The sequence below is a fragment of the Pelophylax lessonae genome (assembly GCF_965119305.1).
Source record: "Pelophylax lessonae genome assembly, chromosome: 9".
NCBI classification, from domain to species: domain Eukaryota; kingdom Metazoa; phylum Chordata; class Amphibia; order Anura; family Ranidae; genus Pelophylax; species Pelophylax lessonae.
The window spans coordinates 178046447-178113155 of NC_138776.1; the positions used below are offsets into that span (position 1 = coordinate 178046447).

The window sequence follows — 66709 nt, forward strand, 5'->3', positions numbered from 1 at the left end:
CATATGGCAGTGTGAACTGCCTGCGAGTTGAGTGTGATGTGGGATTTGCAGGGTTTCTGCATCGTATATACAGTGGGTACGGAAAGTATTCAGACCCCCTTACATTTTTCACTCTTTTTTATATTGCAGCCATTTGCTAAAATCATTTAAGTTCATTCTTCTTCCTCATGAATGTACACATAGCACCCCATACTGACAGAAAAACACAGAATTGTTGACATTGTTGCAGATTTATTAAAAAAGAAAAACTGAAATATCACATGGTCCTAAGTATTCAGACCCTTTGCTCAGTATTTAGTAGAAGCCCCCTTTTGATCTAATACAGCCAGGAGTCTTTTTGGGAAAGATGCAACAAGTCTTTCACACCTGGATTTGGGGATCCTCTGCCATTCCTCCTTGCAGATCCTCTCCAGTTCTGTCAGGTTGGATGGTAAACGTTGGTGGACAGCCATTTTTAGGTCTCTCCAGAGATGCTCAATTGGGTTTAAGTCAGGGCTCTGGCTGGGCCATTCAAGAACAGTCACAGAGTTGTTGTGAAGCCACTCCTTCGTTATTTTAGCTGTGTGCTTAGGGTCATTGTCTTGTTGGAAGGTAAACCTTCGGCCCAGTCTGAGGTCCAGAGCACTCAGGAGAAGGTTTTTGTCCAGGATATCCCTGTACTTGGCCGCATTCATCTTTCCCTCGATTGCAACCAGTCATCCTGTCCCTGCAGCTGAAAAACACCCCCACAGCATGATGCTGCCACCACCATGCTTCACTGTTGGGACTGTATTGGACAGGTGATGAGCAGTTCCTGGTTTTCTCCACACATACCGCTTAGAATTAAGGCCAAAAAGTTCTATTTTGGTCTCATCAGACCAGAGAATCTTATTTCTCACCATCTTGGAGTCCTTCAGGTGTTTTTTTAGCAAACTCCATGCGGGCTTTCATGTGTCTTACACTGAGGAGAGGCTTCCGTCGGGCCACTCTGCCATAAAGCCCCGACTGGTGGAGGGCTGCAGTGATGGTTGACTTTCTACAACTTTCTCCCATCTCCTGACTGCATCTCTGGAGCTCAGCCACAGTGATCTTTGGGTTCTTCTTTACCTCTCTCACCAAGGCTCTTCTCCCCCGATAGCTCAGTTTGGCCGGACGGCCAGCTCTAGGAAGGGTTCTGGTCGTCCCAAACGTCTTCCATTTGAGGATTATGGAGGCCACTGTGCTCTTAGGAACCTTAAGTGCAGCAGAAATCTTTTTGTAACCTTGGCCAGATCTGTGCCTTGCCACAATTCTGTCTCTGAGCTCTTCAGGCAGTTCCTTTGACCTCATGATTCTCATTTGCTCTGACATGCATTGTGATCTGGAAGGTCTTATATAGACAGGTGTGTGGCTTTCCTAATCAAGTCCAATCAGTATAATCAAACACAGCTGGACTCAAATGAAGGTGTAGAACCATCTCAAGGATGATCAGAAGAAATGGAAAGCACCTGAGTTAAATATATGAGTGTCACAGCAAAGGGTCTGAATACTTAGGACCATGTGATATTTCAGTTTTTCTTTTTTAATAAATCTGCAACAATGTCAACAATTCTGTGTTTTTCCGTCAATATGGGGAGCTGTGTGTACATTCATGAGGAAGAAGAATGAACTTAAATGATTTTAGCAAATGGCTGCAATATAACAAAGAGTGAAAAATTTAAGGGGGTCTGAATACTTTCCGTACCCACTGTATGTGAACCGGCCCTAAGCTTCGTCTATGTAGAGTTACTGTAGTCTGACGCTATTCCACGAGAGTGGCCAATTTTAAAGTGTGACATGTTAGGTATCTATTTACTCGGCGTAACATCATCTTTCACATTATATAAAAAAATTTGGTCGTAAATATATATTTATTTTTTTAATACATTAAACTGAATTTAAAAAAAAAAATTTGCATTTGAAGACTGCTGCGCAGATACCATGCCCGCAGCCCCTGACATCTCCTGCACCATGCCCGCAGCCCCTGACATCTCCTGCACCATGCCCGCAGCCCCTGACATCTCCTGCACCATGTCCGCACAGCCTCTGACATCTCCTGCACCATGTCCGCACAGCCTCTGACATTTCCTGCACCATGTCCGCACAGCCTCTGACATCTCCTGCACCATGTCCGCACAGCCTCTGACATCTCCTGTACCATGCCCGCACAGCCTCTGACATCTCCTGCACCATGTCCCCACAGCCTCTGACATCTCCTGCACCATGCCCGCAGCCCCTGACATCTCCTGCACCATGCCCGCAGCCCCTGACATCTCCTGCACCATGCCCGCAGCCCCTGACATCTCGTGCACCATGTCCGCAGCCCCTGACATCTCCTGCACCATGCCCGCAGCCCCTGACATCTCCTGCACCATGCCCGCAGCCCCTGACATCTCCTGCACCATGCCCGCAGCCCCTGACATCTCCTGCAGAATGCCCGCAGCCCCTGACATCTCCTGCAGAATGCCCGCAGCCCCTGACATCTCCTGCAGAATGCCCGCAGCCCCTGACATCTCCTGCACCATGTCCGCACAGCCCCTGACATCTCCTGCACCATGTCCGCACAGCCCCTGACATCTCCTGCACCATGTCCGCAGCCCCTGACATCTCCTGCACCATGTCCGCAGCCCCTGACATCTCCTGCACCATGCCCGCAGCCCCTGACATCTCCTGCACCATGCCCGCAGCCCCTGACATCTCCTGCAGAATGCCCGCAGCCCCTGACATCTCCTGCAGAATGCCCGCAGCCCCTGACATCTCCTGCACCATGTCCGCACAGCCTCTGACATCTCCTGCACCATGTCCGCACAGCCCCTGACATCTCCTGCACCTTGTCCACACAGCCTCTGACATCTCCTGCACCATGCCCGCAGCCCCTGACATCTCCTGCACCATGTCCGCACAGCCTCTGACATCTCCTGCACCATGCCCGCAGCCCCTGACATCTCCTGCACCATGCCCGCAGCCCCTGACATCTCCTGCACCATGTCCGCACATCCTCTGACATCTCCTGCACCATGTCCGCACATCCTCTGACATCTCCTGCACCATGCCTGCAGCCCCTGACCTCTCCTGCACCATGCCCGCAGCCCCTGACATCTCCTGCACCATGTCCGCACATCCTCTGACATCTCCTGCACCATGTCCGCACATCCTCTGACATCTCCTGCACCATGCCTGCAGCCCCTGACCTCTCCTGCACCATGCCCGCAGCCCCTGACATCTCCTGCACCATGTCCGCAGCCCCTGACATCTCCTGCACCATGTCCGCAGCCCCTGACATCTCCTGCACCATGTCCGCACATCCTCTGACATCTCCTGCACCATGTCCGCACAGCCCCTGACATCTCCTGCACCATGTCCGCACAGCCCCTGACCTCTCCTGCACCATGTTCGCATTTTAACCCGAATTTGCTCATATATAAAGCTCTATGTCATTTCATATCTGTCTTATCTATATATAATACACTCTTCACATGTGCTTTAAAACGCATTGTTTTCCCTTTTATGAACAAGAAAATAATGGCGTTATACTGTTGGGCTGGTATAATAATGCTATGGGGCTGGTATGAAATTATTTCCAGGGCTGCATTTTATTCCCAGTCCGGCCCTGGGTCCTCTTCAATCACCCCACTAATCCTCATCCTCTCCTTCATACAACGCTGATTGTCCGCTGCCTTTCCCTGTCATCCTCCCTCCAGGGGAATTCCAAACCAGTCACAGCGCCCCCTGCCGGCCCTTCCTCTCAGGTCACCCCCCACTATTACAAGCGCTTGCGCCAGCCGCTCTCCCGCCCTGTGAAGGACCCTCAGCCATGAGAGACCGCGGCGGATTCTGCCAGCTTGAAAATAGAACTGCGGCTTTTGAAAAACTTTTCTAAAATGTCTCCGACGATCCAAACGAGCTTTGAGCGGACACACATGTGATACAAGTGTCATAGAACACACTGTGCTGGATGGAAAGCGCGCTCCTCCGTGCAGGCACGGTAAGGGGCAGCAGGAGGCGGTGCTGGGTGGGTCGTGTGGGCGGAGCTGAGTAGTGACAGGCTCTGGGTCTCCTTCACTTCGCCCTCCAGCTGCACGCACCGGCCAGGCCGCACACAGCTCTGCTCAGGTGAGAGAAGACGGCCGGGTGAGGGGAGGAATGGACTGGGAGAGGGATAATGGAGGATGGTTGGGTCTCCCCGTACACACATAGTCATTACCTGACCGCTCACTGCGGCCTTTCCCAGCCGGCTTCTACTCCCATCTCCGGGGGAGGCTCCTCTACACCCCCCATACACAGGGAGCGCCATCATTATCTGACTGCAGGCTGGGGGTTCTAGTCCTCAGGTCACACATCAGAGGATGCTGGGAGATGTAGTTCTCAGCTGGAAAGGTCTTACCGTAGAGAATGCTGGGACTAGTAGTCCCTGTTAGGTGGAAGGTCACAGGTTGGAGGGAATACTGGGAGTTGTAGTCTCCCCCCCAGCCCACCCAGAAGGTCATAGATGGGGAATGCTGGGAGTTCTAGTTCTGAACTAGAAAGGTCACGGATTGGGGGCTGGCAGGGAATGCTTGGAATTGTACCCCCCCCCCCAAATTGGAAGGTCACAGATGGAGACACGTGGGGGTTGTACTAGCCCACCATCCCCCAGCTGGAAGGTCACAGGTGGGAGTTGTAGTCCCCCCCTCAACCCAAAGGTGACAGGGAATGCTGGGAGTTGTAGTTCCCCCTCAGATGAGGGGACCCATAGGGAATGCTGAGAGTTTTAGTCCTCAGAAATATCACAGAATGGGGGTTGGCAGGGAATCCTGGTAGTTGTAGCCCCCCCCCTCAGCTGAGAGGTGACAGATGGGCAATGCTGGGAGTTGTAGTCCCCCCCCCTCAGTTGGAACAGCAAATATTGGGAATTCTGGGAGTTGTAGTCCCTTCAGATGGAAGGGCACAGATTGGGAATGCTGGGAGTTGTACCCCCACCCTCAGCTGACAGGGCACAGATTGGGAATGCTGGGAGTTGTAGTCCTCCCCTCAAACTTGCAAGGCACAGATTGGGAATGCTGGGAGTTGTAGCCCCCCCCCCCTCAGCTGGGATGGCAAATATTAGGAATGCTGGGAGCTGTAGTCCCCCCCCCCCTTAGCTGGAAGGGCAAAGATTGGGAATGCTGGGAGTTGTCCCCCTCAGCTGGCAGGTCACAGATTGGGAATGCTGAGAGTTGTAGTCCCTCTCAGCTGGAAGGGCACAAATTGGGAATGCTGAGAGTTGTAGTCCCTCTCAGCTGGAAGGGCACAAATTGGGAATGCTGAGAGTTGTAGTCCCTCTCAGCTGGAAGGGCACAAATTGGGAATGCTGGGAGTTGTAGTCCCACACTCCTTAGCTGGAAGGGGACACATTGGGAATGCTGGGAGTTGTAGCCCGCCCCCCCCCCTCAGCTGGAAGGGGACAAATTGGGATTGCTGGGAGTTGTAGCCCCCCCCCCCTCAGCTGGAAGGGGGCACATTAAGAATGCTGGGAGTTGTAGTCCTCCCCTCAACTGGCAGGGCACTGATTGGGAATGTTGTGAGTTGTAGTCCCCCCCCCCCTAAGCTGGGGTGGCAAATATTGGGAATGCTGGGAGTTGTAGTCCCCCCCCCCCCCCCACTCAGCTGGAAGGGCACACATTGGGAATGCTGGGAGTTGTAATCCCCCTCAGCTTGAAGGGCACACGTTGGGAATGCTGGGAGTTGTTGTCCCCCTCATCTTGAAGGGCACACATTGGGAATGCTGGGAGTTGTAGTCCCCCTCATCTTGAAGGGCACACATTGGGAATGCTGGGAGTTGTAGTCCCCCTCATCTTGAAGGGCACACATTGGGAATGCTGGGAGTTGTAGTCCCCCCTCCCCTCAGATGGAAGGGCACACATTGGGAATGCTGGGAGTTGTAGTCCCCCTCAGCTGGAAATGCACACATTGGGAATGCTGGGAGTTGTAGTCCCCCTCAGCTGGAAGTGCACACATTGGGAATTCTGGGAGTTGTAGTCCCCCCTCAGCTTGAAGGGCACAGATTGGGAATGCTGGGAGTTGTAGAGATTGCAGTGTTGGTGATCCCCCCTCCCCCTGATCTATGTGTGATCTCCATGCAGATATGAGCGCTCCCAGGATTTAGGACGGAGTTCCCTCCTTTGTTGTAGAAATAACGGCTGTAATATTCTCCCCTCCTGTCACTATGTGGAATCCGAAATAATCTGCCGGGCCCAGAGATCATTTCCTGTAGAGGAGGATCTTTCTTTTCAGCCATGTGATTGTATGTCCTTCCTCATTGTCCTCCTTAGAATGAAGTGCCATTGTTTAGTAATGGGGATCAGTTTTCTGGTGTGCGGAGTCTATTCTCTGCTATGACATTTGTCTTCATAGCTCTTCTTGTATAGGAGTTTTTCCTGGAAGGATGAGGAGGAGATGGGGTGATTCACGTGAAGGAGACGAGCATGCTTGCAAGATGGCCGCCCCCAGCCCTGGCTGCATGCTGTGTAGTCGTTCCTATAAATAGGATGTCAGTGTGTGACTTCCAATCCCAGTGTGACCTTAGCAGTGTAGATGTTCCTTGTCCCCAGAGATCTCCTCCTCTCTCACTTCCTTCTCCTTCAATGGCTTTTCTACTCACAACTGGTTGAAGCAAGAATGTGTTTTATAGGCTGCATACTTCACATATTCCATTACGCTCCGGATTTACCAATGTCTCCGACCCTTGTGCCAAAAGTGCCAAGGATTCGGCTTGCATTAGAGATCATTATTCCCAAAGTGCACCATTGCCATTCCGTTTAATGGGCTTTTTCCTCTAACGTGCTGATTGTAGTAAATATTGATGAAATGGAAATCTACAGCTGAATTCTCTCTGATCACATGCTGGTTCGGGGCCAATCAATGGAAATTCCATGGATTCATCGCCCAGATCCTTTATACACCAACCCGGCTACCAGATGCGTGCATGACCATTGATTTCCTTCATTAGATTTCCCTGGGGCCGGGATCACGCTTCCATACCATAAGGCAGTCCATTCATTCATTCATCCAGTCTCTGTCATCCGGATGTGTTACTGTTATCTTTATGTTGAATTGACTTTAGTTTTTTTAGGCTCTCTAGATTATAATACACCATCTATTCTGACATGGAGAGGAATCCATGATTATTTAATGTAGAGCTGATAACCGGGGACAATTCAAATATCCTTTCAGATATAGTGAGGTCAGGTTTGGCAAGCTGATTAAGGGTCTGTAGTGAAGCATCAGATGGAAGCTGCAGTCCTAATTCTCCAGCTGTATAGATGTGACAGGAGGATAAAGTGGAACTTGCTGAGCTTTTGTGGTCCCAAAGTGTCTTATTAGAGCCCTTGTCAAACTTTTCACCCCAGAAGATCCCTTTGCTAATTTTCAGGTCTGAAGGAACCCTGCTAACAATTGGAACTACAGCCTATGGTAAATAAGCGTTATTAGAAGTAGTAGATGTGTTCACAATGCCTAAAAAAGGAAAGCAGGACATAGTAATGAAATAAGTAAAATGAAGCGGCCAACAGACTATTATTATTTAGATTTTGTTTTTTGATTGCGCTGATTTATCTTTTTGAGGACACCCTGACATTGGTGGTGAGTGGAGTAGCCCCCCCTCCTTACATTGGTGGTCAGTGGAGTAGCCCCCCCCTCCTTACATTGGTGGTCAGTGGAGTAGCCCCCCCTCCTTACATTGGTGGTCAGTGGGAGTAGCCCCCCCTCCTTACATTGGTGGTCAGTGGGAGTAGCCCCCCCTCCTTACATTGGTGGTCAGTGGGAGTAGCCCCCCCTCCTTACATTGGTGGTCAGTGGAGTAGCCCCCCCTCCTTACATTGGTGGTCAGTGGGAGTAGCCCCCTCCTTACATTGGTGGTCAGTGGGAGTAGCCCCCCTCCTTACATTGGTGGTCAGTGGGAGTAGCCCCCCCCTCCTTACATTGGTGGTCAGTGGGAGTAGCCCCCCCCCTCCTTACATTGGTGGTCAGTGGGAGTAGCCCCCCCTCCTTACATTGGTGGTCAGTGGGAGTAGCCCCCCCTCCTTACATTGGTGGTCAGTGGGAGTAGCCCCCCCCTCCTTACATTGGTGGTCAGTGGGAGTAGCCCCCCCCCTCCTTACATTGGTGGTCAGTGGGAGTAGCCCCCCCCTTCCTTACATTGGTGGTCAGTGGGAGTAGCCCCCCCTTCCTTACATTGGTGGTCAGTGGGAGTAGCCCCCCTTCCTTACATTGGTGGTCAGTGGGGATGGCCCCTCCCTCCTTACATTGGTGGTCAGTGGAGAAGGGCCCCCCCTCCCTCCCTACATTGGTGGTCAGTGGAGAAGGCCCCCCTCCCTCCTTACATTGGTGGTCAGTGGAGAAGGCCCCCCTCATTCCCTACATTGGTGGTCAGTGGGAGTAGCCCCCCCTTCCTTACATTGGTGGTCAGTGGGGATGGCCCCTCCCTCCTTACATTGGTGGTGAGTGGAGTAGCCCCCCTCCCTCCTTACATTGGTGGTCAGTGGGAGTAGCCCCACCTTCCTTACATTGGTGGTCAGTGGGGATGGCCCCTCCCTCCTTACATTGGTGGTGAGTGGAGTAGCCCCCCTCCCTCCTTACATTGGTGGTCAGTGGAGAAGGCCACCACCCCTTTCCTTGTACAATTTTCCTCTAGCTTCACCTTCAACCATGTGGTGCAAGGGCCTGCCTGATTGCATACAATTGAAAGGTGTTTTTGTTTGATCTCATATTATATGGTTTTGGTAAATCTTAGATTCCATTCACACCTGGGCGTACCGGAATTGTGGCAAAAGGCGGGATGCATTTTCGATGGTATTACTTCTTAGTGGCGCTGCAATCGTGACAAGCCACAACGCTGTCACCTAAAACAAGCTCCTGCTCCCTTTTGAGTGACAAGCTTTGCCTGTTGCGCTTGTGCCGCGATTACAGCGCTATTTATCGCGCCAAAATTGCACTATGATTAGGATGCCATTAAGAAGTAATCCCGCGTTTTCCCGTGGTTCTGGGATCATGGGCAGAATCGTCCGTATTTGCCCTCAGTTTCCGGAATGCCCGATGTGAATGGAGCCTAAAGGAAAATTGAGTAGTGTAGCCAGCTTAAGTGTTCTTGTTTGCCAGTTTGGGAGTTACTAAACCCACAACAGTAAAATCGGTCTGTATTTGCAGTAAAGCATGCATGTTATACTCACTGGAACCTAAAGGGTAAGCCTTTGCATTGTGTAAAAGGGCTGTTTGATCCTGTCTTCTCTGATCTTCCCCACTGTTCCAAATCTATCTGCTGATAGTACTTGGAGGCACTCTGCACATGCTCAGTTTGTGTGTTGCTAAGGAGGTTTTTTTTTTTTTTTTTTGGGGAGAGTGCATGTGATCGGCATAGGGCCAATCAGCACTGTCCAGACAGAGGGTCCGGCATCCTTATAGGGAAGTCAGAGGAGAATAAAACGCGTCATAAGACTGCTGATGAGAAAAGGTATTTAGCAGTTTAGATTTACTAGAATAATTACATGTTCATGTTCTGTGTACTGTGTGAGACCAGATATATAGTGAATGCAGGGTCCTGGGTTTAGTCACACTTTAATAGCTCTTAGTGGTGGTTTTCTACAGATGTGACCTCGCTGACCCTGCTGAGCGGTGAGCTCCTTTTACAGCTCCTTGCACTTCTCTTAAAGGATATTGCATCAGAGTGAAGCTGACCAATCGCCCTCATTGTGACCCTTCTCAATCATGTCCCTTCAATATGGGATGTCAATAATGGGCTTCCACATTAATTTTCACATGCCCTTGTATTTGTGTAAACTTCCTTTTTTCCTCATGAATTATGCAAAGTAAGAGTAGAGCATTGAAAGGGTGAAATTTCCATAGTTTAAGAAATGGCTGCATTTTACATGTTTTTATTGAATTGGTCTGTACAGCAGTATTAGGCTTCACGTACACTGGCCGCTTCTAAACTGGGGTTTAGGAGGAGCTTTGGGTAAAAAAATCCCTCCAAAAGCTCCTAAACGCAACTCCATAAAAACCTGTGTGTCCATGTACATGGAAGGCTTTTACAAGAGTTTAGGAGCTGCCGCGTTTAGGTGAGGTTAAACCTTCCTCACCTGAACGTGGAAGAATGGTGTTCAGGATAGGAACATTTTGACCTCTGGCCGCAAGAAAATGCAAAACACGGCAAAAAACGTGTAGTGCGTTTTTGCCGTGTTTTGCTGCGGCCAGGGTCAGCTAGTGTACATGTAGCCTGATTGACCTGAAAAGGTTTCCTTAGCCCCCGTTAACACTAAGGCGACCCGTGAGGCGACCTGGTCGCCTCACAGGTCGCCGCAGGTCGCTTCCCATAGGGAAGCTGCGGACCCGTTCTAATAGGAGCGACACAAGTCGCTCCGACTTAGAAAAGGGGTCCGGAGCTTCTTTGGGGCGACCAGGAGGCGACCGCCATGGACTTCAATGTTATGAAGTCCATGGCGGCCGCTCCGAGGTCGCGGCGCGCTGCTCGCACCGCGATCTCGGAGGTCGCCCCGGGAAGTAGCGTCGAGGTAGTGTGAACCGGCGCTTAAGGTCCAGTTAGCAGTCCTCTCATTTCAACAATCTTTCCATAAGACTATATGAGCATTTCATGCATTTTGAGTGCATTATTTACCTGTACCCCCCCCATTGAGTAGACATCCAAAAACCCTGATAATGGGTGCCACCATCTTTTTATACAATGTCAGCAGACACTTAAAGTGTTACCCTAAAAAAAAAATTACCCTGTTCCCTGACACACTGGTCAGTTAACATGCCTCTGTCACCCGCAGCCCTGCTCTCTGTTGTCCTGTGCCCTCGGTCCCCCCCCCCCCCCTCTCTCTGCCTGTCAGCTCTGTGTCATGGTTTGCCCCTCCTGCTGCTGAAATAACAGTTAATGCTATATATTCCTCTGTTTTCTAAGTCTGTGTACTTCCGTCTGTTTAATAAAAAAAAAAAAAAAAATGCTGTGAATACCCGATTTCAGTGTGCTGCTGGGCGATCACGTGACCGGCCGTCCCCCCCCCCTCCTGAGTGATGTCAGCAGGGAATCTTGGCCCCGCCCCCTGCATCTGTCAGACGGGTAGAGGAGAGAGCTGGCTGGTCACATGATCGCTGAGGAGCACACTTAATTTAGGTATTCACAGGATTTTTTTTTTTTTGTCTAATAAAAAGCTAGACAGAGGTACACAGGCTTGGGAAACGAAGAGGATTATAGAAAGTCATGCAAATGGCTTAACAACCACTTTAAGTGACTCTTTTTTAGTAGGGGTAGGCAACATTGGCACTCCAACTGTGGTGAAACTACAAATCCCATCATTCCTCCGGGAGCCAGACTTGCAATGACTAATGGTCATTGGATATCAGCTTGAGTGGTGCGGTTTCCTATCTGAATCTTTAAAGCACCCTCTGCCTAAACTCTTTAGAAACAGCAGGCAGCAAAGCAAGGGGCATTACTCCAAGCAGATAGACTGCCCCTTGCACATTCTATACCTCTGTAACAGCTAGTACAGTGAGCTTTGGGACATGTAGGAGCCGAGCAGCTCAGTGTGCTGCAATTCCCCACCCCCAGCCTCACTGGAGGCTTGCAGTGCTGAAGTGGCGGAGAGGGTCCCTTTAAATGTATTGGTTTGGTTGGTGTAAATGTGCCCCATAATCTGTTGCATGTTTGGCAGCAAATGTGTCATGAATATGAAAAAGAATCATTCACAAGATATCTGCCAAGTAGTGTGGAAAATAAAGCCTTTCTAAAATTGCATCAGCTTTTGACATGTGACTCTGATAGTAGGGGACACCTGATTCTCGGAATGCACGTACACACCTATAGTGTTTGACCTTCCTCATAGCAGACTGTCAGGGTGTGTTGGGGAGTGGCTGTGGAAGTTTGCACTGTCACAGCTCGGAAGACCTTTACTTTTCTTTTCTTTGAAATTGAGTGACTATTAATTTTCCAGACGCTAACGCCTAACGTTTCCTGTGACATAATAGTCAAGCCTGCGCCATTGTTTGTTAAATCCATTTCTAGCCTTTAAAGCTGAATTCTGTTAATGCAAACATGCTGAAATTCCATGGTAAAAATAGTGCATGCTTGTGTACTAGCGAAACGGTGTGTGCGACTTTTCTAGAAGGTCTCCCAGCTTCTTTTCCAGTGCAGGACCTGGGATTCTCTGAAAGGTTGGCTTCAGCTCTGCAAGATTCCCTGCCCAGAGGTCACCAGCTTTGCACTCCTCCCTCCTAGTATGGCATTACGCTCCTATATTTGTATATGGAGTAGAGACCATCGCCATACACAAAATCCCAATCCTGTCCTGCGTTCTCTGTTCTTAGTGGCAGCTGCATTTTTTTTTTTTTTTTTACGTAACAAATGGCAGAGCAGGAGAGGACTGGATAGGTTAGAAATGTCCTATCACATGCATAGCTCCTGGCAAAGCATAGAAACCATTGAACTTCCTTTTGAGGGTTTATTTACACTATATGTGGTTACCTGTGGTTTTATGCACAAGAACAAGGCAGGTCATTATTAGGGCACATTAGAAAAAAATGTGCCTCTTTTATGGTACAACGCAGCCATGTGTGTTGCCGTGCGGAGTTAAAAAAAAAAAAATGCAGACATTCCGCATTTTTCCACAGTGCAGCTCACTGCACCGCATGTCACTGCAACTCTGATAATAGAAAGTGTCATTGTGTGTGCAGAGTGGTGTGATCCAAAGGCTAAGGGAACGTACATCACATCCATCAGATGGTAGGACCCCTTTATCATCTCACACTAATGCTGATGGCACAAACTAGGAAAGATGAGATAATCCTGAATATGGATCATGCAAAACAGAACTCTGAAATTGAAAAGTAAAAACCTGGATGTTCATACATTCTTGCAAATCTGATTTTTTTATTTTTTTAAATTAAGTAGAAGATACTTTAGATCTGATTTGAAATTTGATAAAGTTTACACAAAGGACACAGCTCTTAATTTCCTAATTTAATACGAGAAGTGCCCCGGCTAGAAATGTTGGTACCAAAAATTCAGGATACACTTCACTGAAAATGACAGTTTTTAAAATAAATAGAATTTTTTTTTTTTGTTTTTTTAAATACAGAATTACATTCTACTTTTTTAATTTAGTATTCTGGTTTTAAATGACTGACCATTATTGGCACCTTTAACGCAAGATAAGTTCAAGAAAAATGCATCCCTTTAAATTTTGTTTGTCTTTACACTGGTCTATTGCGCTTCTGTTGTGTTAAAAAAAAAAAAACAAAAAAAAAAAAAAACCGCAGCAAAAACACACGTCCCCATTGAAATGCATTGAAACTGCAGCAAGAACACATTAATTAGGCACCGGTTACATTTTTGATGTGGTTTTTGAGTCACATGACCTATGAGAAACCACACCGTAAGCACAGTAAAATGGGGGCGGGGGAACTGCATGTGTTTTTGATGCCATTATTGGCACTTTTTTTCTCTAATGGCAAAATGCTGAAAACGCCACAATTTTCGGCCAAAATTTTGGTGCATCTCTACTCAATACACTTACTGGAAACTAGAGTTATTTGTGGTTTTATTTGTATGTGTTTTTGAATAAACACGGGAAGGCCTCGTTCACACATGGGCAATGTAGAATCATAGGCAGAATGGGTGCAATTCCAAATCCCAGAAAAATGCGCAATGTTCATTTGGATGCCGTTCATCCTGAATGTCACCCCCAAACACAATAAAGAGCGGTGTTGGTTGTGTGTGTGTTTTTTTTTTTTTTTTTTTTATTTACGAAAATGTCCTGATCCTTCTCCTCTTCTCAGGTCCCCAATGGCGCTCTTGGCTCCATCCCCTTTACCAGGGCCCTGGTGCGTCCTTGCTCTTGAGCCCAGCTCTATATGTCCATTAGACACACAAAGCCGCAGCCCAGCCTCCCGCTCTCTCCTAATTGGCTCACTGGCTGTGATTGACAATGGCTCCCACTGCTATCTTCAGCCAATGAGGTGAGAGAGACCTGGGATGCGCATCACTGGATCAAGATTAGGCTCAGGTGAGTATTGGGGGGAGTTGTGGGGGGTGCAGCACATGGAATGTTTTTTTACCTTCATGCAGTCTAAACCTTTACAACCACTAAGTTACACAGTTGTGGGCTTTGATTTAGTAGTTGTGTGCGAAATCAAACTGCAGCAAGTGGTATTTTAGTAAAGATTTGGGAAGGGTTTTGAACATCAGACTAGCTGTTGCTATTTGTCCTTTTTTTTTTTTTTTTTTTTTTTCCCCGTTTCCCTTAACCTCCTGTCTTGGGTAGAACGTTTATGGTGACTGAGTCACTTTCACATCTCTTCAGTGGGGACATTGCAAAAAAAAGTTTAAAACCATTCAGCACTCTATAAAGAGAATGTGCATTCATTACTGCCGGTGTACGCGTTTAATAGATTTCTCTTCAATTCTACGTTACCAACATTTTTGGGGAAGAAGTAAAGGAAGTCTCTCCTGTGGGGGCACAGTCTGCCGTATGAACCAAACTGCAGTTTTAAAAGATTATCAGCCTGTCTGTTTTTGGCATTTTTATTTAAATTATTTTAATTCATGCTTAAAATATTAACACTTTTTTTTGTTTTGCAGTCAAGATGGCCGTACCTCCTGCCTATGCTGACCTTGGAAAATCTGCTAGAGATATCTTCAACAAAGGATATGGTAAGTCCTTGATGAGCTGTGGGAAGTCTATCATTTTTATTGTGCAAAGCTTTTGTCACATATTTAAATTGTGCGGTATTTACTGTATTCTAAAGTTTATCGTTCTAAGGAGCTAGTGCCTGTGCCCCCCCCGAGCTTTCAAAATTTTAAAAGAGAGCAGGCATGCCGGCTCCACCCAGAAAGCCATCTGTGAATGAACTACAACTACTGTCTGCCACCACTGCAGACAATTGGTAGTTCTCAATTAACTGCACGGGGACTGGTGAGTGCTCACATAGTTCATTGATCTTCCTGTTCTCCACTAACTACCTCTATGGGCAGACAGCTATACTGAGATTCTGCAGGAGCCTTACATAGCACCTGTGATCTGCTGACCGCTGGTAAAATGCCCCGCAGGCTCCATAAAAAAATAAATACACATTTCTCTGTCGCTCATTGACAGACGTAGTCCTCCTTGATTAATATCAACTCGGGTTATACTGCCTTCTACAGGAGTAGGACTAGACAGGAAAGAAAACGTTCTGGCCACACCCTAGGGGCAGTCCCAGAGGGTATATCCTCTCACTTCCTGCTACAGCAAATCAGTTTTTTTCTGTCTAGTTAGGAGTAAGGACCTAGATTCCTTGCTAGGATCTTCGGTCCTGGCAAGATTTTTTTTTTTAGAAATACTTTTTTAGACAGCTTTTTTTTCTCCAGTGTTCCTGTGAGATCTTCAAGCAAGTACGCTGAAACTGGGCGACGGGCTGGATGTTGAGATCCAGTGGTCACCCCAGTTCAGCCTACGAGCGCGTGCAGGCCATAGCTCCGCGCTGGGTCGGCCGCGACATAGTCCCACTGGACGGGGACTGACCCTGCGAGTTAAACGTCTCGCCTGGACGCCAATGACCAACAGAGTCACGGCGTCCGTATTGGTCGACAGCCCCCCCCCCACCCCGGTGGAGAGGGGTTCTGTCAGGAGTTGGCGCCCGCCTGGTTCCGGTATGGTGAGTAGAATGTTCCCCCTCTCCCCCTGTCGGGTTGTTGGTGGACGCGGGCCCCTCTCTGGGATGGTCGGACACTCGGTTTTCTGGGTCTCCCCTCTATCCTATAACAGGTCACAGATCCCCCAATTTGAGTGTGATTTTTGTGAATAGAAACCAGGAGGCTTGGTTTGGGAGCTGACTATCTAAAGTCACTATATGACTGTAAGGGTGACTGAAGTCAGTGGCAGACTACTAAAAGGCATTATTATTGAGGTATAGAGGTATCCTACCTGTCTAGTGTGTACACAGGCCTATGCCTGAGTTACTGCAGCCACAGATCTCCATCCCTCCAGAAAGCCGGTCACTTCCACAGGCCACACAGCCTCCCGCAGGCTGAGGCACTTCCGCAGGCCGCACAGGCCGAATGCACACATCCCGCAGGCCGCTTGCAAGCCGCCGCTATCCTACACATGCCGCCGCCATTTTCCTGCAGATCGCACGAGGCCGCCATATTGGCGTAGCCTCGTGTCTCCAGCATGGGGGCGGCCATGTTTGAGGTGACCAAACACCTCGTGGAGTAATTGGGAGGCGCCGGAAGGCGTGTAAAGGGGCGGAGCCGCCTCCTTGGCCCAGGCAAAGCAAGCCAAAGACTTCCTGTCTGTAACAGACAGTGCTGGAAGCAGGTTGATAAGAAACTTCTGTGCATCAGGTGAGCCATGGGGTCTCTCTCTGTGTCTCTCTGTGTCTCTCTGTGTCTCTCTGTGTCTCTCTGTGTCTCTCTGTGTCTCTCTGTGTCTCTCTGTGTCTCTCTGTGTCTCTCTGTGTCTCTCTGTGTCTCTCTGTGTCTCTCTGTGTCTCTCTGTGTCTCTCTGTGTCTCTCTGTGTCTCTCTGTGTCTCTCTGTCTCTTCCAAGCAGGTAGACTGAGGGGCGCTACTGCGCTGGGGGATGAAGTTTAAAAAAAAAAAAAAAGTTTTTTTTCTTGCAATTAATTTTTTTGTTTGCTGGCAAGTGTCTTGTTACATGAACCCTGCCACTCATGTATCCCCACCTGATCCCCTCGGGGTGGCCGCAGGACCCTCCAGTACCCCACTTGTGGTGATGCATTATCAGCAGTTTTGGAGTCTTTGGTATCCCGGGTGGAGGTAGCCTGTCAGGGACGGGGGTCAAGAAAAGCGACCCCCGCCTACCCCTATGTCATCTGATACTTCAGATACGGATTCTGAGCTGGTCATTGCCGGGAAACCTTGAATCTTGAGGTTACACCGGCAGAGGTAGCTGAGACTCATATTCCTTTTTTGGTACTAGCAAACCTACCAAAATGGTGAAGGGTTTCCCTTGCCCAAATGGGGTCTTCCGTAAACGAGCCCCTGCTATTTCCAAACGCATTGCTAGGCGCTATCATTTTGAGGAATCCCTCATTACAAAGATGGACGGTACCACCAATAGTGGACTCGACGATTTCCAGACTAAATAAAGCCACTGTTATCTCGTTGGATTGACAGAATGGGCCCCACCCATCTCTAGGGTGGGGTGACGTCTTCACCGGTTTTCGGATCCAGGGCTTTCCAGAATCCCGGATAAAGGGGTTCGCAAGGTCATATGGTCGGGATACAAGATCGAGTTTCGATCACTTCCACCGGTGCGATTCTTCCCTTCCAATATTCGACATCCCCGGGTCGCTTAAAAAGCTTTGCGGGGAACAGCTTGATGCAACAAGCAGTGGTAGTTCCCATTCCTTTGAAGAGTTCTAGTCGAAGTTCGAACCTGTTCACAATGCCCAGGAAAAAGGGCTAGGTGCGTCCAATTCTGGTCTTGGAAGAGATGGAGTCCATCCATACAGTGGTGGCCTCCCTGCATCAGGGTGATTTCCTGGCGTCCATAGACATTTAGGATGCCTATCTTCATATCCCCATCTTTGCAGGACATCAGCGTTTTCTTTGCTTTTCCCAAAGATCATCCCTGGTTCCCACCAGGAGACTGAACTATCTGGGCCTAATTTTGGATACATCCTTGGCAAGAGTGTTTCTGTTGGCAGGTTGGCTCAACAGGGCTCGCGCCCGCGATCCTCTAGCGGACGCAGCAGACGTGCTGAGCGCCCCGTAGGGGAAGTATCAGCTACTGTATGTCTTCCCCCCCCCCCCTTCTCTAGTTACTGCTGAGATTTCTCCGCAGGATAGAGGTGGAGGGAACTCCAGTTATCCTGGTAATTCCGGGCTGGCCTCGTCAAGCCGGGTACGCCGACTTGGGCAGGCTAGTCGCAGACGCTCCTTGGAGACTTCTTCTCAGGGAGGATCTGCGGTCTCAAGGACCGATCTTCCATCGTGCTTTACAGTCTCTGGTTTTAACGGCCTGGCCATTGAGACCCAGGTTCTGAAGGACAAGGGGTTGTCAGCTTCAGTTATTCCTACTCTAATTAAAGCAAGGAAAGCGACTTCTAGCAAATTCTATTATTGCACATGGAAGACTTATATTGCGTGGTGTGAATCGTTGGGATTTCCCCCACGTACCGATTTGGTGACCCGGATTTTGGCTTTTCTGCAAAAGGGGGTTGAGCAGAAACTATCCTTGAGCACTATCAAGGGTCAGGTTTTCAGCGTTAGCAATCTTCTTTCAGAAGCTGCTGGCTACTCATTCCTTGGTGCGGAATTTCATCCAGGGGGTGCGGCACTTAGCTCCGCCAGTGCGCGCGCCCTTACCGCCCTGGGATCTTAATTTGGTTTTGTCGGTTCTGCAGAAACCTCCCTTTTAAAATATCAGGGAGATTCCCTTGCTTACATTATCCCAGAAGGTGGCCTTCTTGGTGGCTATCACTTCTGCACGCAGGGTGTTAGAACTGGCTGCATTAGCATGCCATTCCCCATACCTAGTGGTTCATAGGGATAAGGTAGTTCTTCATCCGAAGCCATCCTTTCTTCCTAAGGTGGTTTCAGATTTTCATCTGAATGAAGATATTGTGCTACCTTCCTTGTGTCCTAAGCCCAATCATCCTCAGGAATATGCGTTGCATTCCTTGGATGTAGTTCGGGCAATCAGGGTATACCTGAAGACTACGGAATCGTTCCGTAAAACGGATTCACTTTTTGGGATCACGGATGGCCCCAGAAAGGGGTTGCCTGCGTCTGCCGCGACTATCTCCAAATGGATTAGACAGACGGTGGTACAGGCTTATTCTATGTAAGGGTCGGAATCCTCCGTTCCCTGTTAAGGCGCACTCTATTCGGGCGCTCAGTACTTCCTGGGCCTACCGCTATCAGGGGTCCAGGTTTTCAAGGCGATTACTTGATCGTCGGTTCATACCTTTACAAAATTTTATAAAGTTGATGTGATGGCATCGTCGGATGCCTCATTTGGCCGCAAGGTTTTGCAGGCCGCAATTTGAGGAGACCGTTGGTCTACCTCGAGGGTTTGTTGGGTTTTTTCACTTAGGTCTCATCTTTTTGCTCGATGAGTCCTTGATGCTTCTGGTTGGCTCCGGTTGGGCCTTCTGGATTTTGATTTCTGTTATCCCACCCTTCATTTGTGGCACTGCTTTGGGACGTCCCGAGTTGATATTAATCAACGAGGACTACGTCTGTCAATGAGCGACAGAGAAAAATGGATTTTTGTAAAATCTTACCGTAAAATCCTTTTCTCTTAAGCTCATTGACAGACGTAGTACCCGCCCCTGTTTTTGAGTTGGGTTGGGTTAAATTCTCTAAACACTGCTTTGTGACATAACTGATTTGCTGTAGCAGGAAGTGAGAGGATATACCCTCCTGGGACTGCCCCTAGGGTGTGGCCAGAACGTTTTTCTTTCCTGTCTAGTCCTACTCCTGTAGAGGGCAGTATAACCCGAGTTGATATTAATCGAGGACTACGTCTGTCAATGAGCTTAAGAGAAAAGGATTTTACGGTAAGATTTTACAAAAATCCATTTATTTTTGCAGGTAAAAAAATTTCAATTTTTTTTTTTTTTTTTTGTGAACTTAGTTTTTAAAGCTGAACACTGGGTGCAAAAAATTTTTCATGTAAAATATTCAATAGCCGCAAAGGATTTAAGTCCACTTTGTGTGCACCAAATGCCTTCACAACCCCAGATATTACTTTGTAAAAGCAGTAACAACATTACTGTGCTGTACATAGCCTGAGCAGAGCTGTAGTAAGGGCCAGGCAGGCCTCACCCCCACAGACAGCCTTTAGAAAATGACAGGAGGGGGCAGATACAAGACCAGCCACCTGGCACAAGGGAAGAGAGAGCAGCAGTGACCGGTCTTTATTACAGGAAGCTCCTGCACAGAGTAAAAGCTTTATGCAGCATTATTACACAGATCTGGAAGAAATACACAAAGCACACCAAGTTTCAGCTAAGTAGAAGGGTGCCTATAAATGTAGACATTTGCATATCTGGGTTCAGCTTTACAAGAGTTCTTTTGCTCACTTTCTCAAATTCTGTGCCTAGCTCCAGCCAAAACGGAAAACTGATGATTATATGGAGTATTTATTTTGCTATGTTGTACAATATGCATACAGAATTCTAAATGTGTAGTTGAAATGTGTGGGAATTGTTTACCTGCCCAAATATTTGTGATTTGCATTTCCTGCCTCGCTGCAGTGCCAGGAGAAAGTGCCATTCACTCATGCAGCTTTCTTTTGCCATATCTTAGTCTAGTCCAGCCTTTCTCAATCTTTTCAATACAGAGGAACCCTTGAAATATATTTTGGGCTCTAGGGAGCCCCTACTAAGAATTCCTATATCTGCAACTCCTAAAACATTAGTGTGATGGTCAGTTGGAAGAATGCGCCTTACAAATGTGGTCATCGTGAAGAATTAGCCTTACGGATAGCTGAAAAGATCAATGGTGTCAGTGGGAACTGAGAGACAGAAATTGCGCAAGTAACCCCTAGCAACCTCTGGAGGAACCCTAGGATTCCATGGAACCCTGACATGGTCTGTTCACTAGTGTGGCCACCCTTTCCCTGGTGCTCTCCTGTTTCTGTAAGCCTGCCCAAAAACGACACCTTGTGTTCACGTCAGATCTCCAATCAGGTTTGAGGAATTTTCTTTGATTTCCCTCTTACCTGGGTATTTGAAATTAATGCAGACCTGGGTTAAATTACTTTTTCTTTTACATGGTTACATATCATAGGTCCTGGTGCTTTGCTCCTAGTGAGAACAGTTCCGTGGACAGCCTTATTCAAGGTGATTGTGGAGAACAGGGCTAAGTATTCTCTGGTAGTTGGAAACCTCTTTCCAAATTGTATAGCATTTTCCTGGTGTTTGGTAAATGGTCAGATTATATCTGATAGGCATTCTAAATGCCTACAAAACACAGAAAATGAAGAAATGGTAGAGAAAGAGGTTGAAACCTGAAAATAGTCTACTGATCACTTCTATCAGATGAATACGGGCCATTTGAGGTGAACGTGAGTGGCACATGGCCATGAAACGCTGCATTCCACTGCCTGTCCCATTCATTTGAAATTAAGGCTTGAAGCTGCATGCTCAGCAACAGCAACCAGCACTATTTATTATCCAAATATAGTATACAGTAAGATAGTACTTGCACATTACTTTATTTTTTTTTGTCACAATGTAACAGTTTGTAAATTTGGTATAAGCTTTAAAAGTAGTTTATAAAAGCACATTCTTTTATGGTGTTTCTACAGGCTTTGGACTGGTGAAACTTGATGTCAAGACCAAGTCTGAAAGTGGTGTGGTAAGTTTATACCCTTGTACCTGACTACTATATTAAAAATGTTGACGTAACTGGGTTTTGTTCCTCTAATTCCTTAAATTTAGGGTGTTAGATCGTGTATTGTTTCTATAGCTTCTCTTGGTCTGTCCATCAGCTGTAATTGTCAGGGGAGAACATAGATGATGCGACAAGGAGTACATTTCATCAGTTCCAGGTCACAGCACAGGACATTTCAGTAGAAGACTTGGTAACGGGTGCAAAAGTCTATTATACTCCTCCATTCTTCATGGGGAAATCCCAGTGATATCATTTCCTGGCAGGAAGGGGAAACTTCAAGTGTCTTGGCAGCCATTGAGCCTTCAGTTGGATAGCCTGCTTCTACAAGGACCTCAATCCTCAGAGCGTGGTTTCTATTTTCCTCTTGAGTGGTGGTTACACAGTGCTAGTAGTATGTGCTGATCTGTGATATTGCTAGCAGAAAATTCACCCAACGTGCATCCCAGTGCCAAAATGTATGTATATATGGAAACCTCTGTTACTCATAGAGGTAAATACAGAGGAAGGGCGTAGAGTCAAGTTTCTAATTTTAGCGGCACACTACTCAAATACAGCTTTTTAGTGCTTTTAAACTTGGTGGACATCTAGAGAGATATTAATAAAAGATGTTGAAGACAAGTTCGTCTCACCTAGTGTCATTGCCCACAGCCTCTATCCTTTATTTTTTTCCATGTAGCTTGGAAAAAGAAACGTAAAAGCTGATTGGATGTGTTCCAGATGGGTCAAAGCTTGTCTTGGGACACTCTATTAATTCCCACCCTTGAAAGCATCACATAAATATTGCTCCATAAAGCTGAGCACACCATTGTCAAAATATACAACTTTACCCCATGCTCATGAGTGCTCATGCACTTGTAATCCAAACACAAATTTTGAAAAATGCACACTATACATAGACTTTTCTTGTGACGAGTCTGCAAACTGGTTCTTCATGTGATGGGTGGCTTGTTTGAACTTTGACATGTTTTCAGTGCTGGTAGTCCCTGAGCTTTTTTCCCTGTTTGATTTACTTTTAAATAGCTGAGTTTTGCTTAGTTGGCTCACTTCAGAAAAAGCCCAGGAATAGCTCCACATAGTGGTGAACAGTACTGGAACATAAAATATATATTTGGGACATCATGATCCATGGCTTGACACTTACTGTGGCAAAACAGTTTACCTATCACCATAAGCCCTCACCTTAAAAATGGACCCATATGGGGGTGAAAAAGGTAAAACTTTTCCCAGGCGTCAGGTTTTATCACTGTCTGTTCTCCTCAGGATCCTCCATCCAGCTGCGGCCATCCACCTCACAGTAGAAGATGTGGCTCATAGAAATAAAGCAATCATTGTGCTTTCTGCTTAAATAATAAATACTCTCACTTGGGACAGTGCACTGTAATCTGGCGCACTGCAGTATAAAAGCACATAAAAACGTATTGCCCCCTTGAGATTTCAGATCAGCTACTCAGTATAACCCATGCCTCCACTGTTGGGTTTACGTGATGATTTGATTTGGAATATGGGAGGACTCTGAATGCTCTTTCTGATTGGAAAACAAATTCTAACTCTAGAACTTAATAATAAAAAGTTAAACTGGATGCATTAGATAACCCATACATTATTTTTTCAACCAGCAGCTTGAATGAAAAAGACTAGATTTCCCCCGTTCACTCAATTGTATCCTGCCCTGCATTCAGAATACACCAATCAGTGCTGCCAGCTATAGTCCCCTGCACTGATCGATCAGGATAAACCTGACTGACTGGTTCTACTGAAGTTGATCATTTGGTCCCTGCTGAACTGGCCACATTTCGATCTATGTATGGCCGCCTTTGCATTCAGGAGAAACTGGTATGAAAATCTACAGAAAGTGTAGTTTACAGGAGTGATGTTGGATATGCAAAGGTTACTACGGGACAAAATCAACTTGGCAATTTTTTTTTCTTTCTTTTTAAGATGATCATACAGCTTCTAGTTTGTTTTAGTGCGATATATATTATAGTAGACTTTCTCTTCTAATATACTTTTCTTGATTCCAAAGTAGTTATTCTTACTTGTTCTAAACATAATGCCCGTGATCTTTTGTCAAAGTGAAGTAAATAATGCTCTGGGCCAGTCACCCTCCAGAGTATTCAGATTTCTAGGTGATGGGGAGAATAGCCCAGATTAAATTTAAATCTGAGATTCTCATTAATGGGACTCTTTGAAAGTTTAAATTTGTGGCAATACAGATTAGTAGATGACCACTGTAAACGATCGCTCTGTGGCATCCGCGGACCTTTTGCTTGCAAGTTGTGGTGCTGCAGTCCCAAAAAGTAGTTAGTAGTAACGAGCCTGAATTTATGAAAGATCATTCTTACCAGACCAATGTAACATTTTCTGACTAAGTGAGCTGCCATTTACATAGAGGAAGACTTGTGGATGTGGTGTATCTGGATTTTGTCAAGATATTTGATATAGTTGCCCAGAGGGTGGTGATAAATGGCATATTGTGAGTGGAGTACCCCGGGGGTCTGTCCTGGGCCCAATACTATTTAATTTGTTCGATCGAGGTTGGTATAGTTCAATCTCAGTATTTGCTGCTGATACAAAGGAAAGCAGGGCAGCAACTTCACAACAGTGTACAGAAACTTTACAAGAAGACCTCAATAAAATAATGGGTTGGGAAACCACATGGCAAGTGTGGTGTAATATTGAAAAATGTAAAGTAATGTACTTGGGGGATAAAAATGTGCATGCAGTTTACTTGCTAGGTGGTGAACCTCTGGGGGAATCAAAAATGGAAAAGGATCTGGGGGTCCTTGTAGATGACAGACTCAGCAATAGCATGCAATGCCAAGCTGCAGTAAGCAAAGCCAGCAGACTATTAACATGCATTAAAAAGGATATTTACTCCAGAGCCAAAACATATAATTCTACCACTTTACCAGACTGGTTCAGTCACATCTTGAGTATGCCATCCACTTCTGGTCACAATTCCTCATGAAGGATGTGCTGGAGCGGGAGAGAGTCCAGAGAAGGACATCAAAGCTAATAAGGGGACTGGAGGACCTCCAGTATGAGGAGCGACTACAAGCATTAAACTTACTCTCCCACTCAGTGAAATTGGACGAGAAGTGGGTTAATCTTAAGCTGTGTAAGGGGTTCTTTACTGTTAGAGCATGAGGGAGGTGGAACTCTCTTCCACAGCTGGCAGTGTCAGCGTGGAGTGTCGATTAGTTTAAAAAAAACTTAGATGGGCACTTGGCAAACATAATCTACAGAGATATGTGAATTGGTGTCTTTATTCAACCTTGCCAACTATGTAAGTAAAATTCATAGCTATTGACAGTGCTGTAACATTGCCTTCTAATCGTTTGAGCAAAGTATAATACAGCTGTAGTGCTTATGGATACCGTCCAAAACCAAGGCATGCTATATAATCCTGTATCTCAGATGACATTGTGGAAGCCATCTAGAGGACGTTCTTTAAAATGTAACCTATTTCACTGCCTGGGGGAAAAAAAGACGAGCCAGGTGCCACGAAAGGAATACATAAACACAACTTTTTTATATAAATTGCATTGCCATGGAGGTGACCAAATACTTTGGACATCAAACCTGTTGAGACTTTGTATGGTTTGAATTGCTTTTTCTTTGCTTTTCAGTGCATTAAAATAAGTTAAATTTTAAATTTCTTCAAAATGAAATTTGCTCGCTTCCCTCATCTACACACAGTGTTAATGTGGGAATCCCTCCTGCCAGGCTATTGTCTTCTCTCTGTCGGAAGCCATCCCCGCCAGAAGAAGACAGTGATTATCCCTAGCGGCTATAACAGTCACTTGTGATCATAAGTGAATCCAGCAGACTGGTTTGTACCCAAGTTGAATGTTTGATCAACTTGGTACATTGAGCCTGCTAAACCAGGCAAGCTTCGAACCGTGTATGGCCGACCTTCGAGGAAAGGTTTGGATGGGGAGTGGTAGTGTCTGAGAAGCTGCATTAAACTGGCTGACCGTTCGGATCGACCTTCATTCTAAATAGAAAAGGTAAATAATAGAAAAAATAGGCAGCAGGCATCGCTTTATTGCACTGTCTCTTCTGCAATAACAGACACTTACCTGCCTGCTCTCACTCTTCTATTGAATGCATACTGAGCTGCGCATGTACAGCTCCGCGTACATCCCTGGCAGACTCCAGCTGTGGCGGAGTGATGGACTCCCATGCGTAAACGATGTCATTCTGCCAGTGGCCAATCAAGAGACCAAAAACATGGCACCTGAAAATAGCTACGGAGATGATGACCCTGGCTGGCTGCTGCATCGCTGGTCTAAGGAGGTGAGTATTTTTTTTTTTTTTTTTTTTTTATAGTTCTGCTCTAAAGCACTAGTAAACCACCAAAAAAGAAAGTGGGTCCCCCACCTGTTTATCCCATAATGTGCTTGTATGCACAGCATACTAACACATTGACATGCTTGCCTGCACACGGAGGCCTCCAGTGCAGCAATGTCACGGCTCCCCCTGCGCTTCTATCTTCACTGAGTCTTCCTACTGGGATCGCTGTCCCTGGCCGTTTGAATGGCACAGCGCTCTGCATTCAACATCCAAGAATTTGCTAATGAAAACCGTATCATTAGTAGCAATCTGCATTATTCATGAAGGATCCTTCTTGCCAGACCAATATGTTAACATTCTACGAGGAAGGGAGCTGCCATCTAGATAATGTAAGGGTTTGTGGATTTGATATATCTGGATTTTGCAAAGGCGTTTGATACAATTCCCTACAAATGTATACTTCACAAACGAAGGTCTGTCGGCATGGACCATAGGATATGTACCTGGGTTGATAACTGGCTACAGGGTATTGTCCTAAGGGTGGTGAATGGTGATAGATAAATAGCAAGTACCTGGAATGGTGTGGTAAGTGGGGGGATCCCCTAAGGATCTGTTCTGGGATCAATCCTGTTTAATTTATTCATAAATGATATTGAGGTTGGTATAAATGGCTCAATGTCCGTGTTTCCTGATAATACAAAGTTAAGCAGAGCAATAACTTCTGTGCGGGATGTGGAAACCTTACAAGAAGGCCTAAATAAAATAATGGGTTGGGCAACTACATGGCAAATGAGGTTTAATGTTGAAAAATGTAAAGTAATGTATTTGGGTGCTATAAATACAAATGTGAGTTACATGCTAGGGGGCGAACCCAGGATGGAAAGGGACCTGGGGTCCTAGTATATGACAGGCTCAGCAATGACATGCAAAGCCAGCAGAATATTCGCAAGCATTTAAAAATAGGATTTACTCCAGAGATAAAAAGATAATTCTGCCACTTTACAAAACTCTGGTCCAGCCACAGCTTGAGTATGTTGTCCAGTTCTGGGCATCAGGACTCAAGAAGGATGTGCTGGAACTGGAAATACCTCGGAGAAGGGAAAGAAGGCTAATAAAGGGACTAGAGGACCTCTGCTAATGAGAGAGACTAAAATAATTGAGAATCTTCTCTCTGGAGAAGAGGCTTAAGAGAAGATATGATAGCCATATGCAAATACTGTAGACTTTAGCATAGGGAAAAATCTTTTTAGTGGGAGGAAGTTCAATAAGACACGTGCCCGTTTACTGATTGAAATTGGAAGAGAAGCAGTTTAAACTTAATCTGCATAGAGGGTTCTTTACTGTCAGAGCAGTAAGGATGTGGAATTCTCTTCCACAAGCAGTGATATCAGCAGGGAGCGTTGATAGTTTAACCACTTAAGCCCCGGAAGATTTTACCCCCTTCCTGACCAGGGGGTATTTTGCGATTCGGCACTGCGTTAATTTAACGGACAATTGCGCGGTCGTGCGACGCTGTACCTAAACGAATTTGGTGTCCTTTTTTTCCCACAAACAGAGCTTTCTTTTGGCGGTATTTGATCACCTGTGCGATTTTTTGATCACGCGCTATAAACAAAAAAAGAGCGTCAATTTTGCAAAAATAGCAATATTTTTCACATTTTTTTTATATGAAATTCCCCCCCAAAAAATGTAAAAATCTAAATTTTTTTTAACATTTTCGGCATATTTGTTTTATGCTACATATGTTTGGTAAAAAAAATCGCAAAAAGCGTATTTTGATTGGTTTATCGCGTTTACTAACAAAGGGAAAGATTTTTGTCATTTTTGTTGTTTTTTTTTTTTTTTTTAACGCGTAATGGCGGCGATCTGCGATTCTTCTTTTTTTTTTTTTTTTTTTTTGCGACATTGCGGCCCCTTGACTGACATTTTTGACACTTTTGGGGTTACCAGTGACATTTCTACAGTAATCAGTGCTATACATATGCACTGTTACTGTAAAAATACACTGGTAGTGAAGGGGTTAACTTTATTTGAGAGGGAGGGGCTGTGTGTCCCTAGGGGCGTGCTTTCTACTGTGATTGGCTGTGGCTTCAGATGTATGAAGAGTGATCGAGGGTTCTACATAGTAGAACCGTATGATCATCCTTCATACACAGGGGAGAATGACAGGCAGCTTGTTTACACAAGCCGCCTGACTTTCTCCCTCTCCCCCGCCGATCGCCGAGTGACCGGCGGACATCGGGTCTGCCGTTCACACGCGCGCGCGCGGGGGGGGGGGGGGGGTGCGTGACCGCGCGCTCGCTCCCTAGACCCTCACAGGCTAGCGACGTAGACCTACGTCGATTTTTCCTGTGAGGGGCTGACTGCCGACGTAGATCTGCGTTAGGCAGTCGGCAAGTGGTTAAAAAAGCTGTTTGGGCACCTTAACCATCACAACATACAGGTATACGATTGACACACACATCCATGTTGAACTGGATGTCTTTATTTATTTTTTTAATTTTGTTTTTTTTTTTTTATAGCCTTACCAACTATGTAAACAGCATACTGTGAACCCTGAATGCAGAGCGTCACTGCGCAAGCGCGGGTGACGTCATTGGTTATTGCCGGTGTGAATATTTCCTAAATGGTGCACATTTAGACAATATTCATTGTACCAACAGTTAAGCTTGATTGTAAGCTTACCTGTAGGTACAAATTATGCTAGGGGACTTGACCACCACTTGAAATGTATACTGTTGCTGACCGTGTTATCCTTGTAAACAACCTATGGGTTGCTCTTCCAGCACCACAAATGTTGGTGACCTTGCAGTAAGTCAAACTATTGGTTTGAGAGAACATGAGGAGCGCATGGTCTGACCTTGGTAGTATCACCCCCCCCCCCAACCAGTGTCCTACTGGCCTTTTGGAACCACATAGGTTTCTTGGTAAATGTGTGCAAGGATTCTAGAATAAAAATGATAATCTGTGTGTGATCAAAGTATGCTTCCCACTAACCTTGTCTAATTTTCTGGCAGGAATTCACTACATCAGGCTCATCAAACACAGATTCTGGTAAAGTAAACGGCAGCTTAGAGACCAAATACAAATGGGGAGAATACGGCCTGACTTTCACAGAGAAATGGAACACAGACAACACCTTGGGAACTGAAATTACCATTGAAGACCAGGTATTTATACATTTTATATTACACGTGTTATGGCCTAAAAGACCAATTCTGGTCTGAGTAGCAGAAATGTGTAATCTCCTGTGATGGAGGGAATCGCCACTGAGCCCTCCCCACTTTGGCTTAGGAGTCCTTGTTACCTTTGTACAGGTGCACTTTAAAGTGTAATTTTTGCATATGCTACTCAGAACATGGCGAAAAAGTTTCCTACATGCTTGATATTCCATATTTTATAAAATGTGTGTGTGTGTATGAATATGTATGTTTTTTTTTAATTTTTTAATAATTGAGACAAAGCTTTCTATTCCAAATAGCTTGATGCAGTTGTAATAGCTCCGTTTATAGCTGTACTAATATACCAGCAGTTTGGATCCGTAATTGGCTCAGGGGCATACAGGAATAATTTGCATGGCCCCCATCTACTATACTAAAATGAGGAATAAATCTCTTATTTTTTGTATCTGGGATAGTCCAATACTTTCAAAAAGTAATTTTGGCTTTTTGGTTCCATTTAGTATCTTGCATAATCTAGACATTTACCCTTACACAGATATACTGTGTTTCAGTCACTGCATTTCTTGGGGTATATTTTAGATGTTGAATTGCAGTTTGTATTAATGAAAACTTTAGCTGATTTAGGGATGTCTTTGAAGGTGGTATAACCTGTTTATCTTCTCCCTTTTAGATTGCGAAAGGCCTTAAGCTTACATTTGACACAACCTTTTCACCAAACACAGGGTGAGTAACTGTCCTGAGCCCCTTGTTACTATAGTGTGAAGTACATAGAATCCAAAGCCCACCAATTACAATGTTTGCGTTCTTCTCTTAGGAAGAAGAGTGGGAAGGTTAAGGCTGCTTACAAACGCGAGTTTGTAAACCTGGGTTGTGATGTGGACTTTGATTTTGCTGGTCCTGCCATTCATGGCTCAGCAGTGGTAGGTTATGAAGGTTGGCTAGCCGGTTATCAGATGACCTTTGACAGTGCCAAATCCAAGCTGACCAAGAACAACTTTGCAGTTGGTTACAAGACTGGAGACTTCCAGCTCCATACTAATGTGTGAGTATATACTATATGTTTATATAATTTATGAATAACTTTTTTTTTTTTTTTTTCTTTTTGCCGTGTTCCTCAGAATACTTTTCTGTATAGCTCTGCTAGAAAACTGTGGATTGCACATCACAGAACACAGGGTTTAAAGAAGGTTTATAGCTTTTATAGGGCTGCAACTAACTATTATTTTCATAATCAATTAGTTGCCCGATTTTTTTTTTTTTTTTATTGTTTCGATTAATCGGATAATAACCGCGCGGTGTATAATTTAGTTAATATGTAACCTTTTTTTAAAAACAAAAGGAAATTAATTTTTAATATAAATAACCAACTATATGGTTAGGGAGCAAAATCTCCAATCCACTCTGACAATAACAGACAGAAGAGATATACTGTCTATAGTATTATAGGTTAAATCTGGTAAATATCATCAGACCCCGATCAAATTTTTTTATTTAAAGGAAAAAAAAAAATGAGACTTTCAGATTTTCAGACAAAACTGTAATCTGTATGACCGACTCCCTTGTCATAGGCAGGTGGCTTGATAAAAGCCACCTGTGCCTGCTCTGTCACTTATGCTGGCCATACAAAAAGAAGGTCTTCATTCAAAAAATTTTCATTTTAAGAAAGTTCGATTTTTCTAATCGTTAGTGGGGTCAAATCGACGTTCGTTTTCGACCACAGTGATGGAAAAATTTGAATACAAAACTTCTTGGTCAAAGGAATTTTCAGACCGTGAATGTGGTTTTCGTTCAGAAATTACATTCATTTTAAAACTAAATGTTAAAAGCAAGTGAAATTTTCAAATGATATTCTTCAGCAAATGTACAAAGATTTTTCATATGAATAATTTTGCCTGAAAATCGATACTTGTATGGTCAGCATAGGTTCACACCTATGCAGTTTGACTTTGATCCATTTCTGCTGTGCTTTTTACTGTGCTTTTTTGCACGTGCTATTTTGTATGCTTTTGTTGGGCAGATTAAACGCAAATTGCACAAAAACGCACTACGTGCTTTTCTCCAGCTTCTCCATTGAAGTCTATTGAACCAAAAAAGCACGTTTTGAAAGTCTTTGACCCTTTCCAAAAACGTAGTGGCTCATTAAAGCATAGATATGAATGTGTCCCATAGGAAACCATGTTAAACGAAATGTAGTGCTTTTCTGCTAAAGGCACCAAAAAACGCATAGGTGTGAACCAGGCCTAAGATATTTAGTAGCAGCAGCATGTTTTTTTTTTTTTTTTTTTTTTTTTTTAATCACCTGTCATAATGGTGTTAAAAAATTTAATTAGCCCTTTAATTTAAATCCACCCCTGTCCAGCTATGGTACTTCAGTGGCTGTAAAAGGTCTTAATTATTGGGGGTGTTGAGATGGCTTTGATTTAGCCTAGTAGTCATTAGTAGAAAGGTGAAACTAAATCAGCAGATCAAATCATACTTTTTTTTTTTTTTTTTCCTTTTTCTATATTATTGATAATTTTTTGTTTGCCTTTTTAGCAATGATGGATCAGAATTTGCTGGTTCTATCTACCAGAAAGTAAGCGACAAACTGGAGACAGCAGTTAACCTGGCCTGGACAGCTGGCAACAATAGCACCCGCTTTGGCGTTGGTACCAAATATCAGCTGGATTCTAATGCATCCATCTCTGTGAGTATTACAGGGGAAGAAGACATTGATGTTGATGAGCCTTGGGTGGAAACTGTCTTGGAATCCCAGGTTGCATGCTAGCTTTGGGGCGGTGTAGCTAAACTGACCTTTGTTGTCAATGTCGGCGTCCATCTAAAGTTTGCCGCAGAGGCACCACAACTTGTTTGTTTTTATTTTAGTTGTGGATAGTGGTTGAAGAGTTACAACTCCTGATTATTTTAGATTCACTATGTGAATGCTGCATTCATTTTTCTTTAGGCTTTCTTTCCTTTTGTTTTCATCTGGTGATCTGGCCAGTAAGTCTGTTTTTCAACACAACAAGCTCTCCTGCAAATGTAGCAATTACAGGGTTGAGACAAACCATTTACTACTGACGGGATGCTTTAAATGATTTGCATTTATTTTAAACCTTTAGCCCCAAAATAAAAAAAAAAAGTTACTGTTTACAGAGGGTTAGCTGTAGTTTTGGCTTCAATTTGTTGTTCCATGGATGATGCCCCATGTGCTCCTTCATCCAAAGTGGGGGCATTCTAATATGAGAGATGTGCTACTGGCCAGCTCACCAGGTGAAAACAAAGGTGGGAGGGAAGAAAACAAATTCAGCCACGATATCGAATGATTGGTAAGCTGCAACATATTACATTTCTGGTTTTGGATTAATACTGCTTTGAGCATTGATGATCTGAGATATATATATATATATATATATATATATATATATATATATATATATATATATATATATATATATATATATATATATATATATATATTATATTTTGTAAATGCCGCTTTAATACACCAAAAAAAAAAATAATAGCACTAAATTAAAAAAATCTAACCATACATATATTGGACACCTATATTTCCGCAAACGCTAGAGAATTATTTTGGGGGGGCATCACTTCTGTAGAATGCTGAATGGATGTAGTAAATACTTTACTGTTTAAATGTCTTTTTTAAAACTGAAGTCTAGAAAAATATTTATTGCATATCAATTTTTTTTTTTTAAGATTGTGCTTACTGACAATTGTATTGATTTTATTATAACCATCCGATTGATATATATCCACCTGAGGTGATAAATTTGGAGGCAGTAATGGGTTTGACCTGTTTTTTTTCTTTTTTTTTTTTTTTTTTTTTTTTTTTTTTGTGCTCTCCCCCCCCCCCCCCCCCCCCCCCCTGCTGTCTGCTGATTTGAGGCTCCCTAAACCTTTCTATGCGCCCATCAAAATGTGGAGTTGCCTTGCTGACCATAGGAAGTTTTAAAATTAAGATATTTGTTCATTTTGGGAATTTGGTTCACTGGGTTGTATAAAAACATTTACAGGTACCTGCAAAGCTAGGTGTCTGTGTGGTAGTCCTCTGGTTGATCTAGAGTGCTTGTATTCCGACTGGTGCATTTTACAGTAAAAACTATTCTGACAACAGACTTTGTTTTTTGTATTTAGGCAAAGGTGAACAATGCCAGTCTTATTGGTGTAGGCTACACCCAGACCCTCAGGCCAGGTACGTACTTTAATCACAAGTAAAAAATAAAGGATTTGCCAAATACTTTCCTTGTCTCTGCAGTCATCGTTTAGTATTTAATGATCACATTTTAAAACCAGTGACGTGCCTTTTCTTTTTCTTTTGAAACAAATCAAAATATACAGGATATGAAATAATGCTTAATAACAAATTTGAACTGTTAGGAAACCCTAATTCACTCTTGGCTGGCTTTCTTTGTCCCCATATTAGTCACAAGGTTTTTATAATGGAAACCATGTGAGCTCTGAAAGTGTCAATATAACTTTGTGGCGATGCTGAGGTTAAGTTACTAAAACTGGAGAGTGCAAAATCTGATGCAGCTCTGTATAGAAGCCAATCCGCTTCCAGGTTTTATCGTCCAGGCTTAATTGAACAAGCTGAAGTTAGAAGCTGATTGGCTGCCATGCACAGCTGCACCAGATTTTGCACTCTCCAGTTTTAGTAAATCGATCCCAGTGTGTTAGTAAAGCAAACCAATGTATCTCCAACAGACTGTTTCTATAGAGAGTTATGAATTCTCTATACTGTAATGTTTCCTGATAGGGCATAAATTAGGGATGCACCGAAATGAAAATTCTGGGCCAAAACCGAAAATGCAGGATGCCCTTGGCCGAAAACCGAAAATGACTTTTTCCCCCAAATAATTTTAAAATGGATAGAACAGGGGCATACACAAAACAGTCACGACATACACCTGTCGCTGCCACCCTGTCACAGTATATGTACTGTGACGGGTTGGCAAGAGGTTAATTTAATTACCAATGGTATTTGTATTATGCAGCATGAGGGGGTTAATGTATTGCCACTGCTGGTCACTGATGCATTAGTGACCGACCAGTGGCAGTTAATTAACCCCTTTGTGCTGCATTAGTGCAACCAGTATCAGTGTTAATTGATACTGGTTGCACTAATGCAGTACAAAGGGGTTAATTTTTTTTTTTTTTTTATGTAAGAAGATTTTTTATGTTCCTATAGAACACAGAATTGCATAAACTTAAATGAAACATTATGTATACATACAAAGTAAAAAAGTACATTTGCTGCTTCAGGGTAATTAACCTTCAAATAAAGTACATGTCTTTAAAAACTGACATTATTTCAAACATTAGAATAAACTTAATTACAAACAGCAAAGTAATTGAACTGTGTTTAGAATAATTTGGTGTTTGTTACTGCCATTTCTGCACTGCTTCTTTTAAGTTCAAAGACAGGGAGCTTTTGGCATCGAGGAACAAGAAAGGAGAGAGCGGCGCCAGCTTAGTATAGTACAAGTTTATTTAACACTGTTAAAATTGGTGACTCACTGTCCGAGGTTGGGTGAGACCGGTACACAAAGACTGTTAGGGTCATCCATCTTCCTCTTCCAGGATAGTGGTCATAGGAGAAGGTGGTGAGGTTCCAGAGGTATAGCCGAGCCGCTGTGGGGCTGCTAGTTGTCACTGGCCGCTGCGGAGCATGCACAACAGGAGGAGCACGGATGCTCTGAACGCGTGCAACCCCTATTTTTCTCCTGCCAGGAAGTGATGTCATCAGGGATCAGAAGTCGGCAGCCGGAGCCCTGTTGTGCATGCTCCGCAGCGGCCAGTGACAACTAGCAGCCCCACAGCGGCTCGGCTATACCTCTGGAACCTCACCACCACCTTCTCCTATGACCACTATCCTGGAAGAGGAAGATGGATGACCCTAACAGTCTTTGTGTACCGGTCTCACCCAACCTCGGACAGTGAGTCACCAATTTTAACAGTGTTAAATAAACTTGTACTATACTAAGCTGGCGCCGATCTCTCCTTTCTTGCATCTCTCAGGGCTTCTCCACGCTTCAGCCGGCTGCCGCGGACTATAGCTTCCCTACAGTACCAAACTTTGTTACCCCCCACGCAGCCCCATAACCCCCCCCCCTCCCATCCACCCACATTCCTTGTATCACCTTGGGATATTAGAAGAGCGCCATGACACCCCCCACTTTCATGTCTGAGCTTTTGGCATCGATACTGGTCAAGATAGCCCAAGAGTTTTAACAACTTATGCCCCATACACACGTGCAGATTATCTGCAGACTTTTGTCTGCAGACTTACCAAAACCATATAATATGAGGTCAAACCTAAACACTTTCAATTTGTATGCAATCCGGCAGGCCCTTGCACTACATAGAAAAGGTAAATCTGCAGACAAAAGTCTGCAGATAATCTGCACGTGTGTACGGGGCATTAGTTTCACTGGTTGTCATGTGGAAGCTTTGCTAGAGAAAAAAAGGATGGCTCAGGTATCATTCATGAGGCTTGGAATGTGTAGCTGCTTGCTGTTCTTCATATTTCCGGCCCCGGGCAGACACAGAAAAACTGGGGTGGGAGGGGGAGGAGGATGAGCTGTATGCCTTTCTCCTCTCCTGTCCGTGTCTGGGAGGGGTGAGTACTGCTCGCTGCTGGGCTGTGTGAGAGACAAGGTGTCAGACGCTCAGCTGCAGCCACCGGCCCCTAATTGAACAGACTGATTCTCCTATCCTGCAGACGGGAGAATCAGGGACTTTTCAAACCTGCGCTGCGGCCATTAATTTCGGCATTTTTAACCCATTTTCGGACGAAATGGGATAGGCCCATTTTCGGCCGAAAATTTCGGTGCATCCCTAGCATAAATGGATGAAAACATTATGGTATAGCCTTATTAGTAAATGTAATTCTTTATTCAAATGATTTGAGCTAAGAATGCCTCAGACTTGGTTATATTTTACTATGAAGAACTGTGGTACGTCATCCCTTCTACATCCCCCCCACTGGTCAGCTAGAAGGACAGATTCAATGAATGTGTTAAGACAACCATAGACTGACATCTTGGCCGGTTTCTGCTGAACCGGCCAAGATTTGAACCATGTATGGGCAGGCTGAATGTACCCAAGTTAATCAATCGGCTTGGGTACAACCAGCCTATCGGATTTTACATGCGATTTATTGTAAGCAATGTAGCAATATTCGCTGTCTTCTCTGGGCGGGGACAGTCCCCGCCCCACCAGGAGAACACAATTGCTCCTCGGGAGGGATTCCCCTGTCAACACTGATGGGATTGCTGATTGGCAAAAAAAAATTTGCTCCCTCTATGGCCGGTCTTGCATATAACTGATGTGTCCTAGGACTGTGTGGCATTACTAGGTGCACACTTGCAGACAAAAACAAGTAAATACACATTTGATGCCAAACAATAATATACTCTATATAATCTGCATTATATGGATTATCCTGTAATCATTTGGAACACTTATATGAAATCTGAAGAAAAGGGATAAGCAGAGAGAGATGTTGTCCAAACATACCAGCTTTTGCTCCTTAGTCCTATGTTCTTTGATCAGTTGCTGACGGTTTTCTCATTTGTTTAAATAGGGGTGAAATTGACGCTCTCCGCGCTGGTAGATGGAAAGAACATCAATGCTGGTGGCCACAAACTTGGCTTGGGTCTGGATCTAGAGGCTTAGGCACCTTCTTTCTACTGCCTGCAAGCAGCGCCAAGGGATATCCAGGAAATCGGCCTTACCTACATCCTTGTTTTCAGTACCATAACCAGCAATGCTTATATTTTGCCTCCCCTCTGTTTGTCCCCAATCCATTTCTGACATAGGACAGGAGCTATTTCAAGGTAGCTGTTGATATCTGGATGAGCCTAGTTTAATTTGCCTGGTAACCCTTCTCTATGGGATCCTACAGAGAAGCACTCCCCTTACACGTTATTTAAATGTGTATTTAACTATTTTTGTAGTGCTTCCCATCATGGTGACCTAGACCTCTGATTTAAGGGAAACACAAAATGCACATGTGTATGCATGTTTGTTTTTATGTTCCTTTTTAACATTTGATAAAGCAAAGTTCTCAGCAGTATCGGAGCCGTAGAAAAGATCACCCAGAGGGACAGCAGTTTTCAGTAAATCACCTTTATTTTGTGAGGATTTTTGATATCCCATACTGTAAGAATCATGAATAAAAACAAAACTTACATGTGCAAGTTGTTCTGGTGTTTTTTCTTTCAAATACATAGTTGGAGTTATTTTAAAGGCTGCCTAGAAGTAAATAATGTACTCATCATGACATTTGCAGTTTCTCCCTATGGGTGGCTCTCTAATTCAGACAATGCAATTGGTATTTTTTGCTGTAAAACTGCTATGAAAAAGTAAATAACGAAAGAATATATTGTGCTGAATGAAACAATTATGGAGTTGTCAGGCCAGAGACACGCTCTGAAATAATAGCAGTATTGATGGGCTGGACAAAGGAGGGAGCACAGTGTGTAAATGTAAGGGTAAATATGCAGCGAACACTATCTACATGTTCAGTTGTTGCATGCTAAACAAATATTTTACTAGGCTTTTAACAGCACGTACATATCCAAGGAAAAAAGGTGGTCTAATCTGTGTCTGTTTTGCACCAACTTCACATTTCTGTCTAGATCAGGGGTACGTAACCTTTGAGATATGGAGATCTACCTGAACAACATGGAGATCAAAGATCACCAGGGTTTGACGCCCTTTGGGGTTGTGTTTTTTTTTTTTTTTTTCTAACCACTTCCATACCACGCCATTGTAAAATGACGCCGGCAGGAAGTCTTTACCGATCCGGGCGGCCGTCATATGATGTCCGCCCGCTCTCGCCGCTACTGTGCACCCCCAGGGGCGTGCCACGCGGCGATCGGGGGTGAGGCTCGTCCCTCGGACTGAGCCCAATCCCGATCAAGGTAAACAGCCAATGAAATTGGCTATTTACCACGTGATCTGTGTCAATCACAGCCGATCGCATGAGCGGCTCCAGCGCGAGCCGCTCGTTTTCTCTTCAATGCACGCCCCCCGGGGGCACGCAGCGTGGCGATCGCGGACGAGGCTCGTCCCTCAGACAGAGCCCATCCCTGATCTAGGTAAAGAGCCAATGAATGACAAACACTTGTACTGAATCAAAGTATGATAACATATACAGTCCAAAAAATGAACACTGAAGTCCACAAAGGAAGGTATTGGCTGAAACAGATTCCCAGGAAAGGAAAAGCTCCAAACAAATGAAGAAAGGTGAAGATCGGGTGTGCCCAGGAGTAGAAATGAATCCACCAGACAATATAGTAAGAGATGCGGCTGCATGTCATTGTTTGTTCCGCTGACATACAAAGTTTTTACATGTGAGTGCATCCCTTTTTATTTATTAAAGTTATACATTGGTAATGCACTATGGGAGTGTTTCCCCTTTTTTATTTCCATGGTTATACACTGGATATCCCTGTGACCTATGATTGATTGTCCCTGGAGAGAGTGACCTATGCTCCTGCCTGGCCATTCCACTACATTGGAGGATCTCTTTCATATGAGCGTTCAGCCACCTATAATCTAGTGGCAAGAGCTATTTGGTAAGGAGCCATCTCTTACTATATTGTCTGTTGGATTCATTTCTACTCCTGGGCACACCTGATCTTCACCTTTCTTCATTTGTTTGGAGCTTTTCCTTTCCTGGGAATCTGTTTCAGCCAATACCTTCCTTTGTGGACTTCAGTGTTCATTTTTTGGACTGTATATGTTATCATACTTTGATTCAGTGTAAGTGTTTGTCATTCATAATTTAGCGCTACACCATTCTGTTTTTTTATTATTTTATTTGGAACTTGTACTATTGTTTCAGGTGTTAGCTGCTTCTCCTAAAGCGCAGTTTTTTTTTCGAGCCAATGAAAGTGGCTTTTTACCACGTGACCGGCTGTCAATCACAGCCGGTCACAGAATGTCAACAGAGAACACGGTAACTGGCTGTCACCGTGTTCTCCTCCTCACACACTGATCCTGTGTGAGGAGGAGATTGTGGTAACAGCTAGTTACCAATTACAGTGCATCCCAAAACACAATCCTCCCCCCCACCCCCCCCCCCCCCCATCAAAGTACCTGTCACCAGCCCATCCGAGTACCTTTCACCAGCCCATCAGGTACTCTGATGGGCTGGTGACAGGTACTCGGGTACTCTGATGACAAGTACCTGTCACCGGTGACAGGTACTCGGGTACTCTGATGACAAGTACCTGTCACCGGAGTACCAGAGTACCTATCTGCAGCCCATGCCTCCTTGATTATGTGTTGGGGCGTTTGCTTTCCAAAATGGGGTCATTTTGTGGGGGTTTCCATTGTCTTGGTGTTCCAGGGCCTTCAAAAGTGTGATAGGTTGTAATGAAATTATATGTGTAATTTATGCTCCTAGACGGTGCTCCTTGCATGTTGGGCCTCTGTATGTGGCTATGCTGGGACAAAGTCCCACATATGTGGTATCGCCATACTCGGGAGGAGTAGTAGAATGTATTTTGGGGTGTCATTTTTGCTATGTACATGCTATGTGTTAGAAATATCCTATTAATTGACAACTTTGTGTAAAAAAAAAAAAAAAAAAAAAAAGGTTTAATTTTCTTTCCACATTTTCCAAAAACTTGTGGAAAAAAGACATGTTCAAAAGATTCAGACCTCATAGAATATACATTGGGGTGTTTGCTTTCCAAAATGGTGTCATTTTGTTGGTAATTCCCTTGTCCTGGTGCTCCAGGGCCTTCAAAAGTGTGATAGGTCGTTAGGAAATTATATGTGTAATTTATGCTCCTAGAACACCTGACGGTGCTCCTTGCATGTTCGGCCCATGTGGCCAGGCTGTGTAAAAGTCTCACACATGTGGTTTGAGGTGTAATTGCAAGTATGCATATACCATGTGTGAGAAATAACTTATTATGACAATTTTTTGTGTGTTTAAAAAAAAAAAAAATATTTCTTCATTTTCCTAAGAATTGTGGGAAAAAATTACAACTTCAAAATCTCACCATGCCTCTTACTAAATACCCTGGAATGTCTACTTTCCAAAAAGGGGTAATTTGGGGGGTATTTGTACTGTCCTGACATTTCAGGGCCTCAAGAAAGGAGATAGGCCGTTGGTACATCAGGTGTGATCAATTTTCAATGATTCGCACCATTGTTTGTAGACTCTATAACTTTCACACAGACTAACCTCTAATTTGGATTATTTTTACCAAAAATATGTAGAAGTATAAATTTTGGCCCAAATTTATGAAAAAAATTACTTATTTGCAAAATTTTATAATAGAAACTAAAACAAAATGTGTTTTTTTTTTTTTTTTTTTTTCTTCAAAATTTTCGCTCTTTTTTCCACTTGGATCGCAAAAAATAAAAAACCTAGTGGTGATTAAATACTACCAAAAGAAAGCTCTATTTGTGTGAAAAAAATGATAAAAAATTTGATTGGGTACAGCGTTGTATGACTGAGTAATTATCATTCAAAGTGTGAGAGCGCCGAAAGCTGAAAATTGGTCTGGGCAGAAAGGGGGTGTAACTGCTCTGTATGGAAGTGGTTAAAGAAAGAAATTAGCAAGGCTTAACTAAATGGTGAGGAAAAATTTTATATTTAAAACAAATGTCATTGTAAAAATATAAACTTGGCATAGATATAAAAAAAGAAAAGTATATGGTATCAGTCAGGATGGTGTCAGCAGTTTTTTTTAATGTGTAGTTTAGTTTATTTTACATTTAAAAAAAAAAAAAAAAAAAAAAAAAAAAAGTTGGAATTTTTTTTTTTTTTTTTTTTTTTTTTAGTAGTCCTGTTAGGGGCCATTGTTGAAATATTAGGGGTCTAAACAGACCCCCTGGAGTCTCACTTTTGATACTGAGAATTCCCCAATGTCTTTTTCTGCAGCAAACAAAAACAGCAGAAAGAACGCGCCTGGGTCAGTGTGATAGTAAAAACAAGTAACACTTTATTCGGGTACATCTAAATCAAAGTATCTTGCGAGCTGCACACAGGGTGGATGTGGATCACCAATCAAGCAGCCAGAAGACTGCCTATGGGATAAACTCAGACCCGTTGTATTGGAGGTGTATAACTGTGTCAGTGTCTCCAGTGATCACACCTGCTCTCGGAGTTAGCAAGAGACCCTTATGGTCCATCTTATAGCTGTCAGTTAGGGCTGACTCACACATTACCTGCCAGTTCTGTGTGATTTTATATTGCTTGTATTCTTTTTCTGCAGTCTCAGCTACACTGGACTGTGAATGAATGGGAAGTGCTCTGTGCTGAGTGGCTTCCTGTTGATTCACAAACTAAAGCATAGTAAGTACAGTTTACTATACTTTAATTATGAATGGACACAATCAGAGAACGGTACTAATCTCTGACTGTATCCATTCCGAAAAGGAAGGGGCTAGTAAATGTTATGTTTACTGGCCTCTTACCTGCTCTCAATCCTGACACATCCCCCCCCCCCCCCAAGCAGCTGGTGGGAAGGGAACCTGGCAGCCCTGGGGGGGTCCAATGAAGCACATGGGTGCCTGCCAACACAAAGAGGAGCCTGGAGAGGAAGGACGGGGTCTTATTTAATGGAAGCAATGGCTGTATTTTGTGAACTAAGCTGACCTCCTTTATGTTTTCCTGACAAGACTCCCATTATGTGTTAACCCCACCTCCAACCCTATCGGACCCCACTCCAATAAATCTTTGCTCTGAGTCAGAGGCCGCTTTCATTTGTCTTCCTAAGGACCAGAATGGTTGAAGTCTTACCTTGGATAAAGTGTCTACGATTGAGGCCTGGTTGTTTGGCAAGCTGTGCCCCAGTAGACGTGTGGAGTCTCCAGCAGTCCCCAGCTATTGGCAGGGTGGGGAAGGGTGATGGATGCGGTGCCATGAAGAGCTTAAGCTTTGCCATTGGCAGGCAAAGCGACAGTACGGCCTAAGAGCCTTGCTATTAGGCCATAAACGTCCTGGGCCCATGCAGCAGCGTCTTCTGGATCCAGGCATGGTCATGGGGGATGCCGTGTGCGGTGATGTATACTTTTATTTTGCATATTCCATGGCAGCAGGTGTGTGTGTTTGTTTTTCTTCCCTGGCTCTAGCTTCTTCCAGTCTTTGGCTGCTGGAGCGCATTTGCGTTCCAAGCTACCGTTCTCTCTTCTGGCCTGGCATCCCTGGTCTACTCCTGCCCAGGGACTCGGCGCATGCGCTCTGTGGATGGCGGTGTCGGTGTGGTGTCATTACAGTGGAGAAATTCAATCAGCAGTCCGTACTGTTGATATTGGGATTTCTCTGTGGGTAGCTTGCAGCACTTTCCCTAAATGCTGTGTGCAATCAATTACAGTATATGCTCTGCAGTAACACCCTTGTGTGATCCTGATGGTTCTATCACCTGTGCAGGTTGGCTGTCTGTGCAGTTTCCACACTGGATGCATCACCCCCTTGTGGCCAGCCCTTGTGTAGTGGGAATAAGAGGGTGTGTTTAATCTTTTCTTTGCTTGCCTGGGCACTCCTTTTGGGTTTTTAACCCTTTTTTCCTTTTTACCCTATTTTGTTTTCTTTTTTAGGTCCTTCTAGGTCAGATCAATACATGTCATGAGATAATTAGGTCACTACATCAACATTCTTCCAGGTTTAGTCGCCATTGGTCACCCTTAAGGTCCAGCTTTCATAGCAGAAGCTGTGAATGCTCCTTTAGGCACCACATCCACCGGCATGTCAGCCACGCCAAGGAAAGAGCCTGCTGGGGATGCAGGACTTTGGTCACAGAGGGCAAGTCTGTGTGAACCATATTAAGCTCAGGCAGTTGGAAAAGGGAATGGTGGTTTCCAGCAAATGGAATCTCTAGTGAGGCGCGTAGTGCAGAAAATCCATAAAGAGTGGGATATAAGACAAATGCAAAGTCCAACGGCGTGTTCTCCCCCTAGGGATGGCCAGGAAGTACTGGACCTGTCCTAACCAAGCCATCTATCTATCTTATCTATGAAGACCTCAGCAAGTGAGGCAGAGTGTGATGAGTCCCTTTTGCCTTTATGATGCTCTTGGTTAAGACAATGAAGGGGGCATTTACACGAGTAAGAACCTGTAGTCTCCTGCAAAGCAAGTGGAAGTTCTTTAAGCACCTCTAGAGAGAGTGTTCTAATTTCCCATTCCTAACGGAAATAGGGACATTATTTTGGATGAGTGGCGCAAGGTCGCCAGATCCTACCTCTCTTCTGAGCAAGATGACCAAGCTCTATCCATTCAGAGATTAGGATGTGAAGCATCTAAAGGCTGCCTCTTTAGTTGAGGCCTTAATGAGGCAAGAAAGCATGTTGCTCTTTCCTGGAAGATGTAGTGAATGGGCTGAACGTCGGCCTGGGCTCTTGTGGCCATGTTTAAAGTGATGGAAACGTGGAAGGAGAATGCGGACACAGTATTCAAGAGCGTTTTCAGAAACTCGGGAGCCGGAGCTGGTGTCGGTTTCCACGGTGAGGCTCCAATTGACGACACCCGCATAGTGCCATGGGTTTTGCTCCTGTCAGTTATGGCAAAGTGTATTATGGCTGGGGCCTGGGCTTGCTGATTCAGCCTCTTAACAGGCCTAGTGTAAGATCTCTTTGAGGGAGCTTCATCTTTCGGAAAGCTGGTCAGCACTGTAACCCGGGCCACAGTTGGCAAGTTTGGGGTCTTGCCTCAGGACCAGCGCTTTTAAAGCGTGCGAGGGTCGCACTTTTTTTTTTTTTTTACAGACCGGGCCAGGATTTTAGGAAGAGCTGGTGAAGAGGCTAGCTATCCCCCTAAAACAGGGATTCCCAAACTACGGCCGTGCTGCTGTTGCAGAACTACAAATCCCATGAGGCATTGTAAAAATCTGACATTCACAAACATGACTAGGCATGATAGGAATTGTAGTTCCTGAATAACTGGAGGGCCATAGTTTGGGAATCCCTGCCCTCAAAGCTTGACCTCTGGTATCCAAGAAGCTACAGAGTTTAGCTTCAGACTATTGGAACGTCAAAGCGGTCTTTTCAGGACACGCATGGTCTTTCAGAAGTCGTCCTCTCTGACTTGTTTCCACGGATTTTTCCCCATTCTGAGGTAAAATTAAGCATACACTCTCTTTTATTGCATAAAGTTACTGGTGTAAAGTGCTGCTGTGCCAGTCCCAGGATGCAAGAGATTTCAGGGCATGTACTCTCCTCTCTTTATGGTTATGAAGAGGAGTGGCTTGTGGAGGCCAATTTTAGACCTTGCGCACCTAAACCAATTTTCATCAAAAGGAGAAGTTCAAGATGGAAACATTGTCCCTGATTCATAGGGGGTCCAGCCAGGTGATTGGCTCATTTCAAATAGACCTAAAAATGCTTCCTTTCATGTGCCCATTTTAGAAGACTTCAGCAAGTTCCTTCGCTTTGCTGTAGGCCAAGACCATCTCCAGCTTGCTTATCTACCATTCAGGCTTTCATCATCCCCTTGTGTGTTTTAAGGATCTTATTGCTTGTTAACCAATTAAGCCCCGGAAGATTTTATCCCCATTCCGACCAGGGTTTTTTTTGCGATTCGGCACTGCGTGACTTTAACGGACAATTGCGCGGTCGTTGGACGCTGTACCTAAACGAATTTGACGTCCTTTTTTCTCTATCGCTCATTGACAGACGTAGTCTTCTTGATTCTCAAGAGCTGGGTTATGTTGTCTCCGCAGGAGTAGGACTAGGCAGAAAGACAAAATTTTCTGGCTCCACCTTAGGGGCAGTCCCTGAGGGTATATCCTCCCTCTCTCTGCTACAGGGAATCAGTTTTTTTCTGTCTAGTCAGGAGTAAGGACCTACGTTCCTTGCTGAGATCTTTTGGTCCTGGCAAGACTTTTTTTTCTTTAGAAAAAAGACATTTTTTAGGTAGTTTTTCTCCAGTGTTTTTCCTGTGAGATCTTCAAGCAAAAATGCCGGACTGGGCGACACTTGTGGTCACCCCAGCCGGCCTACGAGCGCGCGCAGACCATTGCATTGCGCTTGGTCGGCTGCGACACATTCAAGTAAGTATGCGGGGCCGGGCGACGGGCTGGATGTTGAGATCCAGTGGTCACCCCGGTTTCTGCCTACGAGCGCGTGCAGACCAGAGCTCCGCGCTGGGTCGGCCGCGACGGAGTCCCAGTGGAGGGACTGACCTTGCGAGTTAAAAGTCTCGCTTGGACGCCAGGAACCAGAGAGTCGAGGCGTCCGGAGTGGTCCACAACCCCCCACCCCGGTGGAGAGGGTATTGTGAAGAGAGGGTGCCTGTCGGTTCGGTATGGTGAGTAAACGTTCCCTTTTTTTCTTTCCTCGTTATGAGGCAGTATGAATTATGGGCCCCTCCATATATGGTCAGTATATATCTGATACTAAAAAGTCCCCCTTGTAATACAGCATGTGTTTGTGGGAAGTGGACTTGGTTTGAGAGCTAACACTCTACCCAGCAGACTGTAACATTACAGCAGACATAGGAGGTATAATCCTACCTTATTTGTAGTGTATCTCGTGTAGATCCATATATCGCCTCTTAGCAGAGATGCAGGTGGATGTGCTGGGAAAACGATTTCGGCGGTCCGCCGCCATTTTGCCGTAGACCAAGTGCATGTATGTCCTCAGGTTACGCCGGCCGCCATGTTTTTGGAGTCTTATGTCTCTTCTATGGGGGCGGCAATGTTTCGTGAGCCCAGCTACCTCGTGGAGAGCTGGGAACGCCGGAAGGCGTACACAGGGGGCGGAGCCACGTCCTTCTACCCGGGAAAAAGCAACAGCTCCTTCCAGTCTGTAAAAGACAGACGCTGACTGCAGTTGGTTGGAAACTTCACTGCATCGGTTGGTGAGCCTTGGGGGTCCCTCTCTCTCTCTGTGGGATCGAGAAGCAGGTACTCTGAGGGGCGCTATTGCGCTAGGGGGAGACACACAAAAAAAAAAAAAGTTTTTTTGTTTTTGCTGGCAAAGGTGTCCTGAATTAACATGGACCCTGCCACTCATGTATCTCCTCTGGATCCCCTCGAGGGGTCTGCAGGATCCTCCAGCACCCCACTGACAATTGAATCATTGTCAGCTATTATGGAAACTTTTGTGTCCCGGGTGGAAGTGGCTTGTCAGGGACAGGGCGCAAGAAAGCGACCCCCGCCTAACCCCTTATTATCTGAAACCTCGAATTCAGACTCTGAGCCTATTTCTGCAGTTGCAGGTACTTCATCTGGGATTGGTGTCTCGGGTCCTGTCTCTTCAGACAGCGAGGAGGATGTTTCGGCATCAGCCATAGCCCGAGAGGAAGCGTTGGTAAACGCACTCATTGTATCTGTTCAAGAAACCTTAAGATTACAGGGTATTCCATCGGAAATAGCTGAAACTGAAATCCCTTTTGGGACTAAAAAACGCATCAAAGTGGCGAAGGTTTTTCCATTGCCCAAATGTTTTGGCAATCCAATCGAAGAAGAATGGCGTCTGCCAAAACGCACTTTTACTATTTCTAAACGCATTAACAGGCGTTATCCGTTTGAGGAAACCCTCATTAAGAAATGGACAGAACCACCTGTGGTGGATTCACCAATTGCTAGATTGAATAAAGCCACGGTTATTCCTCTAGAAGACGCTCCGTCTTTTAAAGATCCAGTGGATCGCAAGATAGAAGCTATGTCTCGCACCATGTTTTCCTTGATTGGATCAGCTTTCAGACCTATAATAGCTATTGGTCTGGTTTCGCAGGCTGTAACTGAATGGACCAAGTGGTTACGCCGGGACTTAGAAGAGGTCCCTCAGGCGGTATCAGATTTGTTGGAACAAATGATACAGGGGTTACAGTTTGTGTGTGATGCGGCGTTAGACGCCACTCCATTATTGGCGCGAGCATCAGTCTCAGCAGTGGTTCTCAGGCGTACACTGTGGCTAAAAGGTTGGTTAGCCGACCAAGGTTCCAAAAAAGCATTGGCTAATATCCCCTTTTTAGGAGAGCGTCTATTTGGAGCCAACTTAGATGAGATCATTAAGGATCTCACGGGTGGAAAGAGCACCTTTTTACCGCAAAATTTTAAAGGTAAAGGAACTCGTCAAAGACGAGGGCCTTCTTTTTCTGCTCACAAGAGGTTTTTTCGTCCCGCGGGTGAAAAAATTAAGTCCTCCAAAGCTCCTGCAGGAGGCGTCAGGGGTCGTTGGTCAGGCAAGCAAAAGCCCGCCCCCTCCAGACCTGAAGATAAACCATCCAAAGCCTGAAGGTGCGCCCCACCCATAACTGGGGTGGGGGGACGTCTTCGCCAGTTCCCGGATCCATGGCTTTCCAGAATCCCGGACAAATGGGTTTGCGAAGTCATAAGGTCAGGGTACAAGATCGAGTTTCGATCTCTCCCACCGGCGCTATTCTTCCCTTCCAATATCCGACTATCCCCGGATCGTTTAGAAGATCTGCGGAGAGCAGGCACAGATTTACTACAACAAGGAGTGGTAGTCCACGTTCCTTGGACAGAACGGTTTCAAGGGTTTTATTCAAACCTATTTACAATACCCAGGAAAGAGGGCAAAGTGCGTCCAATTCTGGACTTAAGGGCACTCAATTCTTTTGTCAACATAAGAAGATTCAGAATGGAGTCCATTCGCACAGTAGCAGCCTTCCTGCATCCAGGGGATGTCCTAGCGTCCATAGACATCAAGGACGCATATCTTCACATTCCCATTTTCGCAGGACATCAGCGGTTTCTACGCTTTTCCGTAGAAGAGAACCACTATCAGTTTGTGGCGTTACCTTTCGGTCTCGCCACGGCTCCGCGGGTCTTCACGAAGGTGTTGGCCCCAATGTTGGCACTTCTGCGCCAAAGAGGCATATCGATCCTTGGTTACCTAGACGATCTTCTGCTTCATGCAGAGTCTCCTCAGACCTTGCTACAAAACATAGAAATTACTATGATTTCTTTACAGGAATTCGGGTGGCTGGTGAACCAGCAAAAGTCATTTCTGGTTCCCACCCAGAGGCTCGAATATCTGGGTCTATTTCTAAACACAGTCAGGACAAGAGTTTTTCTTCCGGTAGGGAAACTCCGAAAAATTCAATCAGCAGTCCAGTTGTTACTGTCCAACAGCTGGTCTTCCCTTCGGACTTGCATGAGGGTTCTGGGGTTGATGGTGGCTTCGTTCGAAGCAGTCCCATTTGCCCAGTCCCATACCCGAATTCTTCAGCAAGAGATTCTTCTCAGATGGAATCGGAATCCGGAATCCCTGGACAATCAGATCCGATTGAGCAAACAGACCAGAGAGTCTCTGGTCTGGTGGCTTCGGTCTCCGATGCTCAGCCAGGGAAAGTCATTTCTGCCAATATATTGGACGATAGTGACCACGGATGCCAGTCTATCCGGATGGGGAGGAATTCTCGGTCAGTTATCTGTCCAGGGACTTTGGTCCCCGGAAGAATCCAGGTTACCGATAAATGTATTGGAACTGAGAGCGATCAGACTTTGTCTGATTCACTGGACCGAGCAGCTCCAGGGCAGCCCGGTTCGGATCCAGTCGGACAATGCCACGGCCGTGGCTTATGTCAATCACCAGGGGGGCACCAAGAGTGTCCGAGCGGCCAAAGAAGTGGCTTGCATTCTTCGCTGGGCGGAACGATTTGTTCCAGCAATCTCTGCGGTGTTCATTCCGGGGGTGGAGAATTGGCAGGCAGATTATCTCAGCCGTCAGACTCTGGATCAGGGGGAATGGTCCCTCCATCCAGACGTTTTCCACTAGTTGTGCCTACGGTGGGGCACCCCGGATGTGGATCTGTTGGCATCACGATTCAACAGGAAAGTTCAGAGATTCGTGGCTCGCTCCCGCGATCCTCTAGCAGAAACCGCAGACGCACTGATCGCCCCGTGGGGGCAATACCAGCTAATGTATGCCTTCCCTCCTCTCACGTTACTGCCAAGACTTCTTCGCAGGATAGAGGAGGAAGGAATTCCAGTAATTCTGGTAGCTCCGGACTGGCCTCGTCGAGCTTGGTACGCCGACGTGGTCAGACTGGTGGCGGACGTCCCGTGGAGACTTCCTCTCAGGGAGGACCTACTGTCTCAGGGACCGATCTTCCATCCTGCTTTACGATCGCTGGCTTTAACGGCCTGGCTATTGAGACCCAGGTGCTGAAGGACAAAGGTTTGTCAGCTTCAGTTATTCCTACTCTAGTTGAAGCAAGGAAAGCAACTTCCAGAAAGATTTATCATCGCACATGGAAATCCTACATTGCATGGTGTGAACCTTTGGGGTTCCGTCCTCGGTCTTATTCGATTAGTCGAATATTAGCTTTTCTCCAACAAGGGGTTGAGCAGAAACTGGCCTTGAGTACTATCAAGGGTCAGGTCTCAGCATTAGCTATCTTCTTTCAGAAGCCTTTGGCTACTCATTCCTTGGTGCGGAATTTCATCCAGGGGGTGCGACATCTGGCTCCGCCAGTGCACGCGCCGTTACCCCCCTGGGATCTTAATTTAGTGTTGTCGGTTCTTCAGAAACCTCCCTTTGAAGATATTAGGGAGATTCCTCTACCTACGTTGTCCCAGAAGGTGGCCTTCTTGGTGGCTATTACTTCTGCACGCAGGGTGTCAGAACTGGCCGCATTATCTTGTCGTTCACCATATCTGGTGGTTCATAGAGATAAGGTGGTTCTTCGTCCGAATCCATCCTTCCTACCAAAAGTGGTTTCAGAATTTCATCTGAATGAAGAAATTGTGTTACCTTCCCTGTGTCCTAAGCCCAGTCATCCTCGGGAGTTTGCTTTACACTCCTTGGATGTGGTCCGGGCGATCAGGGTATACTTGAAAACGACAGACTCGTTTCGCAAGACGGATTCACTTTTTGTGATCCCGGATGGACCCAAAAAGGGGTTGCCTGCATCTGCCGCGACCATTTCCAGATGGATCAGACAGACGGTAGTACAGGCTTATTCTATTAAGGGTCGGGAGCCCCCGTTCCCTGTTAAGGCGCACTCCACTCGGGCGCTTAGTGCGTCATGGGCCTTTCGCCATCAGGCGTCAGTGGTCCAGGTGTGCAAGGCGGCTACCTGGTCGTCGGTGCATACCTTTACAAAACATTATAAAGTTGATGTAATGGCATCGTCTGATGCCTCGTTTGGCCGCAAGGTTTTGCAGGCCGCAATTTGAGGAGACCAGTGGTCTACCTCGAGGGTTTTTTCCGTTGGAAATTTTTCTTCTAGTCTCATTCTTTGTTTATAATGAGCCTTTAAAACTTCTAGTTTGGCACCGGTTGGGCCTTCTAGATTGGATTTGATTTTGTCAATCCCACCCCTCATTTGTGGCACTGCTTCTGGATGTCCCAGCTCTTGAGAATCAAGAAGACTACGTCTGTCAATGAGCGTTAGAGAAAAATGGATTTTTGTAAGATCTTACCGTAAAATCCTTTTCTCTTAAGCTCATTGACAGACGTAGTACCCGCCCCTCTATCATTGAGTTGGGTTGGGTTAAATTCTCTGTTACTGCTTTAGAACAGAACTGATTCCCTGTAGCAGAGAGAGGGAGGATATACCCTCAGGGACTGCCCCTAAGGTGGAGCCAGAACGTTTTGTCTTTCTGCCTAGTCCTACTCCTGCGGAGACAACATAACCCAGCTCTTGAGAATCAAGAAGACTACGTCTGTCAATGAGCTTAAGAGAAAAGGATTTTACGGTAAGATCTTACAAAAATCCATTTTTTCCCCACAAACAGAGCTTTCTTTTGGTGGTATTTGATCACCTGTGCGATTTTTTTATTTATTTATTTATTTTTTTTTCTGATCATGCGCTATAAACAAAAAAAGAGCGTCAATTTTGCAAAAATAACAATATTTTTCACTTTTTTTTTATATGAAATTCCCCCCAAAAAAAGTAAAAATCTAAATTTAACATTTTCGGCCAATATGTTTTATGCTACATATGTTTGGCAAAAAAAAAAATCGCAAAAAGCGTATTTTGATTGGTTTGCACAAAAGTTATTGCATTTACTAACAAAGGGAAAGATTGTCATTTTTGTTGTTTTTTTTTTAAACGCGTAATGGCGGTGATCTGCGTTTTTTTTTGCGGTACTGCGACATTGTGGCGCACAGATCGGACCCTTGACTGACATTTTTGACACTTTTGGGGTTACCAGTGACATTTCTACAGTAATCAGTGTTATACATATGCACTGTTACTGTAAAATTACACTGGCAGTGAAGGGGTTAACTTTTTTTTTGAGAGGGAGGGGTTATGTGTGTCCCTAGGGGCGTGATTCTAACTGTGATTGGCTGTGGCTTGAGGTTTAGGAACAATGATCAACGGTCCTACATAGTAGAACCGTATAATCACTACTCCTACACGGGAAAATGACAGATGGCTTTTTTACATCAGCCGCCTGCCTTTCTCCCTCTGCACCGACGATCACTGAGTGACCGGCGGACATCGGGTCTGCCGGTCACATGCGCGGGGGGGGGTCTGTGACTGCGCGGGAGCGCGCGCTTGCTCCCTAGACCCTCACAGGCTAGCGCCGTAGTACTACGTTGCTCTGCCTGTGAGGGGCTGACCGCCGCAGTAAATAGTGCGGCCGTCGGCAAGCGGTTAAGGTCTTCTTTATCAAAGCAAGAAGCGTACGCCTGCATAGTTACTTGGAGGATGTTCTTCTATTGTCCCAAGACAGGGGGCAGCTGCTCCTCAAAATTCAGTTTGTGGCTGATTCTGGAAAAGACACCTGGAGCCTACTTTCTCTTGTGTGCCTCTGGGCTCTGTTCAATTTAATCAAAAGGACCATTGCTTTATCTCTGGATCCCGATGTTCTGGAACAGAATATTCCTTGCCCTGTCTTCTTCCCACTTGCGTGCCTTTCAGTGTCTAAAATGATCGACACTATGGTGTCTACAGATTCGATGGTCAAGTGGACGCTCTGGAGAACGCGGCTCCTGGAAGGTTTTTTCTCCAGCCATGGGAGCCAGGAAGCAGAATTCAGGTCATCTACATAACTTGAGATATGAGAGTGAGTCCCCCTGGTGGCTGCAGTGGAGAAACTGGTTCATTTTGCCATTTCCTGGTTCACAATCCCATTCAATACCATCAATATGGGATGGGGGGGGGGGGCTTGCTTGTCAGGGACTCCCAGCCTGTTCTCTGTTACAGGAAGCAGAACCAATTATGTCTTGGGATCAGAAGAATCAAGCCTACATATTAGAGGCTTATTTCCCCGGAGTTCAGAATATTCCAACAGACTTTCTTTCCAGAGTGCAGTTTGACAACAAGGAATGGTCTCTACATATGGAGATTTTTCAGATGCAAATGGCCTGATGGATCATTGGAAACGCAGCGGGTCCTGTGCGTTTCTTCAAGTCCTGGTCGTCATCGGGTTTCTACAAAAACCCTGAACAGAAGTTTTGGAGGTAGTGGCAGTGATGCCTTATTGGCCAATTAGGCCATGGTTCTCCTTGCTAGCACTGTTCAGCTACCATTACATAGTGCCCCTTCTCATTAGGCCAGACCTCCTGTCACTGGCTGCATTTTTACATCTATGTCCAGCACGGTTACGTCTGCCGGTCTGGTTCTTAAGATTGGAGGTCCTCTGCTGCAGGGCTGGCCCAAGACATTGTGCTGCCTGGACTGGAATGTATGAAATGCTGCCCCCCCCCCATAAAAAAATAAAAAATCACGCCCACTTAAAGGCCCCTTTGTCCATTATTTTATATAAATATAACATTTTGAAGATATAATATACTGTTATCTTCCATAACTCACCACCGGACTGGTCCACCAAACACCCGCTGTCTGTCCTCAGTCCTCCTGTCACTCCTGCCCTTCATGAGATGGAGTAGCTGATGTCTGACGTCATTGTGTACACCACAATCACGTGAGGGACTTTTCTCAGAGGAGACCCTCCAGGCATACTCATCAATTTGCACTATGGGCGGCAGTATGAGCTGGGTAAATGCCTCCCATAACACGCAGCAAACTGATGACACACAAAACTGCTGGGGAAAAAAAAAAATATTGGGAGTCAATTTGCTGCCCCTCTTCAAGTGCTGCCTGGGTCCAATGGACCCAGTGGGACCCATGGTAGGGCCGGCCCTGCTCGGCTGCTCCCCAGAGTCATCGCTCCCTCTTGAATGCTAGGAGAGCGAACACAAACAACGTTTACGGGAGAATCTGGTCAGTCTGTGCAATACATGTCTGCTGCTTACAGATCATGTACTGAATCCAGTTGGATTTTGATCTGGCTCTATCGATCAGCTCCTTCAGAGTACAAGTGTCAGCTTTATTGGCCTTCACAGGTGTTTCCAGCCCTAGGAATCTTTTCCTGTACAACAATTCTTCAAGGGAGCAACTAGGTTCAGACCTCCAGAGTAAGCGGAGGTTTTCCAAAAGTAATCTCCCTCCATCTCTCCTTGTTCTCAACTCCCTCTCAGGATTTGGCGCAGAGTGTTTTAGGTCTGTCTCCGTTAACCACTTGCCAACCAGTCACGTTGACTGTACTGCGGCAAAGTGGCTCGATTCCGTCCAGCGACGTACTACGTCGCTGGACTCCTCCCCTTCTGGGCGGCGCTCACGCGCCGCCGGAGGCTCGCTCCCGCTGTTTTCAGTCACAGCAGGAGTCGGGCCAGGGGGGTGATCACCGCCGCTCTTCCCCGATCGTCGGGGAACCGAGTCTGGAGGTCCAAAGTGACAGGCAGGGTCAGATTGCAGGGTTCAGCATAGCTGAACATGCGATCTGTCCTTGTGTCACTCAGTCACCTCCCCCCACACACGTTAGTAAGCACCAGGCATACATTAACCCCTCCCTCTCCAATAAAAGTAACCCCTTCCCTGCCAGAGTCATTTTTACAGTAACAGTGCATATTTATAGCACTGATTACTATAGAAATGTCACTGGTACCCCCAAAAGTGTCAAAAATGTCAGTCAAGGGTCCGATCTGTCCGCCGCAATGTCGCAGTACCGCAAAAAAAATCGCAGATCGCCGCCATTACTCGTTAAAAAAAAAACACCAAAAATGACAGAAATCTTTCCCTTAGTTAGTAAACGCAATAACTTTTGCGCAAACCAATCAAAATACGCTTATTGTGATTTTTTTTTTTACCAAACATAGGTAGCAGAAAACAAATTGGCCAAAAATGAAACATTTTGATTTTTACATTTTTTTGGGTGGAATTTCATATAAAAAAAAATGTGAAAAATGTTATTTTTTCAAAATTTATGCTCTTTTTTTGTTTATATCGTAAAAAGTAAAAATCGCACAGGTGATAAAATACCACCAAAAGAAAGCTCGGTTTGTGGGAAAAAAAGGACGTACATTTCGTTTGGGTACGGCATCGCACGACCGCGCAATTGTCAGTTAAATTTGCACAGTGCCGAATCGCAAAAAGTGGCCTGGACGTAAGACAGCAAAATCCTCCGGTGGTAAAGTGGTTAAAGGCCCCTCTGTCATGTTTGCCTTTCTCCTGGCTATCATGTCGGCATAAAAAGCATCAGAGAATGAGTCACTGGTCATGGAGAACTTTTCTTAACATTCTTCCAGTACGAGTGGGGCTTTTACCTATGCTTGACTCAATTCCCAAGGGTACATCTTTCACGGAACCAAGAAATTGCTCTGCCATTCTTTGGAGTACTAACTTGCATCCTTTAGACGTGGGAGAGGTCATGCTGTGGCTTGGTTTGTTAAAGCGCATGTCTAGTAAAGAGGGATTCCTGAGTTTGACTCTCAGCAGTGCCTTTCTATGGTTCTAGTATTCTCTCAGATATTGTGAAGTTATATCTACAAGCTACAGCTTCGTTTAGGCTTCAGAACGCCTGTTCATTTTTTTTTTTTTTGCTGAAAAGGACAAAGGGAAACATGCCTCATCTAGGACTATTGTGGCATGGATTGTCTGGACCGGACCATCTGACAGGCTCACAGAGCCGAGGGCTTGGCTCCATTGGGGATGGTGACCGCTCACTCGACCAGGAGTGTGTCCACATCCTGGGCGGCTTTGCAGCATGTGGTTCCCAATGTAATCGGTAGGGTGATGATCAATACATTTATGGCTCATTATTGTGTAGAGCCGGCCTCTTTTATCTTCTATTAATTTTTTGTTTACAGATCCTGTCGGTTGACCGTGTCAATTAAACCATTTTCTTTGGTTCTGCAGCCAAAGGATGTGTATGGCTAGTTATTTCCAATACGTACGCTGCCATGGAGTCTGCCAGGAAAACTGAAAATTTCCTATCAAATACTTTTAGTAATTTTACTTTTCTGATGGACTCCATGGCAGCAGGAGTTCCCTCCCAGAATCATGAGTAGGCAAGTTACGGAACGCGGCCAGATTTATGGGAGTGGGGTCCTATAGGGGAGGAGTGGAGGCGGGATTAACCAATATGTATGCTGCCATGGAGTCCATCAGGAAAAGAAAATTTCGGCAAGCATTTAATAGGAAATTTTTCATTTTAACGATTTGACCTCTGGCAGGTTTTACTCCCTTAATGACCTGGGCTATTCAGTACTGTGCTACTTTAACGAGCAATATGAGCAATGGTGGTATCTTAACATCACTGGGTTTCAATGCCAGGGTGTTAAAGTCTTATCAAAGTCGGACTCCAAAGTTGCACTAAAAAGAAAATTGTGGAACTTTGTATTCGGCTAGTGTGAATGGAGCCTAAAGCCTAGTACACACGCAACAAATGTCCGCCGACCGGTCGTCTATCTTTTGTCCAGAGTGGTGTTTGTTGGTTGGAATGTGCTCTAGACTGCACACGAATTTTCCCGCACGACAAAATTCAACTTCAGAAGTGATGTCATGTGTTGGTTTGCTTTCTTTGTGTTCTTTCTTCTCTGAGCATGCCCAGTCTTGCTCATCAGATTTTTCCCTGTCGAAATCTGTACTGACTGCATGAAAATCGGCCGTGTTTTGACGGCCAGCAAAAATTTTATAGCCTGCACACCAGATTTTTTTCGGCCGAAAAGTCGGAGTCGGTTGTCGGAAGCATCATACTAACAAGCCGAAAATCGGCAAATCGGTCATCGGATGAAAATTCCTGGCCGAATTTCGACTCGTGTGTACGGGGCTTAAAGCTTATGCTTTCTCCCCTTTATCTTTTTTTTTTTTTTGCAAGTTCTCTCCCTCATCCTTTTTCTTTTCTCTCCTACCTTCCATGTTCTCTTTATTTTTCCTGTATTCCATTTGGGTCTTTTTGTATCCTTTCTCTTCTGGCTGCTGGTCTTGTTCATCCACATTTTTGTTACACACTTAGGTTTGCACTTAAGCCCCGTACACACGTACCGATCGTCGGCATACAAACGTCGGTGGACGAAGGATCTGCCGATTGTACGCGTGTTAGTATGGTGCCTCCGACAGATGTCTGCGCACAATCCGCGGACAAAAGTCTTTCGTGCAAACATGAAAATATTTGTATGCCGACACCAGAACGGACGATTGTTCGCCTGTCAGTACACAATTCGGCCGACAGACCGCAGATTTGCAAGACTGGGCATGCTCAGAAAATAGAAAACACAGGGAAAGTTAACCATTACATGACATCACTTCTGCAGTCGGCGGACAAAATTCTTGTGCTGTCCTTGTGCTGTCTTTGCACTTTTCAGCAGACACCGACATCCCGGGGAGAAAAGAGGAACATTTGTAAGCCGACCATCGGTACGTGTGTACGGGGCTTAAGTGATGGATAAGCAAAAGGATGGTATTTGAACAATGCATATAAACCATATTGTGGTGCTATAAATGAGCCTTGTATGTATTGTGTTTGACTGCCAGCAGAGGGCAATAGTGCAACACATAAAAAGCAAGCATTTTGAAACTCTTACGTTTGGCTCTGCACATCTCACTGTGGCTATGTAGGCCTGGCAGGAGAGTGGCTGGTGGTTTAGAGGCACTGAGCTAGAGTGTCTAATGAATTTTTTGAGGCATGGAAAGATTATCCTAGTCGCTTTTGCCATTTTGTTTTCCCTGGATGGAGCTGGATCCAGCCTCCATGCAGCAACAGATTTTTTAAAATTGTGATCTATTGTTTGGTAATTATTATCAAAAACATTACCCCACTATTGCAGTAATACTGCGCTAGTAAAAGAAGGCAGGACAGAGCTGGAAAGGTTCTCTTCAGACGATTCCTAGAGCTCATGGAAATCCCATGAAACAGCAATTCTTTTGATTGTACCACCGAGTGTTTTTGGGCTTTCTTAAAATGAGCCTTCATGGGCACAGGGCTAACAAATTTAAAGAAATAAAAAAAAGTTTGCTTTTAGTTAATTATGGAAGACATACATGTAATGTCAGCACAATGGCAGAACCCATACATCTGACAGCAGCAACTGCTTCTTTTTTTGTTATTTTTTTTTTTTTGTAAAAATTATAAATTTTGACCTTTTTGTTTTGATTTTTGTGCTGTATAACAGCACTTTCTGCTTTCTGGCCTAGCCTGGACTCCACTTCCTCCTGGGATAGGTATGACCAACTCCCCCAGTGCTTTCCATTGGATAAAACAAAATCCCTAAAGTATGTATACACATGTAAGCACTTGTATAAATGCGTGAAAATGCTAAAAAAAATTATGTAATATATATATATATATATATATACATATACACACAAACTCACTGGCCATATTATTAGGTACACCTGTTTAACCAATTAAGCCCCGGAGGATTTGGCTGCTCAAAGACCAGGGCCTATTTTGCGATTCGGCACTGCAAGACTTTAACGGACAATTGCGCGGTCGTATAACGCTGTACCCAAATTAAATTGACATCCTTTTTCCCCACAACCAGAGCTTTCTTTTGGTGGTATTTGATCACCTGTGCAATGTTTACTTTTTGCGCTATAAACAAAAGAAGAGCGTCAATTTTGAAAAAAATAATATTTTTCACATTTTTTTTATATGAAATCCCCCCCCCCCCCAAAAATGTAAAAATCAAAATTTTTAACATTTTAGGCCAATTTGTTTTCTGCTACATATTTTTGGTGAAAAAAATCACAATAAGTGTATTTTGATTGGTTTGCACAAAAGTTATTGCATTTACTAACTACGGCAAAGATTTATGTCATTTTTATTGTTTTTTTTTTTTTTTAACTAGTAATGGCGGCGATCTGTGATTTTTTTTTTTTCCGGGACTGCGACATTGCGGCGGACAGATCGGACCCCTGACTGACATTTTTGGGGGTACCAGTGACATTACTGCAGTAATCAGTGCTATAAATATGCACTTACACTGTAAAAATGACACTGGCAGGGAAGGGGTTAAAATTATTGGTAAACAGTGGGTTAAATGTATCCCTAGGGGCGTGATTCTAACTGTGAGGGGGGGGCGTGGCTTGTGATGTAACCACAGAGACATACGATCCTACATAGCAGGATCGTACAGTCTCTGCAGTTAGATCAGGGAGAATGACAGACAGCTTTGTTTACATCAGCCGCCTGCCTTTCTCCCTCTCCAGCGGGAGATCGTGAGTGGCCGGCGGACATCGGAGCCGCCGGTCACTCGCGCGGGGATGTTAGTGAAAGAGCAGGGGCGGGAGCGCACCTCCGGCGGCGCGCGCTCGCCCCCCTAGAGGCACGTGGGCGAGCGACGTATCCCTACGGCGCTTTGCCCAGTAGGGGGCTGACCGCCGCACTAAATAGTCATGCGGCGGTCGGCAAGTGGTTAATTGCTTGGTAATACAAATTGCTAATCAGCCAATCACATGGCTGCACCTCAATGCAGATGTGGTGAAGAAGACTTGCTGTAGTACAAAGCAAGCATCAGAATGAGGAAGAAAGGGGATTTAAGTGACTTTGAACGTGGCATGGTTGTTGGTGCCAGACGGGCTTGGCTGAATATTTCAAAAACTGTTGATCTACTGGGATTTTCATGTACAATTATCTTTAGGGTTAACAGAGAATGGTCCAAAAAAAAAAAAATATCCAATGAGCAGCAGTTGTGTGGACAAAAATGTCAGAGGAGAATGGGAAGGCTAGCTGGAGTTGATTGAAAGGCAACATTAACTTAAATAACCCCTTGTTACAACCAAGGTATGCAGAAAACCATCTCTGAATGCACAACATATCGAACCTTAAAGCGGATGGCCTACAGTAGCAGAAGACCACACCGGGTGCCACTCCTGTCAGCTAAGAACAGGAAACTGAGGCTACAATTCGCACAGGCTCACCAACACTGGACTAAAGAAGATTGGAAAAACGTTGCCTGGTCTGAAGCCTCGATTTCAAATGTGACATTCAGATGGTAGGGTCAGAGTTTGGTATAAACTACATGAAAGCATGGATCCATCTTGCCTTGTATTAATGGATCAGGCTGGTGGTGGTGGTGTAACAGTGTGTGATATTTTCTTGACACACTTTGGGCCCCTTAGTACTAACTGAGCATCGTTTAACCCCTTCCGTACCGCGTCATGTAAAATGACGTCGGCACAAATTCTTTCTCGATCCGGGCGGACGTCATATGACGGCGCCCGGATCTCTCCGCTACTGCGCGCCCCCGGGGGCGCGCAGCGCGGCGATCGGGGGTGAGGCTCGTCCCTCGGACTGAGCTCAACCCCGATCAAGGTAAACAGCCAATGAAATTGGCTGTTTACCACGTGATCGGCTGTGTCAATCACAGCCGATCACATGAGCGGCTCCAGCGCGAGCCGCTCGTTCCTTCCTTAATGCGCGCCCCCGGGGGCGCGCAGCACAGCGATCGGGGACGAGGCTTGTCCCTCGGACAGAGCCCATCCCCGATCTAGGTAAAGAGCCAATGAAATTGGCTCTTTACCACGTGACCGGCTGTGTCCAATCACAGCCGGTCACAAATGTCATCAGAGAACACAGTAACTAGCTGTCACCGTGTTCTCCTCCTCACACACTGATCCTGTGTGAGGAGGAGATTGTGGTAACAGCTAGTTACCAAGTACAGTGCCCCCCAAACACACTGATTGCCCCCCCCCCAATAAAGAGCACCTGTCACTAGCCCATCAAAGTACCCGAGTACCTGTCACCAGCCCATCAGGTACTCTGATGACAGGTACTCGGGTACTCTGATGACAGGTACTCTACTGGGCTGATGACAGGTACTCGGGTACTCTGATGGGCTGATGACAGGTACTCGGGTACTCTGATGACAGGTACTCGGGTACTCTGATGGGCTGATGACAGGTACTCGGGTACTCTGATGACAGGTACTCGGGTACTCTGATGACGGGTACTCGGGTACTCTGATGACGGGTACTCGGGTACTCTGATGACGGGTACTCGGGTACTCTGATGACAGGTACTCGGGTACTCTGAGTACCCGTCACCGGAGTACCCGTCATCGGAGTACCCGAGTACCTGTCACCTACCCATCAGAGTACCCAAGTACCTGTCACCTACCCAACAGAGTACCCGAGTACCTTCCACCTGCTCATCAGAGTACCTGACACCTGAAGTACCCGAGTACTTGCCACCTGCTCATCATTACCCATCACTACTCATCAGTACTCATCAGTACCTATCACCTATTAGTATCAGTACTGATCATCCGTACCCATCATCAGTACAGTATCAGTATCACCTATCAGTATCATTACTACTCATCAGTACCTATCACCTGCCTGTCACCTGCCCATAAGAGTACCCGAGTACCTGTCACCTGCCTATCGGAGTACTCGAGTACCTGCCACTTGCTCATCAGTACCAGATTACCTGTCACCTGCCCAGCAAAGTTCCCGAGTACCTGTCACCCTTCATACAGCCACCATGTCCAAGTCCAAAAAGGTTTATATACGTCGTCCGTTTAAACCTAAATACCGGTGTTATGGCAGCAGATAGCTGCCATAACCCTGGTATTTTTTTAAACGGTGGACGGTTGGCTTTCCGATAAGGGTGGTCCCAGCGGCGGATTCGCCGCGGGATCACCCTTCCGGGGTGGCGGAAGAGGTGCCCCCCCCCTCCCGCTGCATTCTGGTCCTTTTCCCTGCTTACCGGACCCGCCGGCAGCGGGGAAAACGATCCGGTCCCAGATCCTCACAGACAGGATGTCGAGTGAGGGCAAGCTTGCCCTCACTCGACTCTATAGTCTTGGAGGACCGGAGCTACGGCAAACGTCGTTGCCTAGCAACCAGTTTAAAGGTCCCTTTTTTTTTTCATTTTATTTAATTTTTTTTTAATTTTTTTTTTTTAATTTTTTCTATCTTTTAGTGTACTTGTGAGATCTGGGGACTTTTTGACCCCAGATCTCACAAAAAAGAGGTCCTGTCGTGCCTTTTTCTATTACAAGTAATGTTTACATTTCTTGTAATAGAAATAAAAATGATCAATTTTTTTTTTGTAAAAATAAAAAATAATAAATAAAATAAATAGTAAAAAAAAAAAAAAATTAAAGCGCCCTGTCCCCGCGAGCTCGCACGCAGAAGCGAACGCATACGGAAACCCCGCCCACATATGTAAACAGTGTTCAAACTACACATGTGAGGTATCGTCGCGATCGTTAGAGCAAGAGCAATAATTTGAGCCCTAGACCTCCTCTGTAACTCTAAGATAGCAACCTGTAGAAATTTTTAAAATGTCGCCTATGGGGATTTTTAAGTACCAAAGTTTGTCACCATTCTGTGAGCGTGCGCAATTTTGAAGCATGACATGTTGGGTATCTATTTACTCGGCGTAACATTATCTTTCACATTATGGAAAACAATTGGGCTAACTTTACTGGTTTCTTATTTTTTAATTAAAAAAAGTGATTTTTTTCCCAAAAAATTGCGTTTGGAAGACCGCTGCGCAAATACAGTGTGATAAAAAATATTGCAATAATCTCCATTTCATTCTCTAGGGTCTCTGCTAAAAAAAAAATATATAATCTTTTGGGGTTCTAAGTAGTTTTCTAGCAAAAACAACTGATTTTAGCTTGTAAACACCAAATGTCAAAAATAGGCCTAGGCAAGTGGCTAGGATGCATGATGATGCTCCTTGGATGTTTAGGCCCCTCTATATGGCTAGGCTGTGAAAAAGTCTCACACATGTGGTATTGCCATACTCAGGAGGAGTGGCAGAATGTATTTTGGGGTGTCATTTTTGCTATGTACATGCTATGTGTTAGGAATATTCTATAAATTTACAACTTTGTGTAAAAAAAAAAAGTTTTTATTTTTTTCCCACATTTTCCAAAAACTTGTGGAAAAAAATGACATGTTCAAAGGACCCATAATGCCTCATAGAATATACGTTGGAGTGTTTGCTTTCCAAAATGGGGTCATTTTGTGGACTTTTCCATTGTATTGGTGCTCTAGGGCCTTGAAAAGTGTGATAGGTAGTAAGAAAGTTTTATGTGTATTTATGCTCCTAAAACGCCTTATGGTGCTACTTGGACGTGGAGTCTCTTTTTGTGGCCAAGCTGTGTAAAAGTCTCACACATGTGGTATCACCATACTCAGAAGGAGCAGCAGAATGAATTTTGGGGTGTCATTTTTGCTATGTACATGCTATGTGTTAGAAATAGCTTATAAATTGACAATGTTTTGGGAAAAAAAAGAAAAAAAAATGTTTTCTTCATTTTCCCAAGAATTGTGGGAAAAAATTATAACTTCAAAAAACTCACCATGCCTCTTACTAAATACCTTGGACTGTCTACTTTACAAAAAGGGGTCATTTGGGGGGTATTTGTACTGTCCTGACATTTCAGGGCCTCAAGAAAGGAGATAGGCCATCAGTACATCTGGTGTGATCAATTTTCAGTAATTGGTACCATAGCTTCTAGACTCAAAAAACTTTCACACAGACTAAATAATATACACTAATTTGGGTTAATTTTACCAGAGATATGTAGCAGTATAAATTTTGGCCCAAATGTATGAAGAAAAATTAATTTTTTGCAAAATTTTATAATAGAAACTAAAAAAAAGTGTTTTTTTTTTGCAAAATGTTTGCTCTTTTTTTGCTTATATCACGAAAAAAAAAAAAAACCCCAGTTGTGATCAAATACCACCAAAAGAAAGCTCTATTTGTGTGAAAAAAATGATAAAAATTTTGTTTGGTTACAGTGTAGCATGACTGAGCAATTGTCATTCAAAGTGTGAGAGTGCTGAAAGCTGAAAATTGGTCTGGGCAGGAAGGGGGTCTAACTGCTCTGTATGGAAGCGGTTAAACACCACGGCCTACCTGAGTATTGTTGCTGACCATGTTCATCCCTTTTTATGCCTATACTGTACCTATTTTCTGATGGCTCCTTCCAGCAGGATAATGCACCATGTCACAAAGCTCAAATAATCTCACCACTGGTTTCTTCAACATCACAATGAGGTCACTGTACTCCAATGGCCTCCACAGTCACCAGATCTCAATCCAATAGAGCACCTTTGGGATGTGGTGGAATGGGAGATTCGCATCATGGATGTGCAGCTGACAAATCTGCAGCAACTGAGTGATGCTATCATGTCAATATGAACCAAAATCTCTAAGAAATGTTTCCAACACCTCGTTGAATCTATGCTATGAAGAATGAAGGCAAAATGGGGTTCCAACCGGGTACTAACAAGGTGGACCTAATAAAGGGGCCAGTAAGTGTGTGTGTATAAATATACATATACATATATATATATATATACACACACACACTCGCATACATACTCTGAAAAATTAATGGAACACTTTGAAAACACATGAGATTTCAATGGGGAAAAATATGCTGGATATCTATACTGATATGGACTGGGTAATGCATTAGGATCGAAAGGATGCCAATACATGGAAATTTATCAGCCTACAGAGGGCTGAATTCAAAGACCCAAAAATCAAAGTGAAAAAATGATGCAGCAGGATAGTTAATTTTGCTGAAATTTCATTGCAGCAACTCAAAATGGTTTGTATGGCCCCCACGTGTTTGTATGCATGGCTCACAATGTCAGGGCATGCTTCTAATAAGATGACGAATGGCGTCCTGGGGTATATCCTCCCAGATCGGGACCAGGGCATCACTGAGCTATTGTACAACCTGGCAGTGTTGGATGGACCGAAACATAATGTCCCAGAGGTGCTTTTTTGGATTTAGGTCAGCCGAGTGTGGGGGCCAATCAATGGTATCAATTCCTTCATCCTCCAGGAACTGGCTGCATACTCTCCCTACATTGGGTCGGGCATTGTTGTACATCAGGAGGAAGCCACTGCACCAGCGTAGGGTCTGACAATGGGTCCAATGATCTCATCCTGATACCAAATGGCAGTCGGGGTACCATTGTCTAGCCTGTTGAAGTCTATGTGCCCCTCCATGGATATGCCTCCCCCTGGTCATCACTGACCCACCACCAACCAGTCATGCTGAACGATGTTACAGGCAGCATAACGTTCTCCGCAGCTTCTCCAGACCCTTTCACATCTGACATGTGCTCAGGGTGAACCTGCTCTCATCTGTGAAAAACACAGAGCGCCAATGTCAGATCTGCCAATTCTGGTGTTTAATGGCAAATGGCAGTCAAGCTCCACGCTGCCGGTCAGTGAGCACAAGGCCCACTGGAGGACATCAGGCCCTCAGGCCACCATCCTAAAATCTGTTTCTGATTGTTTGACAAGAGACATTCACACCAGTGGCCTGCTGGAGGTCATATTCTGCCATGTCAGGGTGATCGGAGTTTAGGGTGACCTGACTCTGCCATGCCAGGGTGACCCCACTACTATGCAGATTTTGAGTTAGGGGTATATATATATATATAAGGCCTCCTGAAAACGCAAGCGCTAAGCGCGGGTGAACGTTTTCCTTTAATTTTTTTTGAGCCGTGTATATACACATTATATATACACACACCTGAAATTCACACTAAGGCTTCCTTCACATATAGGCGTTCCGGATTGTGGGTAGAATTGCCGCAATTCCGAACCATTGCAAGTCGCGGGATTCCAGAACGATTCTCATGACTTGCAATGGCACCCCTTTGCCGTGATTGTCGCCCAACAAATCACAGAAACAGAATTGCAGAACGCCTGACGCCCAAAAGAAGTACAATAACTTTTGGATGTCAGGCATCCCACGATTCTGTTTGCACGATTTTACCGTGATTCGTCAGGCGACAATCTCCGCAAAATCGCACCGCGTTTTGGGGGATGACATTGCAAGTCATGGGAATCGCTCGGGCGTCCCACGACTTGCAATGGTTCAGAATCGTGACAATTCTGCCCGCTATCCGAAACGCTAAATATGTGAACAGAGCCTAAGATGAAAATGCAGCCTTTGGAACCTCCAGAGGAACCCTAGCTGAGAAAGGCTATTCCAGATCATTGTCAAAAAAAGGCAAGACATTTTGTAAATGAGATCCAGTAAAAATACCGGAATGGGGAAAAGAAGGAAAACAAGTTATTATTTTGGCATTAAAAGCATTCATTTTATTTGTTTTTAATCTACTGTATAGTTTACTTTCATAATAATATTCTTCCAATAAATAAAAATGTATTTCTGGCTAATTCAAGAGGTCAGTAAAAGGCAAAATGAGCGTTCATTTGATCCACAGGATCTCCTTGAAGCATAAAGTGTAAGATGCAAGTAAGGACGGGACAACTGAAACCCATTGTGTACCCTGCAGTACAATAGGTATAGATGACACATGCATGGCACAAATGACAGGACCTTAGTTTGTGCGCAAATAGGGAATTTTCTGATCTGAATGAAGGTCTTTATCCAAGACTCTGATCCATTATAGAAATGCCCTCAGATTTGGTCATTTTTATTGGCTTTTAGAAGCACTGATTATACATAATTGTTTCATCCCTTATCTGTGTATGTATTAAGGCAGACTAAAAAAGGTATAAAAAAAAAAAAAAACACATCCAATGACTGGTAAGCTGCAAGATCTTTTATTTTTAATTGTTTAGGCTTTTCCCCATTATTTTTACCTAATAATTCTGCGAATAGCACATGTCTCTGGGTGGCTACACTCCCTCCTCCACTGTATCTATGGAGGGAGCCATGGTTGTGGTCTGGGTGGGATTGTTTTCTCTCACAGGAAGTGACATGCACTCTGCATTTCTGACAAGATCAACAGGTATTTTCTGTACTTGGTAAAAATATTCCTAGCCTGAAAAATAAAAACGAATGCAGCCACCACATCTAAATAATGGTAAGTGGCAAAATATTACACTTTTGTAATTTGGTTTTGTTATGCTTTAACCACTTAAGCCCTGGAAGATTTTACCCCCTTCCTGACCAGGCCCTATTTTGCGATTCGGCACTGCGTGATTTTAAACGGACAATTGCGCGGTCGTGCGACGCTGTACCCAAATAAAATTGACGTCCTTTTTTTCCCACAAACACAGCTTTCTTTTGGTGGTATTTGATCACCTGTGCGATTTTTACTTTTTGCGCTATAAACAAAAAAAGAGCGACAATTTTGAAAAAATAACAATATTTCTCACATTTTTTTATATGAAATCCCCCCCCCCCCAAAAAAAATGTAAAAATCAAATTTTTTAACCTTTTAGGCCTATTTGTTTTCTGCTACCTATGTTTGGTGAAAAAAATCCCAATAAGCGTATTTTGTTTGGTTTGCGCAAAAGTTATTGTGTTTACTAAGGGAAAGATTTTTGTCATTTTTATTGTTTTTTTTGGCGGCGATCTGCGATTTTTTTTGCGGGACTGCGACATTGCGGCGGACAGATCGGACCCTTGACTGACATTTTTGACACTTTTGGGGGTACCAGTGACATTACTACAGTAATCAGTGCTATAAATATGCACTGTTACTGTAAAAATGACACTGGCAGGGAAGGGGTTAACTTTATTGGTGATGCAGGGGTTTAGTGTCCCTAGGGGCGTGCTTCTAACTGTAAAGGGGTGTGGCTAGTGATGTAACCACAGAGACAGACGATCCTACATAGCAGGATCGTACAGTCTCTGCAGTTACATCAGGGAGAATGACAGGCGGCTTTGTTTACATCAGCTGCCTGCTTTTCTCCCTCTCCAACGGGAGATTGCGAGTGACCGGCGGACATCGGGTCCAC

The 66709-nt window shown here is 44.9% G+C and overlaps 1 protein-coding gene across 1 annotated transcript; it reads left to right on the top strand.

Annotated features, from left to right (window-relative positions):
* The first annotated feature begins 4015 nt into the window (after nucleotides 1–4015).
* Nucleotides 4016–37036, top strand: VDAC2 (voltage dependent anion channel 2). The gene is made up of 9 exons (XM_082267555.1): nucleotides 4016–4110; nucleotides 14588–14659; nucleotides 21269–21318; nucleotides 28668–28820; nucleotides 29503–29555; nucleotides 29647–29874; nucleotides 31368–31518; nucleotides 32970–33027; nucleotides 36421–37036. The coding sequence occupies exons 2-9, from the start codon at nucleotides 14593–14595 to the stop codon at nucleotides 36510–36512; spliced, it is 852 nt and encodes a 283-aa protein (XP_082123681.1). The 5' UTR covers nucleotides 4016–4110; nucleotides 14588–14592; the 3' UTR covers nucleotides 36513–37036.
* The last annotated feature ends 29673 nt before the right edge of the window (nucleotides 37037–66709 follow it).

What these genes read in the sequence shown, in the direction of transcription:
- VDAC2 (XM_082267555.1), top strand. Translation starts at nt 14,593, where the DNA reads ATGGCCGTACCTCCTGCCTATGCTGACCTTGGAAAATCTGCTAGAGAT. An exon ending in ACCTTTTCACCAAACACAGG is followed by an intron (nt 29,556 to 29,646) that starts GTGAGTAACTGT and finishes TTCTTCTCTTAG; the next exon opens with GAAGAAGAGTGGGAAGGTTA. An exon ending in CACCCAGACCCTCAGGCCAG is followed by an intron (nt 33,028 to 36,420) that starts GTACGTACTTTA and finishes TTGTTTAAATAG; the next exon opens with GGGTGAAATTGACGCTCTCC.